General features: G+C 39.4%; 1 protein-coding gene across 1 annotated transcript; it reads left to right on the top strand.

Annotated features, from left to right (window-relative positions):
* Positions 1–22,078: 22,078 nt before the first annotated feature.
* Positions 22,079–66,415, top strand: SCML2 (sex comb on midleg-like 2 (Drosophila)). The gene is made up of 12 exons (XM_009276884.2): positions 22,079–22,149; positions 26,406–26,640; positions 30,738–30,826; positions 32,258–32,501; positions 45,125–45,375; positions 50,421–50,556; positions 52,460–52,663; positions 57,097–57,279; positions 58,360–58,473; positions 63,425–63,706; positions 64,416–64,579; positions 66,131–66,415. Exons 2-12 carry the CDS (start codon positions 26,442–26,444, stop codon positions 66,254–66,256), a joined length of 1,992 nt encoding a protein of 663 aa, XP_009275159.1. The 5' UTR covers positions 22,079–22,149; positions 26,406–26,441; the 3' UTR covers positions 66,257–66,415.
* The last annotated feature ends 5,674 nt before the right edge of the window (positions 66,416–72,089 follow it).

The raw sequence follows: 72,089 nt of genomic DNA, 5'->3' as shown, positions 1-72,089 counted from the left end.
TTATTGTGGTTGTTCCATGTGTTCTCTTTGCGCCTTTCAGAATTACTTGCTGAGCCTAATATCAAAGTCTTTCTGAAATACTAAAACCTTTAAACAGAATTTTAGTGCTCTTCCATTCATTTTAGCAGGGGGATAGCCTTTCTGCTCCACAGGGAAGATGCTATCTAGATATCTTATGTCCAAACTAATCCTAAAGTACTTCTTCTTTTTCAGAAGAAGTATTCTTTGTTAGAATAATGTTATATGCAGCTTAAGTATGAACAGTGTTTTGAACTGATTTTTTTTACCCATAAATGGTGCATTTTCTGTGCAGCTCCCCATTTATATATTGTCCTCTAAAACCACGCAAGACATTGCATTAAAGGTAGATGTCCTGGTTAAATCACTTGGTTCTAGGCCTTCAGCTTCACAAATCAGGTCAAATTCTATTTAAGATACCAAGGGAATTCAGCCTTTTCGTGAAAGAGATGAACTTCTTTAATGGAAATCCAAGTCTGTTGTCTTCTCAAGGTAATACGATATCCCTTTTAGTCTAGGGCAAAGACGAGGTTGAGCCTTTCATCATCTCTAGCATACATTAGTTCAGGGAGCATCTGAAGTTTATAAACCCTACAAGAGGGTAGCACCATTTTAATGAGGTGCATACCTAAAATGAAGCATGCACCGTTATTTATGTACTGTATGGAATCTATCAGAGATTAACGCAGGAAGGTTCAGTGGAAGGAGTGCAATTCTTGGGGCACTTTTAAAAGCCCATTTAAAAAGCACGGTTTGTAAAAGTGAGTCGTACGTGGAGGAATGTGAAAGGGTATCAGAGCTGCTAAATTTGGTGGAACTCCTTATTGTCGCTATTGTCTGTCAGGGGCTCAGAGATTAAAAGGGCAGTAGCATGTTTGATGGCACTTCTCATACCAAATCTCTTGTATGTGTACCCTTGCGCTGGAGTGCTATAAAGAGGCAGACAGCGGTTTTCTGGAAAGGTCAGAAGATATGTACTGGTTTTAATCACAAAATAAACAGTGTTATAATTAGCTGGAAAATGTTGTATGTGGCATGTAATTTTTTTTTCAGCTTGTTGTAGGAAAATGCTACCTAGGTCCTTGTCTGAATATTCTCCAGTGCTCAGTGGTGTAAGCGCTGGGTGGAGGAGGGAGGGGGGATCACCTCCAGACAGGTGATCTCCAGAAGCAGCGGAAGGGGAGATGCTCTCCCTCTGTCCTGGAGCTGCACACAACCAGTGACAGCTGTGCAGCCGTGCTAAGGAAGAGGTAGAGGAGATTGCCTCATTACACCCTGTTTCACCTGTTTTTTTTTAATAATCGGAAAGTCATCCTGGGAAGTGGGGAAGAGAGATACGGACTTGCTGTGGATGTTCCTGATGCTTTGGGCTTTTCACCTTCTTCCATTTTTGAAGAATGCAGCAAGTACTACAGCTGAGCATTTGCAGCTGTCTAGTCCCCCCAGCACTTAGGAGTTGTCTTGTCTTTTCTGACCTGTCAGCACTTTGTTAGCTGCAGAAATGTCTAGCAGCACTGAATGGCCCTTATGAATGCTTGTCCAAACAGATGGACAAATACTTTTGGCGGCATCTGCATGGACGATGATCTCCCTCCCCTGTGAAAGGGGTTTAAAGAAGGATTTTCCTTTTTAGTTAGAGAAATAAGAACTTGGGGAAACAGCACAGCCATCAGTACCAGCAGCACAGGTCAGCCCAGTGTGGGGATGTGGGTGTGCCTGGAGACTGCAAGCAGCTCTCTGGAGTTTTCTCCCTTGAGAAACATCCTCTGGAAGGAGGAGCTATCAGGAGTCACTTAAGGGTTTATTTAGTTCTGGCTGGTTTGGTTTTGCGCCCTGATTAGACACCGGTACGTGGGACCAATGTAGCTGTCGCCTTATATAAGCCAGGGTACATTGCGGTGTGTTGCAGCAGCAGATGGATGCGGTGGGGCAAGTTCTGTCTTTGTTAATATACAGTGGCAGGGAGTCCCAGCCAGCGTTATGTTCTTTGGATTCTCAGGTGGGGAGAGTTGAAGCAGATACTTTAAGCACTGGAAGAGGATGGTAGCAGAAGTATGTTGCTGCTGGCATTGAGTACAAGCAAGGGGAGGCAAGTGTGTTGCTCTGAAACAAGCTAACTCCAGCTGGGGTGCTGGCAGCAGGCTGATCCTATGCAGAAATGTCCCAAGACTGTTCTCCATGCCTTCAATGAGAAAAATAAATACATTGTGCGCTCTATTTGACGTTCATAGATTTCTGCATCAGACTAAAGGTGCTTGCGTTGCTCTAGATACTCTGCTGGATGAATAAAAAATCTGGACCACAGGGATGGATTTGCCGGCTATGCTGTATGTGGGTTGGGCTCTGTTAGATCATATCTGAACCAAGCTTCCACAGTCCTTTTCAAGTTTGGAGGCAATGTAGATGGGAGGAAGCCAAAGTTGCCTAAGAGGTTGTAAAATCCCTTTTCCACCATCCCTCCTCTGCTTGTCTTTCTCCCCCTCATCCACTTATGTACACATACTCTCTCTGACTGCTGCTTTTAAAGGTGGTGGTATTGCTTGTTGTCTGCCAAAGACAAGCGCAGAAAAGCTCTATAGGGATCTCTAGCATCTGGGCGTCTCTTACTATGTTTGCAACAGCAATTTCTTTTCTCCCTTACCTGCTGTATTTACACTGTGCTAAAAGTATGCTTGGTGCCTCACAGAACAAATAGTTTGAGAGCTCTCTTCTGTGTCAAGGGAGGCTGAGCTGCAGGCAGAGGAGATGTGTTTGGGTGTAGAGAGAATTTCGTGCAGGTATGTAGCTCTTAGCCAGTGCTAGTCATACAAAACTGTTGGGGTTTTTTTGTGCATAATTTAATTAGTTTGCTTTATGAAAGAAATTTGAGTTAGGCATTTGAACAAAGCCAGGTTGAATAATGATGATGAATGTTTTCAGGAAGAGTACTCCAGGCTTGAAGGGGGAAGTGGAAAACAGCACAGAGGTTTCGGTGAGTTGAATTCACTAAAACGTTTAAACAATTTGTCGAGCTCTTGTTCTACTGTAAATATGTGCTTGTAAGCTACTAAAACGGGCAGTTTTACTTAAGATAGAAGTGTAAGCTTTGTAAGCTGTATTTTTTATTTATTTGAATATAACATTAAAATACCCTTTCATGTGGGAAGACTGGCATTTTAAGAATATTTAAAGCTGTTAATGGCCAGTCAGCCACTTTGCTGAACTGCTGACTTCACACATACCATTTCCTTTTTCAGGTTTTTACAACCCCACATCTGACTTTTAAAGCAGGATGGGGAGGGGGGGAAAGAGGAGAGAAGCTATTTTTATTTTCCACTGGTAGCCATAGAGCAGCTCTAAACTTTAATTTTTAAAATTACTGTCAAATGAGTAAATGTTGACTCTACATGACATAAATTGTTTCTGTTGTCCATTGATACAAGCTATGCTGTTTAATTCGGAGACCTTACTTTTCTGCTGTTCTCATTTCTAAGTATTTATTTCTTGTTTCAGGAATTTTTGGGGCAAATCTTTGGTCTGAACCTTGTTAATGTTGTTTTTTAAAATACACAATGCCTTGCTCTGTACTGAATAATACACTTAGTACAGTTTGAGAGTTTAGAGAGATTTTTGTAGTCTTGAAATGTATGACTTACTGTAATTACAGTTGCTCATGTTCTAAAGCAGATCGTAAACTTACCTGGAGAGAGGGCAGAACACTTACAGGCAGTATTTTACTGCTGACAGCTTAAAAGTTTGTTTATGCTAATCACTTCATAAATAGTGAGCCGTGCACTGTTGGTGACTTTCTGAGGAATTTTGCAAGTGCAGAAAATTTCTTGATGTTAAGGCAAATGACATTACAAAATGATATTTGTAAAGCACTAAGTACCCACTCCCTTCCTTTAACAGCTTAAGAAATATTCAAACTTTGTTGTTGTAATAATATATATGGCTAGCTAATATTTGCTCTCTTGAAAGCCCGTAAATTTGACAAAAGCCTATCTTTCCTAGCTCTGTTTTTATCAACTAGAAGAGAAGGTGTTCAGATATATCCCTCACTAGAAGTTTCGCCATATGAAGACATGGAAGTTTAATTTCCTTTCACTGAAAGAATCTCACTTTTTTTTTTTAAACAAAGAACGTGAACTAAAAGAGACTCCAATTTGGATCAAATTTCTTGTCAGAACACCAACTGATTTTATATTTATGTGCATAAATGAAAGAAGACCTGATCTTTAGGTTTTGTTTTGAAATCATATATATGTAATGCTAAATACTCATTCTACAACTACAAAGCTTGTGTTACATTTTATAATCTTCTGATACGTTTGTGCAAGTGTAAGTTGTTTGTTTTTTTTTCTTTTAGCCTTTGAGATCTTCCTTTTCTATAATGATGCTACAGTATGCTCTAAAAGGTGTAAACTGATTATCTCTAGTACAGAAATAAGGAAGTATATGCTGTGGTGTCTTGAAGTATACTAAATGAGTCTACGCACTGGGTAACTTGCTGGAAAATAAATTTTCAAGTACTGGAAATTTGGAAGTATTGCATGTTATAGAAATACTCCTTTTAAGTCTTACTGTCTTTATTTGCCTCTTTTCAGCCCCTTAAAGACTTGTGAAAATGGTATGAAGTAGGATTTTTATTTAAGAGATAACAGATGAATAGATGATTAGGTTTAAAAAAAGGTATTCCAGATTTATGAAGGATAACTTTGAAGGAATGCAGTTCACTTTCAAAAAAAGTCACACTTGTTTGGGAAGCGACTGGTGCCTGTAGGTACACGTTACCCATGCGTGGAAGCTGGAGTGGGAACCGCGGCTGCCTCACTGTGTGTGTGCGGGTCCTTTTCTCGAAAGGCTCTTTGCAGTGTTGGCCGTAACAAACGGGAAGAAGGAGGCGAGGAGCGGTAACGGCGATGGGAGCATGGTGATACTGGCCAGCAGTTGTAACTGGTGGCTCTTATGTTTCTAAAGCTAGCGGCACATGAATGCTGGTGGTGAAAGCAAATGTCGGATTTGTACATACGAAAGAGTTGGGGGGGGGGAATATTTCTTTGCTTATGTTGCACCTATTCTCTGTCTATAACTGGTTTTGCTGTTCAAACTACGCGTAATTCTTCTCCCCCCTCGCGTATGGAAATTTGATCTGGAAGCGTTTGTAGAAGAAAAAGAATGAAGAAAGACAGGGGCGAGTATAACTCCTTGTTCAGATTAAGCCTGAAAAATGTCTGCCTGTATTTCAAGCTAAAATTAAGAAGAACTTAATTGATGCTTCAAAGTGAATGTTCTGTGAGATTCCTCTTCTGTGCTGTGTATCTGTATAAAAGAATAGCCTTGCTCCTTATCCAGCAGAGGCTGCCCATTGGTGACTATCCCTTCCTCCCCTGAAGACAGCAGCGATGAGGTCTGAGTTACTGCATTTATGCCAGTGGTAGGGTCAAAAAGCTAACTGGCTCTAAAATTGGTGTCTCTGTCTTACCTCTGAGCCCCGAGATGCAGAGTCATTGACACAAAAACCTTAATCTTTTTGGTGGGTACTAAGCCCACAATCTACTGGTTGCTTAGGCTTCTTTTAAATGTTATATTTAGCTCCATAATTCCGTGCTGTGTATTTTTGAGCGGGCATGCTGTCAAAATAAACTTGCACTGGGAAGCCCTAAATATGCAGGATTTTTTTCAGGACATTCGGCTTAATTGAGTGCCTGTCTTACAGTGAGAAGCATAATGGAGATGCGTAGCAGGCAAAACAGAGAATGATTTTTGATGTTTTCTGTAGAATACTACCTTCTTTGAAATACAGCAATACATGTCCTTTGAGTAACTCTTTCAAAATGAGAAGAGCAAGGTTAGACAGGAAAAATGTTTTCCATCCTGTTTTCTGATGCCTAGTATTATGTAGTAGCAATGCAGAGAGGATGAAGGCTTAGGCTTGTCTACTAATATACTGCTTTCTGACAAAGGGCTCGCACAGTGGGAGGTGGCTAGTAGAAGTGATTTGGGGATTAACAATAAAATCTTCAGTGAAGAATTAAAGGCAGATGAATGCTTTCCATCTGATTTTTTTAAAGAAGTAACTGATGTAAGGGAACCTAATCAGTGAAAGAATAAAACTCAGTTTACAGGATGAATTGAGGTGTAAGTGATGTAAATAATACAGTTCGTGAGTGTGGAGATCCTCCATGGCTCTTTAAATTGAAGATATTTTCATGATGAATCCAATGTTATCCTAGGTTCATGGATTTTTTTTTTTTTCTCTTTTTTAGTTTCCTTAATTTACAGCAAACAGTTTCTCCTTGGTGTATGATATGGATTCTGTACTTCCATTCTGCAAATCGGTGGCTTTTGGGCGTTTTCTGTCTGTGACTGACAATCACTATGCTTAGCTTGGTTTTTGTAACTTTGGTTTTCATTCTGCTGCTTTGTGCATCCTAAAGCCATTACGCTTCAGCCTTGCCATTGCATTTCTTTGTTTGCTCGTATATTCCTGACCTTGTTTTGTTTCATTTTTTCCCTTCATTTCTAGAAGCTGCTAGATTAATTTCTTTAACACAGCTTTCTGTATCACTGACTCAGCTTGCTTGCCAAGGTGCACATACAAGAATGCCATGAGCTCTGTCCTTTATGCGTAATTTTGCCAAAACGTCCCTGGAGGTTTCACCCCTGTATTTGCTGGCGGTTTTCTTCTTTTCTGTGGCGGGTGTGCTGTGGGTTGAGCCAGGCTGGTGATGGTGAGTGCAACGTAAGAGGACTCTCTCTTGGTTAGCAAAGGACACAACTGCCTTGCTTACGGTTTGCCGCTTAATTACGCGAGGCGATGGAAAGCTGTTCCTAGGTCTGCCCCTGCAAAAGAAGTTACACTTTGTCAGACTGACCCAGCTCTGTTTTGGAGGTAGCTGGTTTTCATTTTGCTATAATTCAGCAGCATGTAGTGGTTGTTAGATAGAGGCTCAGAAATACCTTTCTTGAATGTTTTCTGTGACAAACAGCACTATCTACAAGCTAATTTAATAGTGGCTCTTAAATTGAATACTGTAGGTGTAACTGGGTTTTAAGTAGCACCACTTCGAAATAGTAGTATATTGTATTCCTGCAGTTGTGTTTGCCCCATTTCAAACAGCGCTTTCAGAACTTTCAGTTGTCTTATATTTTTAACAGGCTGATGGGCATGCTGTAAAATAGCCTATCTGGTACAACACAAGTAATGAAAAGCTGGAATCCTTTTTATGTTCTGACAGACGCTCCGGTTGTGCTAAACTTGATGACTATCACTGCGGGGTTGGAATCTTTATTACTGCACCAAGTGCAATCTGGTACTTGGAACAAAAAGATAAAAACCATGCACTGTTTTAAAGTAATCTGTAAAAACAGTTACTTTGACTCTGCATCACCTTTCACGATTTATTACTCGCAGCGGAAAAGCTTTGAATTTTTGGGGGAGTCTACGAAAGTATCAAGTATTTCAAATTTATTTGATGGCTTAAAAGGATTTCTGTTCTTAATCCTGATGATCGCTTATGCTACGAATGCTATTGCGTAGCAAAACCTGCTTATTTTATGTTAGTATTCAGTTTTATTTATAACTGCTTTCAAGTCTCAATCTTGAGAGTTTTTGTAATAACTGTCCAGCACGTTCACACACAGCGCAGACACTAAATGAATTCTTCAGTCATTGGCATTTTTAAAACCATATTTAATTAGTTTTAGCTATGGGACTTGCACTGTATAAAGTTTTCATCATGTAATCCATCACCATAGTGTGAAAGTTCCTCGAAATTTCACTGAAATGTCACAGTTTCTGGAAAATACTTGGCTATATGACAACTCTCGTTATATGCGATATGTACGTGTAATTATTTTTTTTTTTAGCATACGAGTATAAGATTCAAGAAATTCCAAGTAGATACCTTGCTTTTCAACTATTATTCCTTTTATGTAACACTAGAAAGGTGTAGCTTCTAAAAATGTTACCTTTGGCAAAATTAATCTTGGAAAAAATGTACACATATTTAAATTTTTAAAAAAATCTCACTTTTGATGATGTCAACTTTAACCTCATGGGAATTCATTGAAAGCAAATGGTCAAAGAAGATAATTCAGCAATTTGAATGTATTTTTACCCATTATTACTTGAACAGTGAATGGAAAAGGATAATAAACTTGCTGGCTTTGTTTCGAGGCCAAAGAGTTTCAAATGAGTTTGACTTGAATTGAACACAGTCAAAGTTCCAAAAACTAGGTGCTGGAGTAGAAAATCACAGTAACGCACACACACACAAAATAAAGTTTGTTTTTGCTCTGTTACAATGGTTTAACTAATTTGGCCCTTCTAGTTTCTAAACCCTACAAGAATATGGTTCGCTGCTTTTATCTGCAGTCACCGTTCCCCTAACAGGTTCTCTCTGCTCTGTTACAAGTGGTAGTGGGTAGGAGTATCAGTGAGCACTTGGGCCTTTGTGTAGATTTCTTACATTAGTGTTTTGTTCCCCCTTCCACTGTAGTTGTGAAAGATAGTGTGTTTTACCCAAAGGTGTTCAAATTGCGGATTTTTAAACTCTGTGCAAGTTGAGGCACGACAAGTGGGTTATGTATAAAAGTGTTTCTTCCATTTTTCAGAAATATTTGTTGGGGGGAAAAAGGAATAAAGCATTTTTTTATATCTTTCTTTGTATTAGAAATCCACAGAAAATGCAAATCATTATACAGGGAACTGTCTAAAACAATGGAATAGAAGTTTGGGTTCTTCTGTACCCTTGCTACTTTGATACAGCCATTGTTTACACACTCTTCTTCTACAAATAGCTTGTTAAACGTTTGCAACTTTAAACCAGCAAGATAATTATACCCCAATACAAAAAAAATCCTCCTTTCCAAAAAAAAGAAAACCCAAACCGCAACAACAGCCTCCCCCCTAACTTGTTGTATTACTACTCCACAGGAAACTGTTGTGCTGAAAGGAAGAATTAACTGGTCTTTCAACTTCAGCCTTTTTATTGTGAGAGGGAAGATCACAGAAGTGTTACCATGGGGAGAACAGCAGCTAAAGGTAAGGCCTGGTAGCTTTTATCCAAGAGGAAAGAAAATAGGGAACCTGTTAAATTCTCTTTTCGAAGGTGGTGGGTTATTACTTGACAATTACTATACTTTTAGATTAAAGAGGAGAGGTTACGGCATGTGTTGAACACAGGTAAGTTCAAACTTCATGTTGTTTTAGAGTAAGTATGCTAAATTTGGCTTATCCTGGAGTTCTATAGAAGTTAAACCAAAGCAATTTTGTCCTCTGACAGCCTTGAAGCCATTATACTGCTCTAAAATTGAAGAATGTGTCTAGGTGTGATATTACATAAAATGTAGTGCTTTATTCTGTAACTGCACATAATTTAGCAGGAGGATAACTAAGTAGTACAAGGAATCAGAGTTTACCACAATGAATGGCATTAGCAGCTGTCTTCCACAAGCTCTTGAAGGTAAAATGAACATTTTTTTTTTTTTAAGAAATTCATCCACAAATGCAGTGTACTATGAAGGTGTGATTTCTGCTGTGTCATGTCTGCAGAAGTTAATTGTCAGTTAAGTGCTAAAACAAAGAGTGAGACTTAAAAAGTAACAAGGGTGTTTGGGTTGGTGAAACAAAGAGAATGTAAAGAGAGAAAGACCCACTGTCTGAAACCAGGTTGCTGCTGCTTTTCAAAGCTTTCAGATGGGTAGTCTTCCCCCATAAAATGCTGCTAACACTTTTGTACTTCTCTTGAGCTTTCCACCTTCATCCCAAGCTGCTTTATGTGCTTGTGCGCTCCCTTGGTAAATAATTGTCTTTTGCTATAGTAGATTTTCTGTAATGGCAGGAGTCATCCATTTAATTGTTGCACCAAGAGTTTACGGAGGAAGTCTGTCCCATTCTCTTGTAGGTTTTCTGCATGGCTGTTGTCTAAATACATTAAAAGAGACACCCTGTTCCGGGCAGATAAGATAAGAATCCCACTAGGGGAGCACAAAAAGAAGGGAAAGGAGACATTTCATACTCACTGTGTCTTGATATCCTCAACTATGTGGGCTGAGGGTTGGTGAAGGGTAGCTAAAAGGTGCTCACGACCCTGTGTAGTAGGCAGTGAAGAAGGCCCCTTCCTGAGCAATAGTAAGTCTTGGGCTTGTCTTACTAAACTTCATCTGAAGGCGAGTAACTCCATGGCATGGGAAGAGCAAATGTTTCTGTCACCCAAAGGTGTTTCACATCCATCAGGAAGAGACAAGGGATTTCTTTGGAAAAAAGTGGTCTCCTGCCTTGTTTTGAACACCCGACAGAGTTTGAAGGCTCTAAGGTGGCTGAGGAATGGCTGCAGAAATCTAAAAGGCATTGAGTGCGAATTGCTTTTTCCCCACATTGGACAGCAAGCAAATAGCACGTCTTAGAAGATGTTACATTGTGTCTCCTCATGTAGCACACCATTGTGTGGTAAAAACTAATACTGTTGGCAGAGCTGATGCTTGCCCAGCATACAGGCAAAGCAATCATCTTGTTTGTTGAAAGATTAACTCTTCCCAGAAGGAAGTGTTGTGGGTTTTTAAAGCATCTCAGACAAGAAGCTGGAGTTCAGCTTGGGAGTTTATAAGAGCAACTACATGTTGGTCACCAGGATTATCTTTACCAGACCTTATAGTCTGAAGGTGCCTTTTCTGATTCTAATTTTTTTTTTTTTTTTTTTGGTCACATTCAGAAGCCAGTCAAGATAGCTTTGTCTGGCTTCTTCCTTGTCTTTAATTTCTTGCATGATAGATGTGGTTGCTCTTGCCTGTCTCATGTTGAGTAATCTTATCAGCAGAAGAATTCTGTGGTTACAGATAGGGTGGGAGTAATGTAAACACATGGAGTTTTGAATTGGTAAGCAGAAAGCACTATGTTAAATAATTTACTCTAATCTTGTTTTGTATCTACTGCTTTAGTTTATGAAGTGTGCTGTAGAAAAACTGTTAGTTGGTGAACAATAGAATATGCTGCTTTTGTAATTTTAGTATATGCTGTATTCTAATCTTGCTACCTAGAAGAAAACAGTCTTTCATGGGGTTTTGAAAATAAGTATTTAGCCTATATGTATTATAGGCTAAATGTGTACATATATTTACATAGTAAATATATAAGCTGTCTATATACTTATATGTGTTACCATATTTTTAACACTTTCTTTGAAAATGATATCCCATTCTTTTCTATTTTTAAAAGAGCTGAGTAGCATGTGATTAAGTCTGCAGTTGCAGCATTTCATTTTCATTTGTTTTGACAAAATGATCTAAAACATATTGTGTGTTTTACAATGGAAAGTAAACTCAAACTTGTCTCTTTAAAAATGGACTTTATGAAGAGAGGAACATAGATAATGAATTCACCTGAATTGGTTTTTTTTTGTCACCATGAGCTTCATTACCCTAGATCTAAGAAGTCTCTTCTGTCTCTAACATAAAAATAAAGTTCCCATTTTCAAGTCCACTTCTCAGCTTTGAGGGAGTTAGTCATTGAACATGGCTAGTGAAGGAGATGAAAAGAAAATACTCTTTGTACCTGCAGAAGTATTTCCCTCTTTTATAACCTCATTTTTGAGGTTTGACCTCAAAGTTTGACCAAACTGAGAGTCATATGCTGAGGGAGTCATCTTCCTCAGCCCAGTGATTTGACATAATAGTCTTCCATGTCTTAATTTTGTTTTCAGTGATCGCTAGAAACTAAAATTACTGGAATTTAGGATATCAGAATCTCAAATATAGATTGGTGCACATTAAAAAAAAAAAAACAACCACACATGTATTTCATGTTTATAAAATTGGATTTTAATCTTACTTTCTAATGTTGCCTTTAAAAATAAACCATAAATTCTTATCCACCCTGATTACTGACATTGGAAGAGGCACACCAGACCAAGGCATCATAGCAACTGTGAAGTATAGACTGGGGGAAGCTCTTCTGAGGTGGTAGTAGATACAGGGTATCTCATGTGAAAACAGGTTAGTAATTCTTACTGCCAGTAGCTTTTCATCTGCTTAAACAAAACACTCCAGCTTTGTAGTGGTCTAAAACTATCTTTGTTTTATTCGGACTTATTTTTTGGATGCTTCTGCATGTGCTGGGTGAGTTTCACTTGGGTGCTTTAAAGAATAGACTTCTTGCCATCAAAAACAAGTGATAGTGACGGTGCTTTGAGTTTATTATGAGTGAAGATGCCTCCACCTCAAATGAAATAGGTATTTAAACTGCTGTTGAGGAATCCATTTCTTCTCATGAATGTCTTCATCTGTTCTTGTTCTCATAGTTGTCTAATGGCTGATAAGAAAAATGTGTTGCCAAGAGTGCTCCATTTCAGCGTTCATATTTGCTGTGATATTTGTGAGATAGGCAGTAAACCTAACTGGTACAGGAAATAAATAATTTGGGTGGTGGTTGTCAGCAAGACTCATATGGTGTTCAGGCTGCGGTTTTTCACATTCTTTCACCTGTTCTTGATGTCTCTTATCATGAAAGGCTGTCATCTTGTTTGAAATCTGGCATTGTTGGGTAGATACTTTCATGACTTTGTCCTTTCAAGCTTTGGGTGTTTGCAGGAAGCAGTTATTAGTTCTCTTCTTCAATAAGTCTCTTATGTGGGACTCTTGGATTTCCTCTTCAGAAATAAGTGGATTGGGAAGTTATCTACTCTCTAAGCTGTCAGCCTGATGTCTGCGACAGTCCCATGACTGTTTTTGGAAAGCCTGACTAACTGAGCTTGTAGAACATGACGAAAGGCTCTGCTAGTGATTGCCACTGCCTGGTAGAAAACTAGGTGGATTCAGTTCAATCCCAAAGAGGCTGGATGGAATATACTTTGATTTGTAGGTGGGAGAAGGTGAATGTTACCCTTGTGTCTCATCATTGCTACTAGACTAATTTTACTGCTGTCCCTTCTCAGGTTCCCACTGGTAGTTGTTGTCAGGATGTAGGGTGTCCACTTGTGTGGGTTAAAGCCCTACTCCTGAGGAAGTACCGGGGTTAGAGCTCTGTGGGCACCAGCCAGAAGCATTTCAGCAGGTCCCCCTGAAGTTGACCTCCATAAGGATTTTTCTTTGGGAACGTGTCAAGTGCTTTCAGTGATGTAGAAAATGTTTCAAAGCAAACTTTTTCCAAAAGAATGAGTGTGTAAGTCAAGAAAGAAGACTAAGTAAAGGAGTAAACATAGCATTTTCTTTCCTTTTCAAAGGATCTTGGGTACTCCCCATATCTGCTTTAGGAGAAACAGGTGATACTTTTGCAGCATATTTTGAGCAGGTATGTAGCTGTAAGTATGTTTTCTGGGACTGTGGAGTCTAGGTTATTCTTGGAAGGTGTCTCGGCCCTGAGTGCACTAATAGGCTTTAATGGCTGTGCCCAACCTCACCTAGGGCCTCTCCCCACCCATTTCTTTGGGAACGTGTCAAGTGCTTTCAGTGATGTAGAAAATGTTTCAAAGCAAACTTTTTCCAAAAGAATGAGTGTGTAAGTCAAGAAAAAAGACTAAGTAAAGGAGTAAACATAGCATTTTCTTTCCTTTTCAAAGGATCTTGGGTACTCCATATCTGCTTTAGGAGAAACAGGTGATACTTTTGCAGCATATTTTGAGCAGGTATGTAGCTGTAAGTATGTTTTCTGGGACTGTGGAGTCTAGGTTATTCTTGGAAGGTGTCTCGGCCCTGAGTGCACTAATAGGCTTTAATGGCTGTGCCCAACCTCACCTAGGGCCTCTCCCCACCCAGCCCATGGCCCAGGACCCCATGTCAGCACTCTGGGGCCATCAGCGCCTGCCTCAGCGAGGCCACAGCGGGGCCGGTCTCCAGCTCCCCACAGCCCTGCCCTGCCTGGCCATGGGCCCCATCGGGCTGGGCCCACCCATGGGCCCACGTCCCCTCCCGGCCCCAGCCCCAAGGGGGTGCCCGGGGCTGGGGCTGCTCCCAGTGACCCCCTGATTGCTCCTGGCAGGGGCGGTGGGGTGACCCTGGCTGGTGAGGCCCTGCTTGGCTGCCCCTGAGGGGTCCCTGGCCTGTGCTATGCCCTGGCCGAAGGAACACCACATCCTATACCGCGCAGAGCCAGGTGGATGGCTTATCCCCTCCTCGCTGACTGATGGGGGATTTTGGGATTGTTGACAGAAGATTGTCATGATTCAGCTCTTCCTGTATGTGGCAGTTCCTCAATAAATAATGAAAGAAGTGGGGTGGAAATGATGAACATCACACATTGCTTGTTGGTACGCTCTGTTTCAAGAAAAGCCTTACTTACAGAAAACATAGAACAGAAACATTATTAGGACTGAATCTTTGCTGCAGAACAACTCGTATCTTAAGTGCTTCTGATCATCAGATGCCTCTTATTCTAGGTTAGGAGTGTTTTTATTTCAAATGCAAGCCAATCAATAGCTAAAGGCTTAAGTGCAAGCAGATGCAGTAATCGGCTACCAATACAATCTTTTGGTACAAGTGAACCATCCCTTCACCTGTCCAGGCTAACTAGGATGGCCAAAGGTATGAGCTGAGGCACCTTCCTGGAGGAGTCCCTGTTCCTGGTGCTAAGGTGTTTGCAAACCAAGAGAGTTATTCAGCCATGCAGAGCTTGATAACCTTTTTAAATCTGAGAATGTATTTGCATTTCATTTGCCAGCTCAGTGTCATATTTGAATTGTGCTTGAATTTCAGTCCACTAGTGTCAAAAGCAAGTCACCAAACCAACATATTTTAAAGACTAAAAGGAGCAGGTGGAACTGGCTCCCTCTGTCTTCTCCATTCTAGCCTCCCAGTCCCCCTCTGTGTCTCTCATACACACTGAAATCTGACAAAAATGGAATATGACAAACTCCTTTCTATATGTGTGTGGAGATAAATGGTAGAGGAGGTAGATTATTCTGAATGTTTTGTTTTGTTTTTTAATAACTGAAATGTGCACTGAGATAGCTGCTTGCATTTGAGTATTTAAGAATCTGAATATAGAATGGAATCTTTAACTCAGAAATATGCTTTTAGGGTGGGTTTTTTTTTTCTTGTTTCTCAGTTCATTGTGGTCTAGACAAGATTTAGAAAGATATCCAGTGATCTTGAGGATCTCAAATTGCATGTAGGTTGAGTAAAGCTGTTAAAAATTAGGGCAGAGTTGCTTTTTGTGGAGCTAATACATTTTTTTGCAACTAGGTTTATTCTGATAATGTAATATAAAGTAGTCAAAAGCTCTGCTTTTTCATGCTGTACGTCTCAATATATTTTGAAAGAAAAATAGTGCAGTGATTAAATTTATGGTACAAATACCTTTTTGACTGTGCACTGAAATGAATAAAAGAAAGTCAATCTCTGGAACAAGACATTCTGTATTGTTTGAAAGCATTCTGTGTTGTGCTGGACATCGTTATGATGTGAATATTGCATTTATTATGTAATGGAATCTTGTCTTTTAGATTCAAAGAATATTAAAAAAGAGAAAGATGGAAAGAATCGGCAGGCAAACAACCCACCTTTAAAAAGTGGTAGGTATTGCAGCTGTCAGGTTATTAGTTAAGGTACCCTAAAAGAAAAAGTGTGTATTTGGATTGTACTATCTCCTGAGGCTTTTTGCTATCTCTTTGGCTATTACTGGTGGGTAGTTAAAAACATACCATTGCTTTTGTCTAACTCTGTTGGGAAAGTATGTTTTGGTATAGAAAATGATGGTTGAAACTGCTTGACTTGAGCCTGATAGCTTTACCAGCTAAGACAAGTACTCTTTGTATATACAATCAAAGATGCTGTGTAAACATTGGTTTGTTTTCTTTTTTTATCATTTACTGATTTGTCTGTTCTTCTAATCATGTATTTCCCAGTTTCATACCTTTTCTGCCTCAGTTATCTTCTCTTTCCTTAATGTGTTTGCTGGTGCTAAAGAAGGGCTTTTCAGTTTAATAGCCTGAGTTTTTAGTATTGCTAATGGGATTAAATTGCCTGGGATTCTAATTTTACTTTAAACTTAATCTGTTTTCAAATCATTTTTGTGCTCATAATAAACTCAGGAAGCTACACACTTGCCAGAAATGATCCAGCTTATCAAACCTCTACTATCTAGTGGACAGGCTCTACTATCCTCAACAGGTGCCATAGGGCAGCATATACATGGGTTTGCTGGCAGTTTAGCCTTTGTGAGGTGCAGTGGGAGGGCAGCGGCATCCTTATATATGCTTCATATGTTCATGTGGGTTGCTTAAATTTGGGGCAGTAAGAAATGTCATGAGTACTGTTGACTAAAGTAGAAAATCTCTTCAGGAGTCCTTAGTTAATTCTTGATAAAATATCACTGGGTTACTTAAACTCTCACTCTGCTTACATTTCCGTGCCCTCTGACTCCTAATAGACGGTCAGGTTCAGAGCTTTTCTTGGGTACCAGTGGAGGAGTTCCTTACAAGTAGTGTAGTCACTAAGTGAACGTGCTGAGATACTAACACGGTAGCTGGGTAGTTGAGGTGATGATTTTGCATACAAGATACAATACCCTGTTACCACCAGCCATAGTACAGTTTTCTGCTATTACATTTGCCAGACTTAATTCTTCCATTTCTTGGGATCCTAGCAGTCATCTTTGTTATTCTTCCCTGTTACTTTGAGACAGGAGAGGAAGTGTATTTATGTCTTGTTTTCCCTCTTCTGCAGTGTAAGAGGAGCTCCAGTCAAACTGGCCTCAGATAGCACGTCTGTGTTCTAAAATAATGTTGTCTGACATGACAGACGGAGCCCCATAAGACACCCTCCACCAGCAAAGTGCTTCTCATATGTGGATAAGATAACCATATTTCATGAGTCACTGGAAAACCTCCCTGCCTCCTTCTGTGGTAGAGAGCAAGGTGTTGAAAAAGCTTTGTGGAGAAGCAGTGCTAAGCAGGCAAGCCTTACTCTGTCATCTGTGTTCTTCCACTTGGGACTACGCTGTTAATCTAGTGTCTAAGCACGGAATTTACTCAGGAAATCTAGACTCAGCTCTGTCAAACACCTAGAGAGGAGTGCCTTGCTCAAGATCGTGCAAGATCTCTGATTTTCTATAGGTGAGATGATAATTTTTATCCTGTGTTGTTGCTCGTTGGTAGCAAGGAAGAAGAAGGAGCCTCTTGGTGCTGGATGAAGAAAGATGCCTTACAATGCTTTGGGCTAACATCCAGGAAATCTCCAGAGTTTTCAGGGGAATGTGTGATAGGAAAAGTTGAAGAGGAGGGGAGATACAGCGGTGTGAGAGGAACAGGTGAACAAATAGACTAAAGTAGGTAGGGAAAGACAGGAGGAGGAGAAAAATTCTAATTGAATGATCACAATGTATGGAAGGAGGTACAAGGTATAAAGCAGGATATAAAATACCTTACACTTAAAGTACTATGTTTGCAAGACTATGTAAACCAAAATTAAAAAGAAACCTTGTCTTTGACAAAGAGAGGTGGTGGGATGAAAACTAGAAAAGATATATCTCTGTGTCAGAAGTCTCAGGTGCATGCCAAGGGAACCTAGGGATGAGATGAGAAGACACGAGTTGCTCCGTCTGCTTAAACAGTGTTTAGACTATGGTGATACTGTATTAAACCAGCCTAAATAAACCAGAACCTTAAACTCTACCTATATACAAGTGACACTTAAATCATAGTTTTTTTAATCTTCAATTTAAATTTTGTAAAATTTTGACTTAAACTAAACTGAAGCATTATGTACAGTAGAAGAAGACAGGGAACACTTCAACAATCTGGGTATTCACATATTCATGGGAGCAGATGGGATGCCTCCAGGGGTGCTGAGGTAGTTGACTGATATCACTGTGAGGCTTCTCTCTCATTTTGGAGAGGTCATAGTGATTGGGGAAGTTTCGTGATGACTGGAAAAGGGCAAACAGTATGCCCAGTGTCAAGAAGGGAGCACCTGGGGAATTACAGGCCGGCCTGTCTGACCTCAGTCTTCAGGAAGACTATGGAGAAAATCCTCCTGGAAGCCATTTCCAAGCAAATAAAGGACAAAGATGCGGTTAGGAACAGCTGGGATGGATTTGCCAAGTGTGAACCGTGTGTGATTGATTGCCTTTTGTGATAACTGATTCTGTAAACAAAGGGGAGAGCAGTGGATGCTGTTTGTCTCAACTTTAGCAAGGCTTTCTGTACAGTTTCTGTAGTGTCCTTTCAGCCAAACTGGTGAGATGTGGTTTGGATAGGTGGATGGAAAATTGACTGGACTGCCAGACACAAAGGTTTTTGATCAGCAGTACAAAGTCCACCTGGCAGCTGGTAGCTAGTGGCATTTCTCAGAGGTCAATACTAGGGCTGATGCTATTTTATGCCTTACTGACAGACGGGGATGACTGGACAGAACACACTGTCAGCTAGTTTGTGGACAACATCTAACTGCAAGGAGTAGCTGGTAGGCTGGAAGGCAGGGCTGCTCTTCGGATGGACCTCCCCATGCTAGAGACGGGCAGACAGGAACCCCGTAAGATCCAAAGGTAAATGGAGAGTCCCTCCCGCACTTGCCAGGCTGGAGCCCTGCCGCAGCCCAGGCGGGAAGCTGGCTGCCTGGAAAGCCGTTTTGCAGGAAAGGCCCTGGAGTCCTGGCAGGCAGCAAGCAAGAGTGTGGGCCAGCAGTGTGCTCTTGTGGTGAAAGATGTCAACTGCATACCGAGTTCTGTCTGCAAAGCTGAGAAGGGATTTGCTTCTTTTTGGTATTTGTGAGACCGTATCTGGAGTACTGTGTTCAGTTTTGAGCTCCCCAGTACAAGGAAGACGCTGCTATGCTGGAGCAAGCTGGCTGGCAGTCCACCAAAAAAATGAAGGAGCCGGAATGCAAGATGTAAGCAGAAAACCAGTACTGAAACAAAAAAAAATGGTTTCTTCAGCCAAAAGAAGAGAAAGTTTACAGAAGTTCGTCTTGCTGTCTTCAATTACCTGACAGGCGGCTGTAGAGGGGACAGAGCCAGGGTCCTCTCAGAGGCGTAGTGGAAGGATGAGAAGCAACAAATACTGTCTGGAGCACAAGGAATTCCTACTTGAGGGAGGGAAATAAAATCTTCGCATTGAGGGTGATGGAACCGTGGAGGAGCTGGAGGCTGAACTAGAGACCTCCTGGGGTCCCTTTTAGCTTGAGTTACTTTGCGTTTGGCAGGTTTGACAAGAAGTGATAGGGTATTGACACAGCATTGCAGAGAACACCAAAGGTCGTTGACCCATAGGTCTTTATCAGTAATGCAAGCGACTATGGCATAAACTTATTTCCTCCGTTTTTAAATTAGTCAGTCTGTTTGCCCATGCTGATTGTCTTGGATCACTGTTTTAGAGTCTCAGTCCTGTGTTGGTTACGAACTGTTTAATTTTTTTTACAAAAGGTCCTAGTTACCTTCTGGTGTGGTTTTTTTTTTTCCTATTTCCAGTATATGCTGGTTTGTTCTTCAGCATAAAAATTCCTTTCTTTCTCTAGTTTTCGCTTTGCTGGTGGGTTACAAAGTTGTGCTTGTTGCATAATGGGTTTTTCTTAAGCTGTTTAATTCAGCCTGCAGGTTTGAGTGGGAAGAGAAATGCATGTTAAATCATTTAGTGCGAGCTAATTTTCTTAAGGATTTCTTTTTCTCAGAAGTCATGTTTTCACAGGTGCTTTAGAATTAGAAATATATATATATAACAACTGCTTCTTTACCTGTGCATGCTGAGAATACAGAGAAGCTTTTTGTGTAGAGATTTTTTCAATGTGATTATCTTCCTAGACATGCATCTTACATGTTGCAAACATACATTAATCTCCTGTTTCTGTGACTGCAGTAATTAAATTATAATTAGCACCATCTCTGAGAGCTTGGCTTTAATTTAATATAGTGTATCTTCACAGGTGGAGAGGTTCTAATTGAAACTGCAGGTCACTTATGCTTGATGAAAGAGGTTTCGATAGCCAGGATTTAAAGCAAAGAGCCAGGCAATGTTGTTTTCCTCTTGGCTTTATCTGCAGCTGGCTGCTTGTGTTACCTTATGTGTCTTTCTAGTAAATGTTTTGTGGAGAAAAAAAAAGTTTGTTTCCCTCTGTAATTCTGGGTCATCCCACCAAATTTACAATCCTGTTATAACAATTGAGATCATTTGGGAAATGTAGAGAGAACTTGTTCGGAGGAGGTGAACGGGGGTTACTCCTGATGAAAGGTGCTGTCTCTGAAGTATCTACATTTATACGGTCTTTAACACAGCGAGGCTCTGATTCATGATTACAGATTTTACATCATTAGATCTGAGACAGCTGGGACATAGCTAACATTTTCTTTTTGCTGGATTTAATTTTAGTGAGTTGGGTACTTTATAAAGGTAAACTATGATTAAAAAAAGTTTTTTTTTTTTAAATCATAAGTCAACTTGAAGTGGCAACTTTATTATTAGAATTGAAGAATTTTTGTAAGATGAAACTCTGCTAGCAGTTCATCATATTTAGTTTTTGCAGCCTCCTTGCCCTGTCAATGAAAAGAACAACGGCTCTGGAGGCTACTTTCTGGAGAAAGCTCTGAAGAGCCATTTCCTGAGTGTGCCTTCCTGAAATACAAATATCTAACATATGCTTATGTTAATGTACCCTGTCTTTTGTGGGTAATACAAAATCTCTGTAACTGTATAAATGTGTGAATAAAATTTTCATTCCAAAATAGGTGGACTTCCAAGATGTTGTATGGAAACTTCTTTGTTACCAGCCTACATACACTCCAGACCACCAAATTAACAGCTTTTGAGATTTTACTGACTTGTTACATAGCTAGCAACCACATGGCCTCTGCAGTGCCAAGGACAAATCACTCGTACACTTTTGAGTCTCTTATGCCAAAAAAGAGGATCTCAGCAGGCCAAGGGGGGTAGTTCTCTTCTGCTTGAGGCACTATATATTTTCAACTAAATGCTGTGCTAATGCAGGCAGACTCTGGGTTCGAGCCACCACGCATCCTTCAGAGCAGCTGTGTGTGAGTGCTGGAAAATGCTGCCATTTTCTGATTGTTTCTTTGCTTCTCCTCTCTCCTGAAAATTGCAGAGATGTGTTTAACTGTGCCCAGTGGCATTTTTGGAAGGATTACTGATAAACCTGGTGCGGTCTTTCCATCATCACCAAGGATTTTGCTATAGGCCGTGTGAATGGCCGTTGCTGAGCCGCTGGGTGGCATCACTGCATCATTTTGCGGTTCATGGGTGATTTACTCTTCAGGAACATCAGAAAGATGCCAGCTGTCCAAACAAGAAAAATAAGCAGAAGAGCTTACTTAGATAATTTAGGAACAAAAACATTAGCTGTGCCATTGTAGTTTTTCTCTTGTGCTTTACGTTAATTTAAGTAATGCTTGCTTATATCTTTGATGTTAGTACTTCATACTGTTCTATTCATGCAAAACTGATAACACTGATTAAATCAAACGCAGAATACACTCACCCGTGCACATAATGCCAATATTAACACTCGAAAAAATACCATGGTTCTGTTGCTGAACATTGCCATAATATTTACCCTACAAAGAGAAACCTTTATCAGACTTCAGATGAAAAGAGACAAAGATGCAGTTGGAAGGCTGTGCTAATCCTTTTGCTTTCTAGTGGACTGGGGATAGTATTCTCAACATATATTTCAACAGAATCTACGTGTCTGTGTTTTTCAACATATATCATCTCAGTACTCCTATGAGGTCATCATATCAGTCCTGCTGTTAGGGGAACTAAGATACAGAAAGGCTAATGTGATTTGTACAAGGATACTTGGGAGGTCCTTATGCAGAGAATTGAATCTAGATATCCTGACTTGTATCTTTGTATGTGGACCACAAAAAAAAAAAAAAATTGGGGAAGGTTTATATTGATTTTGCCTATTGTGTGATCGCCCCTATGAATTAACAGTACTCTTAAAGCTCCTTGAAGGATTGTATGTTTTTCAAAGGTGGAGTTTCTATTTGAGAGTAATCCTGTTATTGGAAAAAAAAAAATGTATTCTACAAAAAACCCAGGGTTTTTCTGTCCCTTTCTTTTCCCCAACCCCCCTCTTTAATTTAAGTTCCCTTTAAAAACTGTCTGTATGGTCTTTTTTGTCTTATGTCTTCCAGAACAGTTTAATTGGGATGATTACCTGAAAGAGACTGAATCAGTAGCTGCCCCTCTGCATTGTTTCAGACAGGTATGCCAGATACTATTTTGCAAGTGTGTGTATATATATGCACGTTACAGGGTGATCCTAGAGCAACTTTTATGCTTAGACTGCTTGCAAGCTTCCCATTTGCCTTCTTTTGATCTCTAGTTATCAGTAGCTTACAGTTTTGGCAGATGCTAGCTACTGAAATCTTTTCATTCTTGGTTTCCGCCTCAAGCCAAACTTTGAGGGTTTCATGTAAATTGTAGCTTTGGACTCTGTTTTCCTTTAAAAAACCCCACTAGTTAATGAAAACAAATAGTCTTATCAGAGTTCAAAAATATTTTCTACTTTTTTCAGTAATCTTAGAGGTACCATGGTTTTAGTGAGAATTAAAATTTGGCTGCTCTTCAGTCAGAGGAGCCTTTCTCCTGCCCATTTCTGAAAGAGTCCTTTCAATTCTGGCTAGCTACAAGGGGTGTGTGTGTGTGTGTAGTAGAGTTTATTCACCACTTCTTTTCTGGATCTCTCAAATATGTTTAATTTTGTCTCTTTCTGAACAGAGTGCTTTTTACTAAGGAGTAACAGATATTGAAGTTAAAATAAATCAAGGGGAATATATGGCAATATAAAGGAAATACCGGATTTATAATGAAGGGTGTTTAATGTACTATTTTATATTTTACATTGTGCCCTACAAATTTGATTCCTCCCCACCTGATGGTTGGTATGTATTTGCAGATGCAGTTTAAATCTATCATCTTGTGTGAGCTAATGACCTCCAGTTATTCAGCCCTCCGGAGACTGAGTCGACCTCAGCAGGCATCTTTCTCTCTGTAGAGGGAGCCAGGGCTGGTATTTTCTCAAGTTGAGGAGTATCTTAGCTGCGTAAAGTTAAATAGGATGAGTTTCGTTCTGTATGCCTTCACTGCGTTAGGAAGATAGATGCTGAAGGAATTGGATAGTTCAGGTTGATAGAACTGTAATAGGTGTGACAAGCAGTGCATGTCTAGTTTAGTGGATTGGGCATGTTCAGAAAGGTATCTTCTAGGGTTTGTTGGTAGTCTGATGGTACTGTAAATGATACTGGCCTCCAGTGGGGACCAAACAAAAAGCAACACAAACAGAATAGTCTGAGGAGGAGAGGAACCGTCACTCAGTGAATCTGAAGTAGTTGCAGGAATGGAGAATAGGGAGAGAGAAATGCAGGTGGTAGTGTTTCCTTGTACTAGATCTTGAATCTCAGGTTGCTCTTCACAGATGAGGATAAAGGAGAAAGAGCCCTTCACATGCTGCTTTCAATGAGAGATGGCTAAGAATAGCAGTGTCCATAGCTCTGTTTGAATGGAACTTCAGAATTTAATTCTACAGTATGTGTTTTTTCATAGTGGATACCAGCTCAAGGCGGAGACCTCAAACTCTGCTTGGGTAGAGGCAGAGGGCAGTAGCTCATCCCTGGATCATTCTGAGGTTAATGCAATACTCACAGACCATAGACCACCATGACCAGAGTGTATGCTCCCGAGAGATGTAGCTACTGCAGAAAGCTGCTCAGAAGCCTTTCCTTATGCCTTTCTTGACTCTTCCTCTTCCCTACTAATGCTCAAGAGGTCCAAACTGAACAACCGAGTAACACCTTAAATAAAGACACTTAAGTGACATGCATTGACCGAGATAGATAAATCCGAGTGGCCTGGATTGCTTAAGGAGTCTGTGGGTTGGAAAGAAGAGCTTTAATTTCTGTGCACAGCAAATTTCAAAACAATTTACATATGCAGACTTTCAGTTTTTCTAAGAGTTGACCTTTAAATAGAAAGTGATATGCAATGTTAATTAGTGCAGAGCTAGCTCCTCTCGCTACATAAGGTTTGCAGATTTTAGAAACTAAAGTGCTTGAGCTTTGTGTAGGACTAATTTGACTTTTATTGGGTTACGCATGAATTGTACGTGTCATTATCACTCTGTGTAATGCAAAGAAATACACTGCTGTGGCCAGCCAGAACACAAATAGCAGAGAGAAGTTTAATTTGACAATTATATCCAGAATTTGTGACCTGTGGGAATTCTACAAAGTTTAAATTTTGTAGTAATTAAAAATGACCTGGGGAGCAATAAATTAAAGCCTCTACCATAAATTAAGATACAGGCACAGACAGCTAATGGAAATTGATTAACGTATTTATCTTAATTTAGAAGATATTTTATCTGTTGCTCTAAGTTGTTTTTAATTACTACTTAAAATTTCGATGCATTCCACATCCCTTTCACCCTGAAACTTTTTTTCAAGCAGTCAAAAATTTTAAATAAAAAAGCTCAGTCCCTTGTGGTTTGAACAGAGCTTAAAACAAGGCTGTTACTGAGCGGGTTTTGTTATTTTGCTGTAAGGACTGACTGGCATGGAGGAGTTACCTTTTAGTAGAATGCCTTGAGTTCTTGGTATTTAAGCAAGCTCACCTTTTCTACGAACAAATAAACAAACTCCCCAATTTCTCAATTTCAGTTGCCTTTCATGGTTGTAGAAAATAACAGCTTGACAAGCAATATCCTGAAATTGAATTGCCCTTTAAATTTAATATGCCCAGGCTCCCCTTTCAGACAGCCTGCTGTCTAAATGCAGCATTGGCAGATGCTACACTCAGCATTCACTGAATATTGCTCTCCTCTTTGTTTTTTGGGCTCCGGCTCCTCCAGGGCTCCTGCTGTTGATCTAGGGTGTGTTGTAAATAGTGCACCTGCACACCATAGCAAGTAGAGCAAGATGTATTTTAAAAAAATTAAATGCGGTGGAGACAAAATATCACTAACACTTGTTGCAGTAGCAGATTTCTTCAGCCTTTTCCTGTGTACCCAGGCAGATAAATGCACCCTTATCTGCTTACTATGGGATCCCCACTTGACCTGGTCAGGCAAGCAGGAGAAGGGACATATGGATCTTGTGAGCGTGAATGCCCCTGGTTTTGGTTTTTCTACCTGCCTCTCATATTAGGATTCAGATTGTGTTAGTCTGTATGGGATAGCTACTGGGTTTAAATGTCATGGGGAAGGCTGTCTACAGTTCTCGGCATCTGCATTCAAGAGCAGCATTGTACTGGAAGAGTTGCAGAAAAGGGCTTCCAGGGTGATAGGAGAATAGTCATCCTCTCCTAAGGGAGACTTCAGTGCTCGGCTTATTTAACTTGTTGAAAGAGTACTGAGAAAGGGTTGGGTTGCCCTCTGTAAATACACTGTAGATTTTGCTGTTATTTGCAAAGGTGTAAAAAGAATTTAAGTTAAATGATAGTGTTGGAAAAAATTTCCATTAATAAATTTAGGCTGGAAATGAGGAGACGTCTAAAGAGAATAGTGAGAGGCATTCAGTCCCAGTTAGTGTTAATACAAAGTTTTGAACATCATTAGATGATGATATTGCTTGCAGTACTACAGTAGTCAAGTAATCAGACTGCGATCCAGTCAATCTCTGCCAGTAGTGTGTCGATACATGAGTAAAAAATACTTTCCCTCTCTTTTGTTCATCTTTAGCTTGTGACAAAAAATTCTGCTCAAAGACCAAGTTGCGTTCGTCACGTTTCTTTTCCCTGTGCTAGTTAAATTGGCATTTCGTTGTATGTGTATGAATATATTCAGTTCTCTATGAATAAGCACAAGCTGCAATTTTTGTCTTAGCGCAGAAGTTTTATGTGACTTTAGGACTGTCTGTTTTCTTTCTGTAAAATGCAGTTAACACTAACTCCTTTTTCTGTCTTCTTTCTTTGTATTGTAAGCTTCTCTTTTGATGCAGAAACTCTTGCCATGAGCTTTTGTAGTGCCTAGTGCAGTAGGGTCCAAATTTTGTTTAAATTTCCAAGATGATATTATAATGAGAATAACTGTCTTTTGAATTGAAAGCTAATAAATCTTGTGGGTGGATTTTTTTTTTCGTGGGTTGATTTGGGGTTTTTTTTGAGTTGAATGTCATGTTTCCTGATGTCCTTGTTTTCCATTCACTTTAGGTATTAATCACTGCTCCCCCATCTTTATGTTCATATCTTCGTCAAGATTCCCTTGTTACCTTTCTCAGCGTGCTTATCTTTTCAGAAATCAGTCATGTTTATGCAGTAGGAACATCAAGTATCTGAAATGGTAGCTGTTGGTAGGTTATCCAGCTGCCTTTTCTGACTTACTACTGAACACTCAAAGTTCAAAGGCTTCTTTATGTTTACCATTTATATTATACGTTTGGATGAATGAAAGCTGTATGTTGAACTGGCTGGTAAATTTAGCAATACTAGTGACAATAAGAAAGTGTCTTTTACCTTTTATTGTAGTCTAGAATTCCACCTACGAACGATTTCAAAGTTGGTATGAAACTGGAAGCCCACGATCCTCGCAATGTTACCTCGGTTTGTATAGCTACAGTAATTGGAATCACTGGTGCCAGGCTAAGGTTGCGGCTGGATGGAAGTGACAACAAAAATGATTTTTGGAGGCTTGTGGATTCCTCGGACATACAGCCCATCGGGACCTGTGAAAAGAAAGGGGGCATGCTCCAGCCTCCGCTTGGTAAGAAACAAAGCTTCTGAACTAATGTGTGTGGAGTATTGCTTTAATGAAGTCGATTTTACCTTTTTGTCTTGACAAATTCAATGGTACTAACATTTCACCAAACCATTATTTAATTGAAGAAGAGGTAAGCAAACTAATTCAGGCTAAGTGAATTGTGGCTTTTTCTTTTTGGATTGCTTTGACATAAGAATGAGCAGAATAATTAGTTTGAGTTCTGCTATTTTTTTTAAATAGTCCCTTAATATTAAATGGGAGTGTCTGACAGCTTTCTTAATGATGAGAAACACTGTCATGTGCACATTCTGTAAATGTTCCCTCATACACACGCTGTCTTACGAGTGTGTATGGATACAACGTTTTCTTGCTTGATGCTGTGCGTGCTCCTTTGAGTAGACCTCCGTTAGAACTGGGGAAAGCTGACTTGCCTTTCTCCTCTTCAGTAAATCAGAGCAGGCCTCTAGAAGGCGCTCGCTGTTAACCGACCTGTGAAACGCCCAGCAGGGCTGCGGGAGGTGCATCAGTTCAGGACAGTCTGAACGTTTTCTCGGGCACTGAGCAAATTGGTTGTGGTCTGGGAAGGGCAGCATGAGGGTGGGTTAACGGTGGCATCGCAGCATTCTGCTCTGAGCTAGGAAAAATAGCACTCCAGAGCTTTAACAGACTGCAAGCTTATATTGCATGCGATTCTCATCTCCTCAAATCGACACATGTTGGGGGACGTCTGATCAGTTTGTCGTGACTCGTTTGTGAGCATGACGAATGTTCGTGAACGAGGTGTAGCTTTCCTATGCTTAGAAATAGTATGCAGAATTTCTTTGCCTTCCATGAGCAATACGGGTGACAACTTTACATGTCTCCCCAAACTGACAAATAGCACTTGGGCTTAGTGTTATTGAGGAAGTTTATTAAATGGGGAACTGTACAAAGGAATTCCTTGCTATATGATGAATAGTCAGAGGTAACTTTGACTAACTACTAGCGGTAATAAAGTATGATATCACCTTTCTTTGCTGTGATTAACCTATATATTTAGATTTGCATTCTTGTACTGTATTTGTTATCGCTTAAACTTCTAGGTGTGGAAATCTTTGAAGAAACACATTTTTCACATGGTTCTGAAAATAGTTCTGCTTTTAAAAAGGGAAAAATAAAATGACCAAAATTTATCTTACCCCCTCACCAAAATTTATCTTCCCCCCTCCAACCCCCCCCCAACAGCAACACCCCCTCTCCTGTTACCCTGTTATGTTCTGTAATTTCTAGAAGATGCAAGAAATAACATTCTTAATATAAGAAGTGAACTGTAAGCAGAAATTGGTTACTGCTGGTTTCCCATAAACGTACTTCTGGTTTGGTGTCATCAGTAACTCTTATAGATTTCTCATCAGAGGTTTAGTGCAGACAGGTATGCTTTCTCTTAGTAGCCTCTCAAAAAACTTGTCATCCCAATTTGTTAACAACTTTCAGTTCTTCTGTTTGAAAGATGAAGTGAAAAGTACCATTTCACTACAGTATGAAACTTGATTTGCTTGTAGAGAGGCAAACAGACACAGGAGCAGTTGATATAACTATTAAGACACTTCACATAGATTATAAGGGTGATTTTTGTGCTGTTGTGCTGCTTTAGAAACACAAGAAAAGCAATGCAACCAGGGTGCCAGTCTGCAAAAACATTATTTGGGATAGATAGATAGATACAGTTTGAGCCCAGAAGGGCTTTTTTCCTTCTTTCGTGTGGATATATAGAGGTTTTGAATGAAAACACTGGAAATTCTTGACACCTGGGGGAAAAGTAAAATTTTTTTTTTTTTTTGAGAAGTTACTCAGTTTAACCTCTCTGAAGTTCTTGGTATAACCTTGTAGAATGAATGCAGTGATAACAGTATGAAAGAGGGTTGTAATAAAGAGTATACCTATTCCTTCAGCTACACATATGTACAGTGTTAAATATATGGCTTCAGTTCAGGAGCATAGTGCTTTTTAAAATGTGTTTCTAAACCAGTCTGATGAATAAAACAACTCTGGTTATGTATAATGGAGGCAGTCGATCCGTTAAGAAGAGAAACTTTCCACGATCGTCAGTAGAAAGGTTGATGCTTTCTCTTCGGGTACTGTTTCTTACTCCTATTCGGTCAGGCTGCTTGTAGTGCAGCACCTAACAGGCAGCTGTTTCCCTGCACCCAGGCGTGTAAGTTTACCTGCCCTCTGAACAATTGCTGGTTATTTAGAAAAGAATGCGAGTGCCATTATTTTGTCCCTCCTGCCCTAGATTTTTCTAGAGATAGGCTGAATTCCAGCAATCAAACATTCTGGCATACCTAGATAAATTTTTGAAAAAGCCTTTTTGGCAGTTTTACAGCATCCTGTTCCTGGGTGTATAATTACCTCCTGTTAGACATTTAAGCAACTGATTATTCTTTTTTTTCTGAGTAGTAGGGAACCTTCTAGATACTAATGTTCTGCTTCTATCGTAATAACTAGCTAAAATAGTCCTTCCTACCTGATTTTTACATAGGTTTAATTATGCATGTTACATAAGAGTTTTGCAAAAGTGATTAATGTAGCAAAGGGTTCCTGTTCCAGCCTCTGTTTTTCATAGGTGAGCTTTTTTGTTGTTGAGAGCTTAATGTTCTCAACAAATTTCGCTGAGGATAACATTTTCTCTGGTTTTACCAGGACAACTTAAAGGCCAAATGAAGTTAATTGAAACTGTTGTTTAGTTGTCATTCTTCTGTCTTGGGTATATGTCTTTTCTGGGCTAGCTGGTTAGGAATATTGTGTTTCAGTAACCACATGTGTTTAGGTTGTATAAAGACTCTGGTATCAAACCAGGACTGATAATCAGCTCAGCAGTCCTCAAATTATGACACCGTTTATCAAATATGAACTTTGTATTCATTTAGGTGTTGCATAGCTAGTTCCAACTTGAAAACTGTTTATTCAACTGAAGATAGCTTAAAGCTACTAGTTAAAGAACAATTATAGCATATAATCCAATTTTAGATGACTTAATGATTTAACTGATCAAGACTTGCAGATACGTTCCACCTTTCTACTTACATATTTTTAAGCGAATTGTTGAGGCTCAGTTATGAGGGAACTCATCAGTTCCTGGCAGATTCTGGTACTACTTGCTTTGTGGAAAAATTTCCAATTTGCTCTATTATGTCTGTTTTTCTGTAGAAGTGTGCCAGACATATAGCTGCTAAAGATGCAGAAAAAATGTCCACTATGTCTGTTATCTTACTCATTACTTTGAGACATCCATTTGGAAGGCACAGAAAGCAAAAGGATTTTTTTTGTTTTGTTTTATTTTTTTAACTGGAAAGTAGTTGATTCTGAGGGAAGATTATCTGGAATGAGAATGTTTTCAGCCAAACCTTTGTTCTGCTTGAATAAGATAGTTCATCTAAACAAATTTGATTATTGTTTCTGCTTTTTATTTACTTGTTAATGAAGAATATTAAAGTAGAAACATCTTCCAGTTTGTTTTCCAATGTGATTCATGCGTTTATTAAAATAATTGTAATTTTGTTCTTCCCTGTTACGTGTTCTTTGGCTTTTAAGGCTATTTATTTATTTATTTTTAATGGAGGAGGGAGAAGAAACTGATTGTTCTTTTTTTTTTGTCTGTGGTCTGGTGAAAGAATTACCTTTTTATTTTCGAGACACTTGTATCTCCTCAATAAATGAGAGAAGCTGGAGCGGAGGATGTTGTTTCAGAATGAGAGCAAAAAGCAGAACTGAAAAGTAAGCTAGGCGCTTGTGCTGGGGAAGTTCCCCTGGACCAGGGACTGTGTGGGACAACCTTATGGTCTCCTGTGCTAGAACTTAACGACATGTAAGTCCTAGATGTTTATCTGTAATATCACAAATTATGATGAGTGATTCTGCAGGCAAGTCACTCAGAATGGAAATGCATTGCACAGCTTTCTGCACCGACAGCGACCCTGTTTGTTCCTTCTTGGCTACTTCTATTTTGGCCAAGTCCAAAATAGAGGGAATGAGGCATTAGTAAAACAGACTTTATATCCTTCTCCTCCTGTTTTATTTTGCACACTGAAAGTAGGGCTATTTGTTTGTTTGTTACTCAGGGTTCCAGATGAATGCATCGTCTTGGCCAATGTTTCTCTTAAGAACTCTCAATGGAGCTGAAATGGCACCCGCAGCATTCTTTAAAAAGGTAATAAGAAAGGGACTGCTAGTAAACAACTTTCTAACAAGTGGTCCATGGTTACATTTTTTAATGAGGATGCCAAGATACTACCCTGTTGTCTGCAGCACGGGAAGGCAAGACTGTTATTTAAAATTACTTTGAACTGGATTGGCAAGCTACAAAGCTAGACAGGAAGCTTCTAGTCTGCTTCTAGTCCGTTGAGATGGGCATCTCTTTTCCTGAGTTAAGACTTTGAAGTATGGTGTGTTATTTAGAAAAATTGTGTTAGCTCATTTTTTGTGTCTCGTGGATTTAAGATACAATGCATATCACATTTCTTAACAGCACCGTATTCATGTGATTGTGCACAAGAGTGGAAAAAAAAAAATAATGGGTAATAAGAGCCATTGGAATACAGTGGTGCTTGGAAAGGTTTTGTTAAACGTTTTCATTGGGCCCATATTCATCATTTAAAATGTAGTGAGAAAGTAGTTGAAAATGGCAGAAAAAGCTGTTCAGTTTTTTAAACATGACTCTTGAGTAAGTTACTGTGAAACATGAAAAATTATATAAAACCAACAACAATATTAAAATGACTTGGTTCAACTTTTTGTCGATGTGTAAAACCCTGCTGTCGCATTGAGTGCCTTCATTTTTGATACTGAGAGTGACATTGACAAGTATGTCAGCAAATCCAAGAGTTGGGTTCAGACCTGCAATCGCATTGCTTGCGTGTTAACTTTATATAATTATATAAATTTTTAATATAAGATTATATAAATTTTCTGAGGTGTGATGAGCCACGCTTCCCTGTGCTGGCCTACCAGCACATCCGAGACGGCTTTTGGATAATGAGGTTCCTGAGGCTGAGGTGGGAATTCAGGTTCGATGGGGTCACAACTCCTGCTGTGGGGGTACACTTATGCTGGTCACATTGACTTGATTTTTGTTTTTCTTTTGTTCACTTGGAATTGGTCTAAGGCCAACTGAGTTAACAGAGGCCTATAAATAATGTCCAATGCTAATGAATTTTTCATGGATTAATTGGGAGGTGAAGCTTTTACCAGACAGTTATCAGTCCCCAGAAATATCCATTCCCTGCAAACCTCCTCTTCTTTATTAGCATGTAATAATTTCATTTTAGTGTCTTTGCTGTCTTGCTGCCCAGACATAATGTATTGGGTGCAACCTATTGCTTATGTAAATACTTTTAACAGGGTCTTTCTGTCATGGAGAACTTTGCTAATTATCCCAGCTGTGTTTGTGGGAACAGAATCTCGATTTTTTTATAATACAGAAGAGCAAAAGCAAATTTGAAATATGAGTAAGTTTCCTTGAATGTCTGCTGTAACTTTTTGAGTAGCGAGTTTAAGAAGTAAGGACTTGCAGAAAAATAGAGGCTTTTTTTTTTTAAGAGGCCATAGAAATACAAATATTCTACCACTCTTACTTTTGTAGGAACCACCAAAACCTGTGCCAAACTGCTTTAAAGTTGGAATGAAACTTGAAGCTATAGATAGAAAGAACCCATACTTGATTTGCCCAGCAACCATTGGAGATGTTAAAGGAGACGAAGTTTTTGTTACATTTGATGGCTGGAGAGGAGCATTTGACTATTGGTGCAGATGTGATTCTCGAGATATTTTCCCAGTCGGATGGTGTAGCTTGACAGGAGATGCATTACAACCACCAGGGAACAATGGTAAGATGACTAATAATATTGCTTAATTATTTTTCCCTTCAATTACAGCAGAATTTTAAAAACCAGCTGGCTGTATGCAGATAAGACTGAAGATTTGATTTGTGAGTAGCTGATGAGGATGAAATGTTGTTAAATTTTCTTTATGTAGTTTAAAGCTAATAGGATAGTTTCTAGGAAACAATTTTTGTCTGTTCATAGTAACTCTGGGAACATGTTTTATTCAATACTGTTAGGAGGGCTTTTGATAATCTTTAATTTTTGTGTGCTTGTGAAGAATCTTGGACTTAAACTAGATTTGCTGTTTGTATTATAGATAGTTAAATGCTCCTGTTTAATGATACTAATATATTGGCTGCAGCAGCACTTAGATTAAGTTTTAACTGCTAAGAATCTAAAGTAGTCTTTGCTTCTGTGATGATTGAAGGTTTAAACTATATATTGAGTGTTTCTTCTTTCATACATACAAAATTCTGTCTTGAAGCTGCCTATTCTGAATGCTTTATCATCCTCGTGCCTTTAAGGATGTTTGTACATAGCATTACAGAGTGCCTTTAACTAAGGGCCACTGTGCTTTATACGTACAGCTATCTACCTTAGAAAGAAGGGAAATGGAATAAAGAGGGATATCCCTGAATGTAATCCCTCTGCTACTCTGGGGACCTCTTGTCATGTTTCTGTAGCGTAAGGCTTTTCTGTCAAACCGTTTGGGCTCTTCTATCCTCACTCCCTTCAAATTTGACAGGAAGAGAGGTTTTTAAAGAGGGGAACTACATTTTAATTAATTACTTTAATATCGTTGACCAGAATCATTTGTTCTCATGGTGAGCATTTTCAGAGCTGGCGTTAGGTGAGTAAGGAACGAGTAGACCGGTATCACAGAACTCTCACTGGAAGTACCAAAGGAACAGAAGCAAGAAGGCAAGAAATCAGTCGTGTTTCCTGCCCTCTCCATCCCCATTGTTTTTCTCAGTCTTTTGCCAGCAGGTCAAGAACCATATGGAAAATCTAACTGAAATCAGTTAGGGGTACCTCTGCATCCTTGCCCTTACCTGCCTGTCTGTAGTTATTGTCTGCAGTTACTGCCAGTGGTCATAGTACCTGTAATCTAGTTTAGTCCATTTTGACGGATTTCAGCAAGGGAGCAACTGTGTGTGTAGCTGTACTGGCAGATCCAGGATGATCTGCCAGTACAAACCTGCAGTGAGAAGGCAGGGGGAAGTCATCTAATAGGTACCAAGCTGACCTCAGTCTTAATGTTTCTGTGCTCCCAATCTGTAAACTGTCTTTCTCAGCTTCCTCAGAAGGTTGACCTTGTCTTGAGAAATCATGAATGAGATGTGTTGTTATGTTAATTATGTTAACTGTGGTGAAATAAAATGGCTTTATACAAAAGGGACTCTGTAAATAAGTGGCGTAAAATTTTTAGAAGATATTTTTGTGACAGTTTAGATTGCCGAGTCCAATTGCATCTTCTGGAAAGAAGTATTATTAAATTGTTTAGTCTACTCCAGTGTCACTGCTGGAAAACCAGCAATATTTTGTGATAATATGTACAGAATTTTTCTTCCCTGATTAGTGCTTGATAGAGATCAAAGAATTGTTTAACAATTAGCTAGTAAAGTTGATTACGTATTCCAGTTGTTCAGGTAATAAAACAAACAAAAGTCTTGAGTATGTTCAAATTTGCTGAAGGCTTGAAATACCTACCGAGGTATTTTTATGGATTCTATTGCTTTGTTATAAAGAACAATAACACTTTGGGCACTAATAAAACCTGAAGCAAGGTTCTTACAGACTTGTAGTCAAAACTGAGAATTTTGGACATGTGATAGAAACTGCGAGCGGAGAGGTGCAGGCTGGGGATTTCATTATTTTTAATTCTAAAAGTGAGCCCAAAGTTAATTGCAGTTTTATTAAAATTGTATGTGCTCCTTTTTTCCCTGTTCTGAGCATAAGGAATTTGTTCTTTCAATTTTGTTTCATGTGCTTATTTTTTTATGTGCTGTTTGTGCACATTATATGCACTTGTCAAATTTACATAGCTAGATGAAATATTTTTTGCTCTCAGGTTATGTTTTTTACTGTTATTTGATCAATTTTGAGCCATTAAAGAACTGTAATGATAGTCCTTTATTAAGATGTAAATAATAGCTTCAAGGAGAGTGTAATCAAGTCGTTTCAATTCAGAAACATTATAATGTTGTCAGGATTCTTCATTAAGTCACATTAACATTGACTACTCCTGTTAAGGAAGAAAGTATGACAGATACTATATTGTAGCGATTCACTTGGAATATTATAGTAGTATTCTGGCCTGGACTATTTTCCTGCAGGTTAGTTTAGTACTTCTGCTTTGAATTACCACAGTAGAAAGTGAAAATAATTGACTGTGTGTGGCTTAGATTTCAGAGTGAATATAATGAGAAGTATTCTTGATTTTTTTTTTTTTTGTAACTACCTTTCCTGAAAGGATTTAAATGTGTTAAACCATTAGTTAAAGGACTGAAAAAAACACTTAGATTTTAGTGAACAAGCAAAACCAATATCCTGCAATCTAAGTATGAAAGCAATAAAGGATGCTTTAAATTTCATCCATACCTGGGACAACAATTTCCTGCCATGAGACTTATATTTTGGGGTCTAATTTAGCCTTTTGAAAGGGAGATGAAATGCAGTAAGGGAGACAATATGAAAATTAGGGAAGATTTTATTTCAGCTGTTTACTGTCTTAACCATTTAGGACGCCCAGAGAGAATGTAGGGCCTCTGTCACGGGAGGTTTTTAAGAACCGTTTAAACACGGGCTTCTTAGATATGGGTGAATTTATTCAGATCAGATTACGTGGTATATTTAGTCTTTATAGCCCTATCTTCTGTAACTTGCATTGGTTTTAGACAGATAAGCTCAGGAACTGAGATGCAATTAATAGAAGACAAAATGGAGAAGGTAGGTGAAAAGTTGTTTTGGACCAACTGTTTTTAGCATTCAGGCCTTAATCTTCGTGTTGATGTTTTGTCTTTGGTCCTTATCAGAAAATGTGACTTAAGTGGACCTGGCTCGGTATCAGGGAATGTGTACAGTGGTATGAAATGTTGCATTCAATATTTATACTAGCAGAAGCTGTGCTTAGCTAATACTATAGTTTGTTTCCTTAGAAATATCTCTGATAGTAGAAATTTGTTATGTATGGTTTGACAACAGTGCTTGATGTTGGCTTGGCCTGCTGGCCCAAGGTTAATATTTTAAGGATGCAGTAGATTGTTTTCTCTGTGTCTCTTGGTCACCTACGTGCTTTTAGAGATGACTTGTCACTCAGGAACGTCGTTGTGAACTATAGCTGGTGAAAAAAGTTGGCATGATAATGTCTATGCTGGATCAATCTGAAGGACCATCTGCTCTAGCAGGCTTTCTCCAGCAGTGGCTGAAAGCAGATGTCTGAAGAAAAACATAAGCACATAGGAGAGAAGTTTGCAGAGGTATTCCTAATATCTGGCCGTCTACAACCCAGTGCCTCACAAGCCCAGAATAATGCTTTTATGCTGAGAATAACTACTCCTGTTAAGCTGCTGGAGGAGCTTGATCTATTTTGTTCAGTTATATTTTGGAGCCATCTGAACTTTTAGCACCTACAACATCCTGTAATAAGGAGTTCTGTACTAGGTCCTGTGGAAAAGGAAATATTATTTTTCTTGCTGGTAGTTTTATTTGTTGTCCTCGTGTTCTTGTACTGAAATAGCTTCTTGTACTTCCAGTACTTGTCCAGGAAGAGACAGTAAATAGTCATTCCCTAATTGCCTTCTTCATATCTATCATGATTCTGTAGACCTATATTCTAGCTTCCCTCAGCTATCTGTATTCCAAACTTGTAAAATCCTGTTCTGTTTCGTTTTTCACTGTTAAGGGATCAGTTTAATTCCTCTGATCACCCTTGTTCTTCTGTACTGTTTCCATTTCAACCATGGCATTTTCGAGCCACTGGAACCAGAAGTGTACAAGCTATTTAAGCTTAGTGGCATAGTGGTGGTTTCTGTTTTGTTTTCTGTTGCTTCTATAATTAGTCATGAATTGGTATTTGGGATTTTTGGACTACTACTGAGCAATGAACTAATACTGTCATAGAAATATTTATTTTAATTCTAAGATGTCATTTTTGTATACATCAGCTGATAGCCCATCATTGATCACAGAAGTTGGATTATTTTGAATTGCTTGACATTGAATTTCATCTGTTACTTCCTCTGCTGAGCAACTGCTCAGCTTTACAAGATCTTTTTATACATCTTTACTGACTCAAATAATTGTTCAGCAGTTGTTGCCATCTCATGCTTTACTCTTGTCCTAGATCATATAAGAATCAAATGGCAGGAGCCCAAGGAGAGCTCTCATCAGGATTTCTCTAGAGTCCTCTCTCGACTGTGGAAACGCGTCTGTTTATTCCTGGCCATTGTCTGGTATTTTCCAAGAAAATCTTGAGAAGGATCATGAGGATCTTTCCTTGTATCCATTGCCAGCTAAGGATTTTTTTAAGAGGCTGTGGTGTGAGATCTTGTCAAGTGCAAATCTACAGACTACATCAATTGACTTTCCATTGTCTGCTTGCTTATTGACTCTTTTAAAAAAAAATTAATAGTAGATTTGTGAGATGTGACTTTTCTCTACAAAAGCTATGATTGGTTCTTCCACAACACATCGTATTTATCTTTGGGTTCACTACCTCTGTTCTGTACAAGAGTTTTTAGCAACTTGGCCAGTACAAACATCAGGTGTCCTCTCCATACCTTGCTGGCTAGTGGAGTGTTGACATTGCATTAACCACCTTTTTAAGTCTTTGAACTTGAGGCAGTTTTAAGGACAAACTTGCACAGCACCGTCAGTAGGTTGGACATTTCATCTTTTCGTTTCCTTAAAAATCCTAAGTGCTGTGTGTCCTGCCAACTCTCTACTGCTTGTTTTGTCTCCGTTTCCTGACCTCTACTACTGGTACTTCATGTCAGGGAACTCGTTTCAAATCCCTGTGAAGAGGGGTTCTGATATGGGAACTGATGTGATGAGCTTCCTTGGAGTGAGTATGAATGCAAAAAACCATTCAGTCTTGTTGCTTTAGTATTATCTTCCACGTGTGCTCATTCTGAGATTTGATCATCTGTTGGGTCCATATAACTTCTGCTTCTGATATGCTTTAAAAAGGCTTTTTGATATCTTTTGGATGTTTTTCTATTAACTCTTTTTCTAGGCCAAACATTATGCTTTTCTATTTAACCACCACAGATTGTAATTTTTTATTTTACTCAATTGGGTAATAGAAAGCTGTTACTATGCCTAAGAAAATTCTTGTATTGCACTGTAGCTAGTTGTATCTGAGGCTTATGATTGAAATAGACGGCAGGTGACTGGAGATTGTCAGAGCGGTTTCCGTTTGCTGTTTCTATATAAATTCATTTTACTGTTTAGTCATTACATGTAAATGGCAGTTACTTAGGCAACCCACCTTTTTATTTATAATAGAAGTAAAACCTTTTCCATAAGAGAGAAAACAAAAGAACAACTGGGGACAAGCCATGTGGGAAATAAGTAGTTTCACCTGCAAAGATTGATTTCAGTATAAAGTAGTATCTCTCATTTAGATGTGAACAGCATCTGGAGAGGGATCAGTTTCTACATATCCCTGATCCCCACAGTCTTATGAAGCTGCATCTTTGACGGATAAAGGTGATGCAAGAACTCATGAAGGAGGAACTGCTCTCTGCGCTGTACAGGAGAGAATTTGGGTGACCAAAGGAAGATGATGTAGTAATCTAAATAAAAACAGTGATACACTGTAGCCTTTCCCCTTTCCCCTTTCCCCTCATGTGTTCCCTCATTGCTTTTCTCCCAATTCAGTGCATTTATGGTCAGTGAGAGCAATCTTCTTTCATTACACTAATCAGCCTGTGATGTTAAAGGCCTCCTTCTGATGTTAAAGGCCTCCTTCAAAAACTATCCGCAGCAATAAGAGTAGTACAGGCTCAAGCAGAGATTAAAAAGTATCTTATTTGTCTGGTTTATGATTTCTTAGTTTAGTTTTATTTAACTTTCAGACGTGTTCTCAATGCTTACTTTGTGCAGGTTTTTCCAAGCTAGCTACTGGAGATGCACTTCTGTGTTATTGATAATGAAATTATGTCAAAATAGCTGTGCTATATTTTCAGCTGAGTTGTACACAAATGTGCAACATCAATATAAACTTCAGTACTACTCTGTATCTTTGCACATGAAACAAAAGAAGTGTTGAAACTTTAGACAGAGCTACAGTTAGATCTGTGAAAAGTCTGCGTTGTTTAATGTAGCCAAAAAAATCAGATAAGCATGGTAATTCTTAAGTTTCATTAAAGAAAAAACCAAATGCTGAAATGGTACAATTTCATACTGCTGGAGGTTTCATTTTTCTATCAGTGCAGCCAGCTTCTTTTCATGAGCAGGTCACAGTAGTTAAATCAGGCACATACAGTGAGCAGATTTATGCTGTCTTCAGAACTGTACATGGAAAACTCCTCAGTGCTTCAGGCTAAAATCTGATTTGCCACATTCTCTCACATGTTAAGCTTTTTTTATTTGGTATTAATGTTTCTTGGCATCTTGCAGCAAGGCCTGGATGGTGCTGCTACAGGGCAGTAATCACTTAAGAAAAAATAAAGGTTTTGCCTTTCCCAAAACTGTGACCTTACTGTAAGTCTGGTTTCCTCACCATCTTACCATGTTTATTTATAAGGTAGTTGTAATTTTCTTTTAAATTGGAGGTACTCCAGCACATGTATTTTTGACTGTTACATGGAAAATACATTTTTTTTATTTGCTCTTGTTCAGGTCTTGTGGATACTAATGTCAACAGTGGTTGTGTTGCCCAACTAGTGGATGGGATTGAGTGGATTTTTTCCAAATCTGTGTTAGTACATATGAGCTATGTTAAGAGTATCAGTGCTGTCATTCAGCTATTGAGACAAAACAAATTGTGGCATTGCACTAACCACGCTCTGCTCTTCTTTTTTCTTCCCCTGAAGCTTGTTGCACTTTATTGTTTCATTTTGGGCCCACCTTTCATCCTGCTGATGCTATTTGGGGAAAAATAATGGCAAAACCTGGGCAGAATCGTTAATGATGGGGTGAAGAATCAGGATGTTAAAACGCTTACCCGATGTGTAGAGCTAGGCTTTGCCAGGCTTATTGACAGATTCATCATCACCACACCTAAACTGTCTTCAGGTAACTCAAGTTTGTGCTACTTTGATAGTTTATCGGGTAGTTACTTGCTCTCTTCTTTCTCAGCTCACTAACAAAATGCAGTTGTTTTTTGATTGGTGTGTTGGTTTTTTTTGCTAGTGTGGTTGCAACGGCAATGCTTTGTTGAAGGGTGAGACTAGAAGCTGGCTTTTCACAGTTCTTGATTTCTGGAGATTAACTGGAGAGATCTTTCCAGGAGTCTTTCTTTTGGTTTGCTTCTACCCCCCCCACCACTTTTGGAAGTGATGTGTGTTAGTTTGGTTAGCAGTGGGTTTTGATGGAGATTAATTAGTATTTTCACAGTCTGTTCTGTAGGTGCTGGCTTGCCTAGCTCTTGAAAATGTGGGAGACTTTGGGTGGGGGTGAGGGACCGAAGGTGCTACAATGCTGCCTGGGGAAGTCACTAGGAAAGAAAGACTTTCCTTTCCTCCGGTTTTGTCTTATGTTGCTTGAAGCCCTCCGTTTCACCTTTCAGGGCTGTGAAAGGAAGGCTAGGATTTTTCACAGAAGATAGCAAGAGGCTTCTTTTTTTTTCCTCCTCTTTTCTTTTGTTATACTGATAGCAGAAACTAAAATCTAGAAAGAAGAAAATTGCAAGCTGTGATGTCCATGTCTTGCCAAGGTGGATGTTGAAGTTTCCAAGTGCGGTGTTGCTTTTTAGATAGCAAAATGATGACTTATAACTGATTTTTTTATCATAGCAACATATCAGTTAGTATCTCGCAGCTACCTCTTAACCAGAAGTAATCCAAACACAGACAGAAAGAGGTGGCATGTATTACAGATACTTATGCTTTTGTATGGCTCTCTTGTTCAGTTGAGACTAAGGATATAAATTTTTATAATCCTTGGCAGTAAGCTGTTTTGAAAAATTGCTAATCTTTTCCACCTCCTTTGCCAGTTGTCAAAACTATCATGATAATAACTTACTGTATTAAAGAAGGTTAATTTTATAGTTAAAATCCCGGGCTAGAATTCAGGAGGTATGTTTCCATTACTTCTGCTGTGGAATGCTCACATGGATTTAGGGTAAGTTGCTAAATCTCTTCACCTCATTTTTTTTTTGTCTGTAGATGAGAGGTTTTTATATTCTCAGAAGAACATTCAGCTTGTGTCTCAGTGGAGGCATAGGAACAATACTCCAGTACAAATAGAATCGTTTCTGTCTTGAAATAAATGCTGGTTTAAACACTGAATTACTGTTTTTACTGTCCTAATTGGCACCTTCACCTAAGGTAGCAATGCTGTGTTCACAGAATGTACGGCAAAATGGGTCCCTACCTTGCTTTGTGTTTTTTATTTTCATATGTTTTTTAAAGTCTTGTCTTGTAATTGCTGCTCTGTGCCACTAACTGAATGGTAGATTTCTAATGTTTAAATATTACAAATCTCAACCTTTTTTCCCCTCGCTTTCCATAAAAACATGGAGTGAAACCGTCACTGTGGATTATTTGAGGGAATTTTACTAATTAGAATTGCATGAGAATTCAGGCTTCTGAGCTGTCATCTGTACCATCCCCTTCCCAAGCGCTGGAGGTTTTAGTAGCTTCAGATTTCACAGTTGTATTAAATATCTTGACTTATTCTGGCAAGAGGTCTTGGGGATAACATTCCGGGGTCAAATTTTGCAGTCCTGCATATGTCTGGGCAGTTTTTCTGCTTCTACAAGCAGAATTTGGCCCTCATCTAAAGTCCAGTCTTTCACGTCCTTCTCATGCAAATGCGCTCGGTTGACTCCAGTGGATCTGCTTGTGCGAATGAGGACTGAGTTGTGGCAATGCATCTTTAGGCTGTGAGTTCCAAGATACTGGATTTGGGGTTTCTCTTACATACATTGGATACAAAGTTTATAGGTGTTGGGATTCTCACAGAACGGTTTGGGGAAAAAAATGAGAATGTTTTGAATGAGCAGTAATTGAAAGTATGAAAACTGTTTGTGTGTTGCAGGAAGGTAGTCACCTAGAGCCCTCACTAACATGACAGTATAACTAGAGCTCTGTGAACTTTGAAAACACAGTTTAGTTCTTAACATTACTATGTTGTTTATGTAGCGCTCTTCAGTTATTGAGGACGCCGGTACAGTTTTTGGGTGTAAATAAGAGACTTGGGAAAGAATGCCATGCAATGCATCCCACTCCTGAAACTGGAGCAGTAGATATTTGTGTAGAAGAGCAACACGACACAAATGCTTGATTTTGTTTGTGCAAATGAGAAGGCCTTTGTGATGCAAAGCAGCATCCTGAAAAGGCAAATGTGCTTTTTTGGTTGTAAATATCCCAGCTAAATACTGCAGTAATTGCAAGCAGAGCTTGGCATTTTTCCTCTCTATTCTCTTCATCGTTATATTTTAACAAGTTCTCATGAGACTATTAAAACGTCTTAGTTTTTGGAACATGTGGCCTGGTGGGGATAACTCTGTCTACAGATGCAGTGGGTTGGCAGCTCGATTTTGCATGTCTTTTCATTTCCCTCCAGATCCTGTGACCCAGCGTAACCTTTGGTCTCCCTCTGAAGGCCGGGGTGAAGGAAGTATGAGCAGGTGACTGATGATCACTGTCAATACAGCCTGCAGACAATATGGGAATTACTTTAGCAGTCTCCCACTCCCTTGCGCTCCCCCCATCCTCTCTTAAATCAACAAATGCAAATAGCAGCCTCCTCATTTGCTGCTATCTCCGGGAGGCTGCCCAGGCAGCATGGGCTTTGTTGCAGTCCTGCCTATTGAAAAAAGCAGCTTCAGCCCTAGGCAGAAGGAAAAATACTAAATGGGACCTGACCCCCCCCCCCCTTAATGGTTAATGCTGCTAATATTTGGTCCTCTGGCGTATACAGGTAGGAAGATGCTGAGATAAGGGTTCTTGATGTGTGTGGTTCAAGAGGGCAGCCTGAAGTGGTTGGAGCTGTTTGCATTGTTACTCTTTGTCCGGTAAATGTCCTTCTAGAAGGGAGTAGGGATTGCACAGTGTCCCAAAACTTATACCTGTGCTCCTAGAACCTGTTGACGTTGCAATTAGCTGTGTATTTAACCTTAGCTGTGTCTTCACTGTGCGAGAATAGATATACATTTGCTAGATTTCAGCGTAGGCAGAGGCACAAAGAATTTATGAAACAACATTTCTTTACGAGGTCATGATTGTTTTGTTAAACGCATAGTTGTGTGGCACAAATAAATAAAAATAGCTGCGTTTTACATTGGTGTAAGCATAATACAGGATGCAATATGTAGTACTGTATTGTACAGCATCAGTTGATACTGTTTTGCTTTCCAGACGTACAGCTTAACGTGAGTTGTCATTCAGCGATTCAGAGATGTAAGAGTAATGCTATGCCAGCATTTGGTTAAAATTCTGTTCATCTTATTTTAAGCTGTCATTGCATATGAAAATAAGTTTTGGCATACATAAATAAAAGGAAAGTGATCACTTTGCACATCCAGAAGGTGGTCCTTCTCAGATACCTAGGGATATCATGTCTGTATTTGATGTTATTAGGATTGCAACCAGCCATAATGAAGAGATTTCTTCTGAACTGCTATTTAGGAATATTAGATTAGTAACCGAATCAGACAAATAGCAATGTATGTAAATGCTCCTGCAGCTTTAAAAATGTGTGTCAGTAGTACTTGTATTTTATAAGAAGTCTGTTTGCAGTGTGTATTTCATCTTACTGTGACATTTTCTGTTGCAAATACTTAACAGTTAACTCCTGAATAAAAATTCAGAGTTAAAGTAACAGTTGTAAAGCTAGGTGCTGGGCTGTTAAGGTGAATATCAGTCATAAAGCTAGACATTAAAACTGTTACTCAATCTTTAACTATGTTCTTTTCTTCAAGATCTCATTTCAAATGTATCCTTGAGTTTTATTTTGTGTTTTACTTGCTTACCAGAAAGCCTCAACATACTACTATTTTAGGAGAAGAAATATTCCAAATTCACAAAAATCCAGGAAATTAACTATTAGCAGCCCCCTATGCTCCACTTGCAGCCTGCAGTAGCACTTTGGATCAGGCACTGGTGACTGACACAGTCAAAGCCTGCTTGAACTGTAACTTGCAATACTTCTAAGTTGTGTCACATTAAGTTCGTAGTGTTTAAGGTTAGGGTGAATCACGGGAGCTTCATCATCAGCAAGATGTGAAAGGCTGTCGTAGGGGCAGTGTGATACTAGAAAGCCATCTAATTTTAGTGTAAAGGCTTCAAATGATTTCAAATATGTTGTGTGTGCCTTGCCCACACCTCTCGCAACAAGGGTGGTTTGATGTCACAAAATCTCCCATTTTTATCTTCTACTTACCTCTTCTGCAACTTACGCATCTGTCTGCCTGCCAGCAATCAGGCCAACAAAATAGACTATTTGTTGGACTTTTGGACTTAGTAATTACTTTTTGTTGGCCGCAGGTGCTGCTGTAGCATGGTGCGGTACATCTTTTCATTGAGTATATGTCCTTATCCGTAGGTTCTGTTTGGCATCCTTCTGGTGTTTTAATCTGTCCATTGCGAAGGGAGTTGTTAAAATAAAACCATCATTATTACTTCAGAGAAGAGTGAGTTGGGTGGAAGAGATTGCTAACTAGGAAGTTCTGGTCAGTGAAATCCGATTACATCTTGCAGCTTCACACCAGATTATAATACAGTCACAGCATATACATGTTGGATCAATTTTGTATCGGGATGGGAGATTCAACAGAAAACCACTTCAGTGTTAAGAATGAATAAAAATGATACTTTGTGTTTGATTTTTAGAAGTCCTTCTTCCAAATTAAATTTTAAGTCTGGATGGCTCCAGGTAGAAAAATCTGGGTATAGTTATGTGAACTTAACTTTCTAAACTGGCATCTCAGGCAAAGTATCATTAATGAGCAGTTGTCTATCATCAGTTTCTCCTCTTCAGTGGGATGATTTTCTTCGCTGCTCAAAATATGTTTGTAGCTCCCTAGAAGTAGTTGGCACGTCTTGTCGTGGAAACTGCACTTAGAGGAGAACGGATGTATTATGGGCTGTATAATTTGTTAAGTGTTTTGAAGGCCTTCTTGGTGAATGGCACTTTATAAATATCCTATGGTAATTAAATTATGGGAAGCATTTATAAGGTGAGTGGATTAATTTTTTTTTTTTTTAATTTGAATGTTTTTCTCTTAGGAAAGTCCCTCTAAAAAAATGGGTATAAAGAGTTCTCTCTTTGGCTTTAATGAAGTTATACAGTTTCATGCCAACCACTTAAGTTCAAAATATCCAAATATATTTATATTACAATGTGAATTGTGCACTACATTTTTATTTTTTTTAAGCCTTTGTTAGAAAAGTTGCTTTCCATCGTTCATTTTGAGGTTTTCCCTCCCTTCCCTTTTGTTTTTTTTTTTTCCTCAGTTTCCATTACAAAGAGCAGTGCAAAAATCCAATCTTCCCCTTCCAAAGTGACCCGGCGTTCAATGCAGTCTCCACAGAAATCTGCTCCAGTACCAGCGCAACGGGGCAGGAAACCAGGTCGGGGCAAACCCCCTGGACAGTCTGCAGTTCCCAAGAAGGGCAGGTCTCCTAAAAATATTCCCCTGACAAAAAGCACCTCTCATACTGAAAATCTTAAAACAAGGAAAAAAAGTTTAAAACCTGGAAAAAAGGTTAGTCCTTATCTACTACTTTACTTTATATTGCAAAATTTTGTAGTGAGATATTTTTTTTTAATTATTATTTAATTTTCTGTCTTCTCTTCAGCCTTCAGGGCTTTACTGTTTTCAGCAATTAGAAGAAAAAGTCTAGAATAGCTCTTCTGGAATATTTCAGTATAAGCTTCTGTGTATTATTTTATTCCAGAACGAGATTACTAATTTATTTATGGGTGAGTTGTTGGTGTTGAAAAATACTATTCTGGAATAGCCATTTCCACTAAAATTATAAGAGCCAGGGAAGCCTTTAGGCTTTTTAGTCTGGGTTATTTTGTTACTGAACCATATATATACTTTGCGTAATTTTTTATTTTTTAAATTTTTGTTTCGTGTTTAGAAACAAAGGATTAGGAACAGTGAGGGCTTTGTTGCAGAATTTAGGCATCTTAAGCATACAGCTGGATTTGCCAAATTAATCTCTTAGATACCCCCTAATCCTGGAGATACTGGCATGAAGCAGGAAGCTTTTTTTTTTAGGCAATACATTTCTCCAGGTGTGGGCCTAATTCTGCCCTGGTCTGAAAGACGTGATGCCTTTCCACCTTTCTCCTGAGTCAGACCTGGAGCGTTGGCAGCTGTCTCCAGCTTCAGCTCCTCTGGAGCTGTTTGATCAGGTACAAATTGGCACTACCAACCCCCCCTTCCCACTCCCACGTGACACCAACGCTGGTGGGTAAACAGTCCCAGAGTGAGCTAGTTCAGGGAGCTAAACTGGTAGACAGCTAACCCGGCAGCCATCCCTCTTACTTCCTTCTTTGTCTGCTCCACTCCCAAAAAAGCACAAATGCTACGGCTGCTGCGAGGAAGGGTAGGATCACAGCAGGGCAGATTTAGGGCAATTTGAATTGCCGTGGAAGTACAATCTATTTTCTGAGGCTTGCTCACCCACTGCAGGCTGTCAAAGAGGAGTAGCAATCCTGCAGTGTCTTTCCCCAGAGAATTTGTGTCTGTCCCTGTGCTCCTCCCTCCTTTGCACCAATAGGGGAGTGGGGGGGCATCATTTTTCTGGTTTGTTTTTTTTTCTCTCCCCCGCCCCCAAGTTTCAAAAGTTTGGGGGTTTTTCTCCTCCAGTCTGGATCACTGTGGTCTGTGGGATCTATTGCTAGTGATGTGTGGGAAGGGGTGGAATAATGGCACAGGTGGGACTTCTCCCTTCAGTGATAGTGCTGATCCGTGTAAAGTGCTAGTGAAGTATCATTATGAGAGCATACCCAGAAGGCTCTAGCACAAAACTGGAAGCAGGCACTTTGTTCAAATGATGACCACAAGGTAAGAAATGATTCTGGGAACCAGCAATTGAAAGCCGAGCGCTGACTCCTCTGCTGCCTGCCCCTTCCAGTCGGGCATCCAAACTGGTAGGCTACTGGTGGAAGTGGTCTCCAGCTTTATCTCTTGCTTGGTGTATAAAGTGCACAGAGACACAGATTAAATAGGAGAAAGGTGCTCCACTCCAGATTCAGCTGGTGGATGGGGTGTTCTCCATAAGTCTTGGAGGCTTTAACAGAGAGCATTGAACGCAGGATTCTCACATCTTAAGGATGTACTCAGGTATGGCAGGATGTGCACTTTCATGTGAGAGTTTTGTCCTCTGTGTCTCATGAAAAAGAAATTGAGAGGCTTTGTGTGTCCTTTGAAAGAATAGTTGGAGGCATCTCACCCTTAGAGGAGGCTTCTGGGCTCTAAACCCTGGGTGTCTGAAAGTGTCTGCTTGGAGCACTGCATTTGGCATCTGGTCTGTGTGAGGTACTTGGGGGGATTTGCTTGGGGAATGGGGGTTACTGCTGACACTCACTGTCTTGAGGCAGAGAATCTGAGGTACCTCTACGCCCTCCTGATTTCCTCTGGGGGACCAGGCAACTGAGTTAGGTTTTGTAGAATCTAAGTTTGATGTATCTGACTTGGGAGTTTTACTACATTAACTTTTGCATTAAAAACTTTAAAAATTAGCTCCTTTTGAGAATCCACGGAAGGTTGTTATTGCTTTGGTACGTGGTTAATTTGCCAAGATGTTATACATACGTGCAAGCTCTTCTTTGGGCTGTTACACCTGTTAGCATAAGGGTGAAGAGAGGAAATGGCTTTGTGGGAGCTCTGCACAGACAGGGTGTATCTGACATGGAGTGCCATACAGCCTATATACCTCACAATACATATGCAAATATAATGCAAGTGGTATGTGCCTAGAGATTTGGAAGTGCCTTCCCCCACCCCACCCCCCCCCACCAAGACCGATCCAAAAAATCCCTCCAGATTTCAGGCTAAGTAATTGTGCTTCAAGTGTGAGCTGGCTATGTGGTAGTTCAAAATCTGTGTATTTAGGGAGATTGTGATTCTCTGTAGAGTTGTTTGACTTTCTTTGCCCTTTTAAGTTTGTTATGCTGCAATGTTTATCATTGTGCAGGTATTAACTTCATTATACAGCTAGGAATGTTGAGCTGTTGTGTCATTTTTCTCCTTTATTTAAAAGTTTTCTAAGCTTCCTTCCCCCCCCCCCCCCCCCCCCACCAATACCGATCCAAAAAATCCCTCCAGATTTCAGGCTAAGTAATTGTGCTTCAAGTGTGAGCTGGCTATGTGGTAGTTCAAAATCTGTGTATTTAGGGAGATTGTGATTCTCTGTAGAGTTGTTTGACTTTCTTTGCCCTTTTAAGTTTGTTATGCTGCAATGTTTATCATTGTGCAGGTATTAACTTCATTATACAGCTAGGAATGTTGAGCTGTTGTGTCATTTTTCTCCTTTATTTAAAAGTTTTCTAAGCTTCTCCGTAAGTATGAGATGCATGTCGGGTTTTGTTTTCTGTTTGTCTCCCCCAGTTTGCACTGTATGTTTTTACTCTGTCATAATGGAGCAGAAATCTCTTTACATCTCTCTCATTATTTTTAAAAGTACACTTTGCATAACAACGCAAAGAATTCCTTCCAGAATTTCTTGAGGAAGTGCCTTGGTCTGAGTGTGGATCACAGCCCTAAATTCGACCCCACAAGAAGAGAGTTTTTAAGCGTCAGGGTAAAGCCTGTGAAGTTGGCCATGTGGTGCCAGACTGTGAGCAGTGCTCTCTGCAGGCAAACAGAGCTGGCGTGCCCTCCCAGCTGGCAGGGGCCAGCCGTCGACACCCTGACCAAGCAAATGTGCTGAGTCCTGCTGGGAACGTGGCCTGCCTCGTGAAACAATATGGCTTTGGGATCGCAGTTGCTGCTTATCAGTTTGGGGCTGCAAAATGAGAACCTCAGCTGAGCAAGCATAACATGCCGTATTTCCAAAACGCATGTTCTTTCCTCCTTCTGGAGGAGAAGGTGGGAAATGGCCGGCTAGCCTCACCATGCTTATGTGTTAGTGTGGAGGGCAGATAGTTCCTCTGTCTTACAGTTTCGTGTTTGTATTTTGTTTTCATGCCTACATTTCTCCCATTTCCTCCTCTTTCCCCTCAAGTTGACCACCCGTATTTTGCAGCGTGGCAACAGACAGCTGCCCCCCAAAAAAAGTCCCTGCTCCAGAGGGGCCTTCAGGAATGTCAGACTTCAGATCAAAAGCTCAAACTTCCCAAGTGCATTTTTGTTCTCTATATTAAGGATGGAGAGAGGTTTCTGTCGCCTAGTGTTAAGATATATAGGCAATTCCTGACAAATAATACATCACTGCTTGGTTCAGTGTCTGACCTGAGCCACCTTGTCTCATTCACAGTGCAATGCCAAGCCTTGGCAGTCTATTCCTTATATTCATGGCGATTCCACCCAGTGCCATATTGTCAAGTAGTTTCTCCAGCCAAACCTATCTTCTGAACTGTAAGGGGCACAGAAATTTTCTTTTAAGTGCCCTGGATTTCAGAAGACAGTTAATTTATTCTTTATAGGTGTTGTGAAGAAGTTAAGCACTGCTGCTCTTAGGAAGATGTATATTTTGATTGCTTTCTACATTATTTTTAATATATTATTTGGAAAATATGCTGCTTCTAAAGTGTAAAGGATGAATACTGCTAAATGGAAGAGGACTTAGCCTCCCTTAGCAACTTGACTGAATTTTCACTTCACTATAGATCAATTTTAGCAGTAAATCCTTACCACATGAGTAGCCAAGTCTCTGCTGCTTTCAGCAGCATCAAGACCTTGGGTAATCTCTTACATTCCTAATTTTTTTGGTAGGTAAGAGAATGAGAACATAATCTGTTCTCATGCAAGAATAAATGGTGAAGGGAGAGGTGATGAACTTTTCTCCAATTCATGTATTTTCATAGCATGTCAAAGCACATTAGAAGTGCCTTCCTTGTGCATGTCTCTTTTCTAAACCCCAGTCCAAACCGAATTACAACAAAATTCTCCTTTCCTCAGGGGGAAGGTAATGCACACTGACAAATTCCTAAATCTTTGTGCTGCGAACTCTGGTAGTCTGTCATATGATAAGCTGCAAATAAGTTTGGTTTGGGAAAGGAAAAGGTTTTGGCAATCCACGTGACTGGATTGTAACTACTGGTTTATTTGATATCTTGCATAAAGCACCAATTCTTGAAAGTGATTACTTGAGAACTTCAGCCCCTTTGAAACAAGCTGAGGGAGAATCTAGGTGCACTGTAAAGCTGACATCTAAATGTGATTCAAGTTTTATATGGGAATATATACACAGCCCAACTAACTGATTTGAGTTGTGATAAACCCAGATGATTGGAAGGGTATGGACAGGAAAATAATCTAAAACACCTCTTCTGTGCTTCCTAAGATTTAGAAGCATCATGAATTAGTATATAAAGCTCATTCTTTTCCCACTTTTTAGATAGAGGTGGGCTCCTTTTAAGTCATTTGTCTTCCACTGCCTTACTTAAGTAGCTGTAAATGCAAACTGACAGTTTCTGGTCTTCCTTTCCTGGACTTTGTCTACTCTGCTGTGTGTAGTACTTTTGTAATAAGGAACCACACACATTCAGTAAGATGGTAACTGATAGCAGAAAGGTTTTGGAGACTCCTTAAAAACATTAAACATTTTGACCTTGAGTTTTTTCTCTAAACAGAAAAAAATCTTGCCAGAACAACTGACTCCTGCATCTCCTTCTCCTCATTCTTCTCCTGAGGGGGACAGTGGCACTACGCAGAAACTTAAAGATGGAATTAGTTTGTCTGGTGCAACTGCAGCAGTTATATCCACAGGTAAAAGACAAAGAAAAAAAATTAATGACATTTTTAGTGTGAAATGGCTTCTATTTCAAGCAAACTAGTAGTGTCATTTTATGGAAAATGTGCTGCAAACTTATTACTGTAAATCATTATCCAGCTACTTATTTTTTAAAGATAGTTGTAGGTGCCAGTGTTACTTTGCAGAACAAGTATTTTGATGCCTGCATTACAGCAAGAAGTGGTGGAGCACAGAGCTTTTGATAGATCTGCTAGACCTGGCAGTTTGTTCCTGTCTGAAGAAAGAAACTGTACAGTTCTTTCATGTCTGTCCCATTCCTTAATGTATGAAATGGGAATAGATGTAGCTAAAAACCCACATGATATTCTGTTATCATGCAGGCTGTACTGTAATATAACAAAATGGAGATTTTATCTTTGTATAGCCTTACAGTAAAAGAAACAACTCAGACTGTTTAAACCAAGTAAAGGCAATCAGAGGAAATACATTCCTCCTTCCTCTTATGTTCGCTTGTTTTTGAAATATAATGAAATGTATCTTGAAAAGGGTTGGCAAAAGAGAAATAAGCTAGTTGATGAACTAACTCATTGAGGAACTTGTAACCTCGTAGTGAAACAATTTGTATGTTGTCAGCTGAAATCTCAGAACTTTCTGAAAACTCCATAAATTATGATAACTTTGTTTGGGGTGCTTTTCTACATTTAAAAACTGTTTTTACAATAGAAGTTGTCAGGCTCTTCTCGCTCCCAACTTCAGTCATGGATGAGGGGAAGTTACGTATGTGTTTCCTAGGAAAATAAACCTTTCAGGAGGCAGTTGTTGTTGAGCCGAGACAGAAGATGCCATGAAAACTATTTTTGCTGATTTGTATCTTCGCTTATTTGTACAAATACTTTTCCTCCAATTTGCAGACATGCATGAAGACATGAGATCATTAAAACACTTATAGAAATACTTTGTTTTTATAAATCCAGGTTTTTAACTAAGCCCAAATAATACTACAGTTCAGAAAATATGGCAATCTTTTGTGTAACAGAATGCTTAGATTGTCTGCTTAATCACCACAGAGACACTTCTTTTCATTAAGCTATAATAATGTCTTGGGTGCGTTCCTGGTCATGTGACAGCCAAAGCCAAAAAGAAAAAAAAAAATCTTCAGTTACGGCTTTTTCTCATGTTTTTCTGCCTTGCCGTTCCTTTTGAAAGACAATTTTGCATAGTCTCTGTAAAAAGTAATTTCAAAAGTCCTATTTGATTATTTTGTGCTAAGCTTTAAACCACCTTACAGTGTTTCTAGAGAAGTAGGTTTATTTTACTTAGCAGAGGAGGCCAAGTTACAGTGTGGAAACCATACATGAGTAGTTCGGGGCTTCTGAAAGTACAGACCTTCAGTAGCCATTATACATGCACACAGGACCATTATACATGCACACATTAATGCTATATGGGTGCTTCAGAATGAGCATCAGTGGTAGGTATATACCATAGGGTTGTCTTTGTTGCAGCTTCTCAAATAGGAGGAAAATTAGGGCAGTAACTTGGTAAGCCAGCTTTTTAGAATCATGTCTTGGTAGTTTAGAGTACCTGCCAGTAATTCATACTTTATTGGAACTAGTGTATGAACAGAGATTAGTCAAAATAAAAGATAAGCACAGATTATGACAGCTTTGTTACGTTAGTGCAGTAGAGAAGGGCTTTAGAGACCAGAAAGAAGTGGGTTTAAGACTCAGGCAGGAGAACCTTGATAGAAGACAGAGAGAGCACTTTGCATGCTCTGAAAGTATGTGTGCATGTTCAGCTTTTTGAGTTGACCTGTACATCTTTTCCTCAAGATTAAAACTAAAAAGGCGGTTTGCAGTTCTAACTTGGAAACATGTCTTATTTCCTCAGCAGTAAATATGGCTTGTTCTTTTTCAGTGTGTGTTTATGTCAACAAGCATGGAAATTCTGGGCCTCACCTGGATAAGAAGAAGGTTCAGCAGCTTCCAGATCACTTTGGACCAGGTCCTGTCAATGTGGTACTTCAGCAGGCTGTACAGGCTTGCGTGGATTGTGCCTATCAGTCCAAAACAGTCTTTGGATTTCTGAAATCTGGCCATCACGGAGGGGAAATGATAACTGGTATGTGAAGATGCTTTGTTTCTTCTGTTTCCTCACTTGGTTGCAATCTTGAAGTAGGGCAGAAGAACTGAAGTAGCTGTAATGAGCGTATATCACTTTTGTAACTATTTAAGCACAGTCAAGAAGGTATACTTGTGAACTCCTTTACTAAGAGAGTATTGGGGGGGTATGATTTCTTTCACTCTGGGTCCAGGATGATTTGAATAATTCTTTAAATAAGAATTTAGCAATAGCAGTGTGAAATTACATATGCACAGTACAGTTAGATTCTTATACTAAGTAGAGCTCATGCACCTCATTTAGCAGCCGTAGCCAAACATTTGTCAAGTAAACTCAGTACAAGTGAAGTATCAGCTTTATTAATTCAAGTCATTAGCATACTCTTATCCATACATAGTGTTTGTGTTCTTAATGCCGTAACCAAGTGGGTGAAAAGTTTCAAACTAATCTGTTTAGCTTCCAGGCAAGTGATTCCACATGTTAAAGTTGCTGCTGCTTCCCTTCCCCCATTGCCCGGAATTGTAGCAGTATCTTAGGTCAGTGTTCATGCACCTATGTCCCCTATTATGGAATAGGTTTATTTCTGCTACATATTAATGGCAGGTCTACACATAAATTATCTCTGTATCTCAAACTGAATAGCTGCTGCTTGACATTTTTTTCCTTCTAGGCTAGGAAATGTTCTATATAGGAGTTAGCACATCAATTCATATTTCCATCACTGGCGATAGAAAGACTTTGTGTTACTTTAATCTCCTTACATTAACCAGATGTGAAAGATGATTAGTGGAATACGGGTTCAATTAAATCCTCATGAAGATGTTGCTGTCTAACAATGTTTAAAAAGCAGCACCCCGACCTGTGTATAGCAGAACTACAGTAAGCCTTGCTTATGCGTCCCCATGAGTTGTTCACAAAATGGATGCTGCTTCTCTGCTGTGTAGTAAAGGTTTAATGGCATTGTATACGTGTGATTTTGAAACCCATATTGCTTTATTTTTGCAAGATATATGAAAGTTTATTAATACCTTGCTGTACCTAATTCAGACAAGTCAATTTTCTTGAAAAAAATGCACTGAGATGTGCATTGCCCGTATTCTGTTTGTGATTGTTTATCCTGAAGGACTAAATCGTAGGCCGGTGGCGTATCTGGGCTGTGACTGAGTAGTTGAAAATAATTATTTCACAGAGGAGAGAGAAATTTCAGAATCTTTATGTAGTTGTGGTTTGTTTACATTCAAAAATTTTGTACAAAAAGGAATTGCTGTTCTGCACGTGGCTTCACCCCAAGGCCTGGATTCAGAGAAACCAGCTCTGTAGCCCTGGATTTGAGGAACTTGGTGATGTGGACTGCTCCTGAAGCAGAGTCCAGGTCCAGGTGATAGCGAGCCACAAGACCCCAGTGGGTTTCCGGTGTTCTTGAGCTCTTGCATTCTCATCGGCTTGTCAAACAGGTTGCTGAGAAGCGGGTGAGCAAACACTCCCTGTCATTTTATCAAAAATTTGTGTGTGATGTATTTTGAGAAGCATAAAATGTGACTTAGGTTAATGTAGCACATGACAACCAGCTGTGCATGTGAACAGTAAGGAAAAAGAGGAAAGCTACAGTAGAATAAAATGAGGAATTACAGAATGAAATTGTGAGTGTTTTCTTGTAGAGTTTTTGTTTGAAAGTGGTTTTGGAGTGTGATTTGTTGTTCAGGTTTTTGGTGTTGTGGTTTTTTTTTTTTAGACAAAAAAAAATATGTTGCAGCAGAGAATAAGCAAAGAAATAGAAATCTTTTGTGGACTGATACTTTCATGACGAGTATTATACCTGCCATAGGGGGAAACTGTATGCTGATGAGGACGTGGATAAAATAATCTTGCTAGAATACATGTGAATAATTAGCAGGTTCTTTTGGTTCAGCTACCAAAGAAAATAGTTGTTTTAGATAGAATTGAATTTAGGATTTTTCCATCTTTTTTTACTCAAACAAAAGCACAAACCGTTTTATTTTTGCTTGATGCATAAGGTTTCAATTCGGGCAAATATACCTGAAATGAAATTAAAGGCTTGATTAGCAAGCCCACTAATGGTGGTGGTGGTGTCAGCCCCTTTTTTCTCCTTGTAGCGCAGAGACTATGGCGTTTGGTGGGATGAAATAGACTGAGGCTCAGATAAATCTTCTCAAGCAGAGAATTAAAATCATACTCTTGGGTGAGTTTCTTTACTATCAGACAAACACATTTCTTCTGTAGTTTAGCTCTCAGCCTTTCTCCTGGCTTGAACTTGGTATTTAAAACATACTAACACAATGGAAGGTTGAAGAAATGAGAATGACTCTTTTTCCCAGGGGCTGGGATTGCACACACAAGCTCTAGTCCCTGTTTATTTGTCATTAAAGGCTGAGGGTATTGCACCTCAGAAGTACTCCTTTTTATTTTTTCCCCTAGCATTTATCTGGGAAGTAAGAGGCTTATGTTGTCCCCAAGCAGAGCAGACAGTTGAGCCTGTGGATCTGGATCCCACACCCTTGGTTGGAGTTCGTATGGTTGCCCTCAGGTGTTACAGTATGAGGGAGCTGTGTTTGCACTGAATCTTCGTTTGTGGATTTTTCTCATGGTATGGTCCTGCTGGGGCAGTCACGTTGCCTCAGCTGTTTCTTGCTTTACCCTCCTGACAACTCTAAGATAATATTGTTCTTTTCAGTGCTTCTTCTCAAAATGAGAAATTAAGGTGTGGACAATAAGTGATTTCCCCAAGGTCATATAAGAAGATCTGTAAGGCTATTATAAAGCATTTTAAATTTTTGCTGTAGCTGACTACTACCTTGCAGTACATTTGTCAGGAGATCAGGCTGTGCTAGGTCTCACAGCCCATTTGCTCTCCAGAACTGGTTGAGTTCCAAGCAAAAATTTGCCTTTGGAGACCCCTTGCCCAAACAGGAGGTAGAGGACCTTGTGTCTGAGCCACATGTGGGACTGTGAATCATTAGCATTTCATTTGAACGTTGGGGCCTGGAAAAACTGAATGGGCTATGGAAACATGTTGGTCTGGGATTTGTCCCTGTAGTACTGACTCTTAAACTCTAAGCACTTGCATTGGGTCAGTCTGTCACGAAAGCAGATGAGAGAGGTAGCATATTGTTGTTGATGCTAGCTGGTTAACTTGCATTAACTCTAATCAGAAGCTTCCTTACATCAACAGTCTAAGTAACTGACACTTCTGATTTCCTAAGGAAGCCTAAATTATGCTAAACTTGGGCGTTTTCTTTGGTTTTGTGTATATTATCTGTCTCTTTTGTAACACAATATGGAAGTGTTCCTTAATTCAGATCTGTGAATAAAGGCTTTCTTGTCATTTCTGGGTTTTGTGGTGTTTTTTGTTTTTTGGTGTTATCTTTTTTAAATGCATCTGCTACCAACAAAATGTCGTCCTTTAAAGCTCTACTTATCGTTTGGAAACTTATGTTAACAACAGAAAGCTGCTTGACAAGGCTGAAAACCAAGATGACAAATTGATACAAAACCTTGGTGTTTATGCTGCTTCTTTCTAGCCTTAAGCTTAAGTTACAAGTTTGTTCCTGCTTTGTCGTAATGTCTTTCTAATCAGAAGTAACTAAAAGTTTCAGCTAATGTAATGGTAGTTATTTATCTGTATATTGGTAGTATCGAGTCTTTTCAAAAATCTTACTAATTTTCCACAAAAAAGGAAAATATCATCAGCTGCAACACTCTGTTTCAGGGGCAAGGAAGGAGGTCAACAAGTAAAAGACATACGCACATGTCCAGGCTCTTTGTAATTACTCAGTTTAAAAGACACCAGATCCATTTGTGGCTGTTGTGGTATCTCTGCCACCTAGCTCCTGTTGAAATAAATGGGAGCTTGACCACTGTAGTGTTGACAGCAGGATAGATTTCTCTAGTGATAAAATAGCAAATGGCAAAACAGTTTCTGTAGTCAGAATTTCAATGGTAATGGATGCCATGCCAGCACATTACCACAAGTATGCTCAGTTCAGTTAGAAACTGAGCAAAAAAATCTTACAGTTGTTTGCTTCCTTTTTTTTTTTTTTAATTTTGTGGGTTTTTTTAGCAAGTACTGTAAAGGGTCTTTTCTGTATCTCCTGCAATAGCTTGCTGTTTTATAAGCAAACAACAGAAATTAGACGTAAGGTTTTGGTGATGAGGGAATAGTTGCAAGTTTTGTTATGCTGGGGTGAATCCAAAATTATTAAAATAAGTTCCCACAGAGCTGGCACGGATCCATCGGAAGGTAAAATCAGTCCTTTGGATGTAAATTTGTTAAACTACCAGAATGATTGTTTACTCCTCTCATGTCTTGTGTGGTTTAGATCAAATCTGGATGTCTTCTCCTTTAAGTTAATGATGGTATTTTACTATACTTCATGATGCTTGGGGGGTGTTTGACATCATCTTCTTATTCACAGCTTCCTTTGATGGGGAAAAGCACGCCATCAGTCTTCCTTCTGTAAACAGCGCATCGTTTGTCCTACGCTTCTTGGAGAAACTCTGCCACAGCCTGCAGTGTGATAATCTCTTTAGTAGCCAGCCTTTCAGCCCTTACATGGGATGTACACATAGTCCTACAGAGTATGATAGGAACAAACCAGGTACTGTTAAACAACTGTTATTTTCAAGTGCTGATAGTTTTGAGAAGTGTGGTGACTTTATAAAATGTAACTTTTTAATCTGTCTTCCTATGACGTGAATTGCTTGAAATGAATACGCTTCAGTTCTTAGTGAATTGGTTCTGGTGCGGTAGTGCTTTGACAGGATGGGATAGCTCATACCACATATGCAGAAATCATTTTGTTCAGCAGACTCCTCCTTGTAGCCAAGCTAGGAAACATATGTATTGTACCACTGTGATACTGCTAAAAGGACAAGCTCAAAACTTCACATCTCATTTGTTAAATTTATGTTCGGATCATAAAATAAACTTACAAAAAGATACTTACTACCTTACAAGAAGGGGCTTGCACTGAAAGCCCATTCAGCCTGGCCCTTCCCACACCAGTAAAAGGTCCTTTCTTCCCTCTTTATTCACCTTATTCAGTAGTGGCTTCAAAAATTTTACATTCTACTATGTACAGTCCAGTCTTCTCGTAGAAAAGGTGGGTTTTGCAGGTGGCTGTTTGTGATATTTTGTATGAGGCCAATTTCTTTGACTGCTGCACCGGGGGCGTAGAGTGAGGGGGAAATGAAAGATCTCCCATCAGGTTGTTTGCAGGGCCTGGTATTACGAGTCCCAGCCCAAGGGTTACCAGAAGCCATGGCTGAGAAATCCTTGATGTCAGGGCAATTTCAGAAGATTCATATTGGGTGTGAAGCTTCCTCACAGCTGTCTAATAGCCGAGTCTGTCTTCCGGGTGCTGCTTTAGAAAAGAAATTTTTTTTTTTTTTTTCCTTTCCAATGGAGAAATTATGTTTATAATTCTGTCATATGTAAGTCATTGGTTTTAACTCTTTTCAGAAAAGTAGCCAGGGTCAAGGTAATTTGGGTGATGACAGTATAAACTAAGCTGTACTTCAGGTTTGAAAGTTTGTATCGAAATGACTGAGTCTGTGTGACACAAGAAACTGAAATGTAACCTGGTGAATGGCTGATGTATGTCTTTGCTTTTGTCCCTGAACTTTCCCCATGAGCAGCTTTATGCTAGAATAATAGGTGGTGACTTTCCTCTTCACAGCAAAAGAAGAAATACCTGAAAATAGGAGCGCTAAACGATACTCTCAGGACTCTCCACCATATACTGCTTCTCTTTCCCCTAAGCTTCCCAGAAATGATGCTCATCCATCTGAAGGTAATTACATTATGTCGGGATTATATATGAGGATTATTTATGGTTTCAGTATTTCCAGTCAAAAAGGACTGAGTTCAACGTATGTGTCTGGTTTGTCTCTAGCCTTTGACAGGTCAGGGTGAAAGTATGTTAATTATTGATCACTGGCACAGATTTTGCACTTAGGGAAGATCTACTGCAAGTTCCAGCAGTCCTTGTCCTAAACCTGCTAGCCTTTTTTGTGAAGGGGCTCAGGCAAATTCGTGAGGGATGAAGCCTCCTGCTTCGTATATGGCTATTTAGCAGAAAACCATTTGCCTCAAAATGGATTAGGAGATAAACTGGAAACAACTCTTAACTCTAGGCTGGGGCCATTAAGTGAATAAGGGTGTAGCTTGATGGTACAATTCAGCTGAGTTTATGGCTAGCTGCCACTGAAAGTTGTGCTGCTCCTGCTTTCCTTGCCTCCTTGTCCCTGCAGTGGGTCCCAGGCCCCCCAGCTGGGTGGTGAGCTGAACCGGTGAGCAAAAGCACAGAAAACATTTTGGTGAAGCAAAGAGTAGTTTGCTGTTTACTTCTCTGTACTGACTCACCGTGGACTCAGATGAGCACAGGGAAGGGTTGAATAAAATGCAGCTGTGGCCAGGGGAGCAGCGAAGCCTCCCTGTGGCAGCTGGCTGTTAGATTGATTTAGCTCACTGATGAATAGCACCTTTTCCTGCGCTGCAGCTCAGCTGCAGTAACTGAGCACGTGTCTAGTCTTAGTCTGCCTCAGATCTGAAGTAAAGCATCTAGGTTTAAACCTCAGTGAGAAAGACTTACGAAAATGTGGGGTTTTTTTACTCTGCATTTGCTACTTAACTTGTTGATGTTGACTCATCCCATCTGATACATACTTTCTCTTGCTGCAAGATATTTCCAAAGGCTTTTTTGAAGTAAAATGGGGATTAGTTATTTCTTCCTTCGTATTTTTTTTTTCCTCTTTTTGGAGATCCTGGGGGCATTTTGTGCCTGTTAGGATCAGTGGGGGCAGAATAATCTCTTTTTCTGTGCAGATTAAAAAGTCGTAGGATTACAGTTAAAGCAGAAAAAAAATATAAAATTAAAATCCACAAAATGATAGATTATTTAAAATGGTACATCTTATTATTTTATATCTATGTAGCGTATTCACTTCTGTGTATATAATAACAGCAGCAGGAAATACAGTTCTGCATTGATTATTGATTTCTGTGTTTTTCCAAAAGGAATAATGTTTTAATTCCACAGATATATTGTACGCCTAAGTCAGATATTTCTGGTGGGTAACTTAATAATTGTAGAGCACTTAATTATACTCAAATGAAGTTGTTTCAGCTGGAGCAAAACAAATGTTTGAGTAGATCTGCATTATCTCGTAAGAAATCTTCCTCAAAGTAAACATGCATGCACATACTGCTTTTTAATCCTTGTTTGCTAATGGATCTCTTTTACAGATGAAGTCAGTGTACTCCTTAAAATACATTTTAAGATCAATAGTTCATTATAAAGTGCAGTTATGTGGATAAAAAATAATTGAAATAAGTGTTTTGCCATGGTTTCAGCGGTTTGAATTTGTACTCTGTGCATTTCAAGAGGCAAAATGTTCTCTAGTGTTGTGTGTTTCCCATTAGGGCAATGTCCTCTGCTGAAAATCTGGAGGTAATTTTATAGTGGTCAGTCATGGGTTGGTTAGCAAGAAAGATCTGCCCCCAAAAAGTTCTGGTTCCATTGAGACATAGTTGTCTTGAAATAGTCGATTTGAAATATCATTTGAAGGCGAAAAGGAGTAATTGTGGGAAAGGGTCTTTCAAACAGCTCATTTTCCTTCTGATCTGCTCAGAGATACGTTTTACAGATTTTACTCTTTCCTGCTCACTAACAGTTTCTTCTTAAAGTTATGAAAGATAAGAGGGGGTGGAATAACTCAGCCTCCCTCCCCCTGAAAACAGAGTGTTCTTACTACTGTGGATGATTACATCATTCCGGTTATGTATGAGGCAGAACAACTGGCTTCTAATTCCCAGAGGAGCTTCAAGAAAACAAAACATCTGATTCCTGCTAAGGCCTTCAGTGTTTAAACCGTCTGTCATCCTTACATTTGAAACATAAGGCCTTTTTATTGGCCTTTTATTAATCTACGCAGAGATCAAGCAGTCTGCAGTGGAACCTCCTGTCTCTTTCCATACCACAGTTATTCACAGGTGCTCAAAAAGTTGAGGTAGAAGTGTGTCATTCATTGCTCCGTGGATTGCAAAGCTCCGTTTGCTAGATGGTGATTTTGAATCAGCTGTCATATCAGTTGACCACTTTTTTTGACAAGATTGCAGCTGCGTTTTGTTTGTAGAGAAGCTAGATGTATGGAAAGGGAAGTGGATTGGACACTATAGTTGCTGAACAGAAACACCTTCTCTAAAAGATGATGGCCCTGGGAAATAGGCCGGCTCTTCCACCTTGTGCATGTGAATTGAGAATTTACAATAAGACAAATTCGAATGCTGGTATCTTGGGGAAAAAAAGCAGAGTTGATCTTTCCCAGCCCTATTGTTTACTTTAGGATATATAACATCAGTGAGAAATCTGGGATATAATTAGAATAAATACAATTAAATTCTGTTGCAATACAGTCAATTTTAAAAATCTTTGTGTCTTCAGAAATCTTGACAAGGATTACATAAAACAATTATTTTAAAAAAGCCCTATATTTGGGACCTCTGCATTTTTACTATAACTACAAAAAGGTTTTTTCTTAAGACATTACATGGAGTTGGCTGGTACATGCTTAAATACTCTAGTTGAAACTTTCTGCTGGGGAGCATTGTCTCCATTGTTTCATCCTACCTTTCAAGACTTCTGAAATCTGAATCTACAGGTTCAGTCAGTTAAACATTAGACTCCTTCATATAGCTTTGCTGTAACCATTTAAAGTATCACCTCTGCCTTTCGGTCTTGGACTGAGATTTCTGTTAGTGGTTTCATTCTCCACAGTTCTAATTTTCCCTTGGTCGGCTACCCTTTAATTTTATAGTGCGTATCATTGACTACATCTCTTAAAGTCTCTCTGAAATTCTGTAGAATGATGGCTTTTGTTTTTCGTTTTGGTAAGTTGCTGTAACTACTTCAAGCTGACAAGTGTGAAGAAGTTAGTTTTCTTGTTTGTTTTCTTTGAAAACCTCAATAGCTGCTTCTTTGCTTTTGTGATTGAAATCTAACAAACTAGAAGGTTTTGCAGTGGTTGTTTTGAGGGTTGTATATGTGAAAGAGAAGGGCTTGCGTCCATAAAAGCTGCTTTATTCCACGACTGTCAAGTTTAGTAAAAGAGGTTACATCGTCTTGCAGATCTTGCCTTACCAAATTCGCTAAGCAGGGAGCTGGCCCTCTCAGGGCCTTTGTTCCCTTTCAGGATTATGCTGTCTGAAGGCCAAAATACGCTTAACAGTTCTTCACTGCACTCCACTTTTAAACAGGTTTCAGCACAGAACCTAAGACCTCATGAAGCAAGTTGAAAACATGCTTGAGAAGCTCACTGGGTTTTTTAGGAAAATACTCTTCCTTTAGTTTCAATTGGGTATTCGCCCAAGAAATTCCTGAAAGTTTTCATATAAGAAGGGTAGTAAAAAGCTTATTTCAAGAACTTGTTTCACAGAACATACCAGTTGTTATCCCAAAGAATATGCTGCTTCACTAGCATATGTTTTATAACTTCACTAGAGTAATTTTCAAGACGGTAGCGTGGGGTTTACACTTCTGTGAACCTGTTAGCTATATTTTCCATCTCTTAACTCTCCTGCCAAAGCAGCATTTGTTTCATACAGATTTGTACATCGTGCTTCCAATTTCTTTCTCGAGCTAGATATTGGCCTGATGCAAACAGAGAAGAATATGTATGATTGCTAGAGAATGGAGTGGTGTTCTCATTGATTTGGGTTTTTCCCAGTCAGACCTGAATTCAGTTGATTGAGAGTGGAATTTTCAGTATTCAAGCAAACCTGGCTCCTGTCTCATGGCACAGGAAAAGGGACCCACTGAACTCTGCTCGTCTGGCTTAGAAACAGTATTGACAGTCTCTAAAAGTTCAGGAGTCTTCTAAGCGGGCGTTGTTTGTGTTTTGCAGAGTAGAAATTAGCGGATAAGTGATAAGAACTAAAAAGGGGAATGTTGTTTTACTTCCTTCCTGAGACCTGATTTTTTTTTTTAACTTACTTGGTGGGTTCAGTAATTTACATGTATCTTTAGCTTTCCAGAGTCTGTGCTTACAGACCCTGCCCTGTGCAAAGAGTTAACTGTATGTAGATACAGCGTGGTCCAAACGTGTTACGCTAGTGTGCCGTACCTGGCACTCATAGCCTTCTGTGGCTTTGCCTGTAACCCGTTCAATTTTTAATGACAGCCTCTGTGGCTGAACATGTTGGATCTAGAGATGATAATTGTCCACTTGTTTTGTTTATGAAGTTAGTGACTCCCTCTGCTGTTTAGAACAAATTAAACAATTGTTAGTTAACATGAGAGTTTTTATTTATGTTAAAAATGTCTTGCAAGATAAACGTAACACACTCTTAATGGTTAGCTTTTTGAGAATAAAAGATAATGAAAATACTTGACTAAGATTGCTTATGTATCAGTATTAATGTCAGACAATTTTACCTGAAAAAATTCCCTCTGTCACTTCCCTGTTCATAGTATTTAACAAATACAACTGAAATGATTTATGGATGACAGTCTTAAACTTGACGTATTAAACCTTTTGCTACAAAAAATGTTTTAAAAATACAGTAAGAGCCCAATGATTACCTGAGGAAAAGGGGCAGACATCCAGCAGCAGTGATTGCCTCACAGGAGATCTGTTAACAGGTTTACAATCCGTCAGTATCTTCAAGAGAGCATAGCAAGGAGTTAAATAACAAAGGTATAATGTCCATCACTTTGAACATATTGACACTTGCTTTTTGTGTAGCAGAAACATTACCTGTAGAAGAAAACAGCACTTCCAAAGAACACCGATTTTCTGAGGACTCTATGGATTCCGCACTTAGTTCTGTAAATCCTTCAAGCCCGACCCGTCGAAATTCCACGGAATATTGTACTTCAGGGAGTGCAGCATATTACAGAAATTCCCTTCAGCCAGTGACTGCTACCTCAAATTCAGCCCCAATCCTGCGCAGGCTGTCCTTGAGCTCCGCTGGGAGCAGCGGTTACTATGAAGTTAGTAGGAATCGAATACAGAGGCGGATTGAAGGTATGCTATATAACTAAACTTTCCAAAGTATATAACTGCTTTTATTAATGTACAAAGTCTGAGAGTTATGAATAAAGAAGTTCTTTGCCATAGAAAAGCTTGCATGTGGAGTGAAATATTGTGCTGTTGCCAAGCATGTCAGGCTTGCTAACGTAACTGCAAATGCAGAACTTAAGCCTGTTAGAACTAATACTGCAGTGCAAGCCGGAGCGGGGGGTCTTGCCTGCTGCACCTCCCTCTCACTGCTGTTATGGACCCTGCAGGAGGCCAGACCGAGGAGGGCTAGTTATATGCAGCTCACTTCCTGACCATCTTATCAACTATTACTGGGTTGCTGAAATATGGGGATAGGGTTTCCTCCTGTCCCTCCCTCTGTCTGCACAGCTTAACTTGTCTTTGCCACATTCCCAATTAATGGCATCTTGGGACCCAGGAGCCAAGTACAAGTCGAACTAATCCCTCTAGGTATGTCATAGTGCTAATGTTTATGCTGCTGTAATATTTGCAGTTATATATGGCATTTAAAGACAAACGGAACAGTTCAGTATTATTTGGAGGAAAACAGAACATCTTTCATTTTAATATATTGCAAAGAATGCATAATAAAAGCCACATGTTAATATTAAGAATGTCTTATGTAAAATGAAATGTGTTATCCCTGTACAGACTAGTGATACTTCTTCCTTTCACAATATTTTTATAATAAAAGCTGCAAGTTCCACAACTGGACCGGATCTGAATTCACTAAAAAGGGAACCTTCAAGAATATTGAATAAGGATCCTTCCACCTGGTCAATAGAGGAAGTAATGCGTTTTGTGAAAGAAGCTGATCCACAGGCACTAGCTCCACATGCAGAACTCTTTAGGAGACATGTATGATGCACATCCATTCTGTTCGAGTAGATTGCGTGTCGCGTTAATCTCTTAAAATACAACTTTCGTGTCTATCACTCTATTTGCAATTTAAGGTAGAATAGAGTCTACTCATATATTAGAGGGAGGCTGAAAAATATTTTTCTGTCTGAAACTCCTCCTGCAGTGTATTTTCTCTGTGTTCCAGTCTTGTTAGACTAAAGTAAATACCCACTGCTTTCCAGCTTATATGGAATAATGCCATATAAGTACTGGAAGTATCCAAGTTCTAATGGCCAACATCCATGGTACCCCCGTCATCCCTGGTACCTCTAGAGAAGAGGACATTCTCATGTACAGTATGGGCATTTGGCCTACATAGACAGCACCTCTCTTAGACAATCTGTTTTGGAGACTGATTATCCTGAAGTAGAGATGCTGTTATGCCTCATTAACTTTACATTTGGTCATTAATACTAAAATTCAGAGAATCAATTGAAATGTTGAATTCATCTGTTTTGAAAAACAATGTGTAGGGTTTCATAACATCTAACTAGATGCTGTCTTTAGGGAGATAAACTGTCAGTTTCTCTGTACTGTTTTTGGTCTCCCCTCTTCCTTCTCACTGTGCTTTTCTATGGCAGGTTGCTCAGCAAAGAGCTGCTTTCTTATTTCATTGTACATATGGCCCTCCAAAAAGCGGTTGGCTTTTTCTTTAGTAGTATTTCACCCTGGTTCTGCACCAGCTCCTACTAACAGTTAAATCTCAGAGTAAGCTGAATTGGAAGGAAAACTCAAAATAACTTGTAATGGAGCTTCCTGTCTTATGTTTTATTCTTAGTTGTATAACAAGACTAAATGTCACTTGTTTTGTCAGGTTTATGTTTAAAAAAAAAAAAAGACAGAGTGGTTTTCTTTATGGTGTTTTAAGGAACTAATTGCCTGTCTACAGTATGTAATGCTACTAAGAGCTTAGGACTGTCACATTTCAGCAGCTTCTCAGCCAGGCAGTTGAAATCTGACTAAGTTGTCTTTGGTCTTGATCCTAACAATCTGTCTGGTTTAACTTGGACATAGATCTGTCTTATTTCACAGATTTAGATGGTCTGTAACCCCTTCCTCCGTGTGACTGTTTGCATGCGCATGCCAGAATCCTCCCACAGCTGTGTTCAAGGTTCAGTGCAAGGCCTCAGTGCTTGGATCATTTAATCTCTTAACTGCACAGACCTTCCTTTGCAACTTCTTTTTTTTTTTTTTTCTTTTTCTTTTCTCTTGACCCATTCACTTTTTTCCCCAGCTGGTACCTAATTTTGAGGGCTGTTTGGTCAGTTTCTTTTACTTACTATAATTTTCTTTAGCATCTTAAATACCTTAATCATACATTAAAAAAATACTAAAATGAATTCAGTTTCAGTGGCCATCTGTAAATATCAAATTATACTAAGTTACTGTTTTATATATAGTAGATAAATTTTTACTACAGTATAAACAAATACAGTGTACTTTCCAGTTTTACCATGAAGCTTGTTAAAGTAGTTATATGTTGTTGTGTTTATTCTCTTCCTTCTGCAGGAAATTGATGGGAAGGCACTACTCTTACTGAGAAGTGATATGATAATGAAATATATGGGACTGAAGCTGGGGCCTGCCCTAAAGTTGTGCTACCACATTGAAAGACTTAAACAAGGAAAGTACTAGCCAGTGGGGATACCACAAATACGTGTGTTCGTATCACACTAAGTTCTCAGGTTCACAGCCATTGCCTTTATTTGAAACTATTTTGCTGATATAAAGCATCTTTATTTTTTGAAAGTGCTCTCAAAATGTAAAAAAAGACATTCAGGATAAAGAGGGAGGGGAAAAAAAAATCTTTATTATGTTCTAGTATTTTGCAAACTATAAGTTTGCAGGGAAGGACAGTTGATCATACTGGGGCGGGCAGGTCAGGTAACGGTGCTCTCCGAATCCTGAAAAGTGCGTTCTCTGTTACAGACTTCAGCCAACGTGTTCACATTCAGAACCAAAACAGCTGAATCCCAAAGGAAAATAATAAAACAAACCAGCATCAGGTGTTAATAATTTTTACAGGGGTGGCTGTAAACTTTTATATTGCAAGAAAAATTTAAAATAGAAGATCTCATCTCTCTAGTGAATGCTGTGTCTGGTCCTCCAGCAGAGTAATACTCTAGTATGTTACTCTAGATTATTCTTCTTAGATTTCCATAAAGGGAATAACCATATGAATTGGTCATGGGGGATGGAGGTGTGGGGAGGGAAGGGTTATGGAGGAGAGGGCTTAATACAAATATAAGCTTTTATAAAGTGTGATTATCAGTCCTTTGGTAAGTTATGAGGACAAATGTACGGTATATTGTCAATTTATGCAGGCAATAAATATTTCTGTTTCATGGAGGCATATATTGGCTGTATAAACAGCCATTTCTGCGACAGACTGATTTAACCGGAACAACGCATCCACATTTTAAACATTCCATCTTTTTTCTAAGTTTGGCATGGATGTGTGTGTTCATGCTTTTTATAGATACACGTGTATGTGTCAGGGAAATACATACTATATATATAAAAATATACATACACACTGTACATATGTATTCAGTTTTTTAATGTGTACTTTGCACTGTGCCAGAGAGAACTGTACAATTTCTTGTTGTTTTTTTTTTACCAGTAAATTTAGTTGCGTACTACTTTCATATTCATTAGCACCTGTTTAATGTGTTGTCCATTCTTGGAGTCAGAAGGTGACAAACAATCAAAGAGTGTGTTTATTCATACAGGCGAGATCCCTGTACTATGCAATACTCTTGGTTATTCATCCCTTAACTCTGAGCCATACGTTCTGGTATATTTCTGGAAAGACACATTTTGTTCCAATGTTTTGGGCTATATTTCCTATAGGGAAGTGCTACTATGTAACCAATAAGCCTTTTTTGGGTAAAATTGGTGCTGTTTGTGTAAGCTGCAAGAATGAGTAGTGATAATAAAGCAGTTTGTTGTCACTGCCAATTGTAATATACATCAGGGACAAGAAAATATACTTTCTGTGTAGGAAACTGAATGTACTGTATGTAATAGTGCAAGTGATAATAACTATTTGCTAGGGAAGGTGTAGTCCTAAAATGGTAGGGTTTATTATATTTCTTACTGCCTTTTTATATGAAAGCATATAGTAGAAATGTATTTTTTACAAATTCCTTTTCTGAAAATGCCTTGCTTTACCAATAGTCTGATACTCCTCAGGTTTCAGCAGAGATACTGCTGCAAAATAATAAATTTTGTGGCTCACAAGTGTCAAAGTATTTTGTTAGTTTAAGTGACTGCAATGCAATTTTAATTTAGTGTGTCATTTGGACTTTGAGAATTGTTTTTATTATTACACCATTAGACATTTGACGCTAAAGGTTATCTATATTGATTTGTTTTGCATATCTTTTGTGGTGCATGTATGCTTAGATGAATAATACAAGCATGCTCTTTATAGTAAGAAAAGGTCAGAGCGTTGATTGGAGAAACAGAATATTTTCTTTGTGTTAGGAAAATACTGATTTGATTGTTGGTGTAACCATATGAAAGTTAGTTATATATCGAGGAAAACATCATGCCCCACATGTTCAGTATATTGTTTATACCTTACTTCTTCCATGCTTTATTATGCTGAATTTCAGAGTTCTTTAGCGTAAAAAAATCTTATATGATTTAAGTGGAAGTAATTGACTGAAAACAGTTTTCATTTTTTATGTTGCCATTGGTATAAGAAAAACAAAGATGTTTAAATTTTCTGTTCGGCCTTTATGGAATGACATTTTTGTACATGGCACTGTTATGGGTATAAATATTTGTTCAAGGCTTTCTGTGCACCTGTGTGCACAGGGATTACTGTGATGTCGCAGTACCAGAATTTCACCGTGTGCTATAGCGTGAGATTCAAGCGTTCAAAGTGTTGTAGCAGAATCTATTTTTTATTCTTTATTTTCAATGGGATATTCTTATCTATCAACAAAAATAAAATAGTTTGTTCATTGTTGTAACTGTCCGTTTTGTTTGATGTTGTGTATATGTGTGAGCGCTGTTTGCGTAGGCAAGGGTAGCTATCTTTTCTGGCATTTGGCAGTTCTTGGCAGTTCATGTAAACATCTGATGTAAGGCAGGTTTTAATCAAAAGAGTAAAATCATTACAACATTGTTGATCTGAAGCAATTAATGTTTGAACTTGGGTTGGTCTATGCTTTCAAAACAACTTAGGAATATATTCAACTATTTAGTTGTGCATATAGCATTTTGCCACTTACAGCTTACAGAATTCTCATATAACCACTGAGGGGAAGAGACTGCTAAAAACTGTTTGTCCTGTGTTCAGATGAAGACCTGAAGTATTTTAAATCAAAGCAGTTAATGGCAGTAGGTTTGAACTTCATATACTTCATGCTTTCTTATTTCTATGATACAGAAGTCTGTTGTTCCGGTGGCTGTTCGCAGTGGTCAGCCTGCGCTTGAGAAGTAACTTAAGCTGGGTTAATGGTAACCTCAAATCCTTCGCAGGCAAACTATGGAACTTGGAAGTTGGTAGTAACAATAGTCTAGAGGCATTGTGCATCTGATGTCTCTCTCAAAAGATACTGAAAATCTTTCTGGTGCATATTTGATATAAAAGACAACATGATGTATTCTCTTTGTTCCTCTGAGTTGCTTCTCTATCAACAGGGATTCATCTGCTTATCTGGTTCTGTATCTTTCAGTTGTCTTGTGAGACAGTGCCGTAACTCCTCAGTACATCGTAAGATCTCTTCTATTTGAAATTAAAATGATACTGCCTGGGAGGACTAGCAGCTCTCACAATTCTTGTTGCAGAAGACCTATGCAATATTGAAATTGAAGAGTGCTGTGTGGCAGGGTGATTGCACATTGTGGTTGACATGATGACACTTCCAACAAGTTTGTTGTGGCTGTATGCATATTGTAGGACTTTTTCAGGAATGACAGTGAAAGACAGCAACATCATGTTGTAAATGTTGGCTCAAAGGATGGAGCGTCTTCCCCTTTTTTGTTGCTTTTAATAAGGCACGCCATTTTTTACTTCAGGTGGTAGACACAGGGGCAAAGATGTTCACCTGAATACTCACGGTATTTGTAGAAACTCTTCTTCCTTTCCAGTCATTTGGGGATATAATTTGCTCAAAAGCAATGTTAACCTTCTCTGTAACTCTGATGACAGTTTTATGTGAGTCTGTGGATGTCATTGTGTATGCCCTGAACGTGATACAAAAATTCTACATTTGAGTATCTCAAGTATTCCTGTAGGGGAAAAGTGAAGCCCTAAGTAAGGATGACTAAAATCTTGAAGTTTGAACCTGCTCAGATGAAACACCATGGTTCTTTGTGCTTGTCTTTCCTTTAATTGGAGGTGAAATTCAGCGAATTGAAACGTGGGTACACTGTTGAATTAATAGTTTATCTTCCTGCTTAACTCGGAGGGCTCCAGTCACCTTTTCCTATTCACGTATTATTCCAGTGAGCCAACTTCGGATCATGATTTCATTTAAATATGAGTAACTAATGAAAGTCTATTCATATGTATGTATATGTGAATCTATAACGTAAATAATTTTTAATGGCCTGACATCCAGAACCAAGGAGTCAGAGCAGCCTCTGTCCAGCCAACTTGAAGCAGAGGCTGGTAGTCACTGTTTTAAGATAATTTGTGTTATGCTATTTATCTATTCTGTTTCTAGTTTGAGCTGACTGGTTTTTTTTCTGTTCTGCATTATGTAATATTATCTTAAGTCTGCTTGGTGTTTTTGTCTAGACCACTTAGGACAGACTTTTATGCATGGTTGTCTATACCAATTACTCTGAAACTATATAATTTTTAAAAGCTTTTTTCTATAATAGACTTAAAATTGTAACTGGAAGTAACGAGTACGTCAAAAGCTGTATAGAAAGCAATGCTACAGGGAAAACGAAAAATACTGCTCAGCACAGACATGAGAGTTTTCAAATTAAATATAGCAGGGTTTTTATCTACAGCTTTTTGTGTTTCTAGGTTTGTCTTGTATCTGCCCCATTCTAAGTAAGAATTGAGGAGTGTATCACAGAGTTGAGGACTAGTTGAGGTTGAAAGGGACCTCTGGAGGTCATCTGGTCCAACCCCCCTGCTCAAGCAGGGGCACCTAGAGATAGTTGCCCTGGACCATGTCCAGGCAGCTTCTGAATATCTCCAAGGAGGGAGACTCCACAACCTCCCTGGGCAACCTGTGCCAGGGCTTGGTCACCCTCACAGTGAAAAAGTGTTTCCTGATGTTCAGAGGGAACCTGCTGTGTTTCAGTTTGTGCCCGTTGCCTCTGGTCCTGCCACTGGGCACCTCTGCAAAGAGCCTGGCTCCATCCTCTTTGCACCCTCCCCTCAGATATTTCCGTACATTGATGACATCCCCCTTGAACCTTCTCTTCTCCAGGCTGAACAGTCCCAACTCTCTCAACCTTTCCTCACAGGAGAGATGCCCCCATCCCTTCATCACCTTCATGGCCCTTCATTGGATTCTCTCCAGTATGTCCATGTCTCTGCTGTACTGGGCAGCCCACAGCTGGACCCAGCACTCCAGGCGTGGCCTCACCAGTGCTGAGGAGAGAAGGATCACCTCCCTCAACCTGCTGGCAACACTCCTACTCATGCAGCCCAGGGTACCATTAGCCTTCTTTGCGGCAAGGGTGCATGGCTGGCTCATGTTCAACTTGGTGTCCACCAGGACCCCCAGCTGCTTTTCTGCCAAGCTGCTTTCCAGCTGGCTGGCCCCCAGCACATACTGGTGACTGGAGTTGTTCCTCCCCAGGTGCAGGGCTTTGCACTTCCCCTTGTTGAGCTTCATGAGGTTCCTGTTGGCCCATTTCTCCTGCCTGTTGAGGTCACTCTGGGTGACAGCATGACCCTCTGATGTATCAGCCACTCCTGCCGGTCTGGTGTCTTAAGCAAACTTGCTAAGTGTATGCTCTGCCCCATCATCCAGGTCAGGAGTTAAGATTTTAAACAGGATTGGACCCAGTAGTGACCCCTGGGGTACACCACCAGTCACTGGCCTCCAACTTGACTTTGTGCCACTGTTCGTCATCCTCTGGGCCCGGCCATTCAGCCAGTTTCCAATGCACTTTACTGTCTGCTCATCCAGCCTGTACTTCAGCAGCTTGTCCGTGAGGATCTTTTGGGAGACAGTATCAAAGGCCTTCCTCAAGTCCAGGTAGTCAATATTCACTCCTCTCCCCTTATCTACCAGGCCAGTCATTTAATCATGGAAATCTATCAAGTTGGTCAAGCATGACTTCCTCTTGGTGAAGCCATGCTGACTACTCCTGATGATCATCATGTTGTTCATGTGCCTGAAAATGGTTTCCAGCATTAGCTGTTCCATCACTTTCCCAGGGATTGAGGTGTGGCTGTGACTGGCTTGCAGTTCCCTGGGTCCTCCTCCTTGCCTTTCTTCAAGATAGGAGTGACATCTACTTTCCTCTGGTCTTCAGGCAC

Source organism: Aptenodytes forsteri, unplaced genomic scaffold (assembly GCF_000699145.1).
Source record: "Aptenodytes forsteri isolate BGI_AS27 unplaced genomic scaffold, ASM69914v1 Scaffold273, whole genome shotgun sequence".
In the NCBI taxonomy this organism is placed as follows: Eukaryota; Metazoa; Chordata; class Aves; order Sphenisciformes; family Spheniscidae; genus Aptenodytes; species Aptenodytes forsteri.
Note: the sequence above shows the minus strand (reverse complement) of the source record. Positions and strands in the feature narration are given on the sequence as shown.

Excerpts from the sequence above, each read along its gene's own strand:
- SCML2 (XM_009276884.2), top strand. The coding sequence starts at position 26,442 with ATGAAACTGGAAGCCCACGATCCTCGCAATGTTACCTCGGTTTGTATA. Across the intron at positions 30,827-32,257 it reads CCGCAGCATTCTTTAAAAAG|GAACCACCAAAACCTGTGCC; the intron begins GTAATAAGAAAG and ends TTACTTTTGTAG. Across the intron at positions 45,376-50,420 it reads GTTTAAAACCTGGAAAAAAG|AAAAAAATCTTGCCAGAACA; the intron begins GTTAGTCCTTAT and ends TTCTCTAAACAG.